General features: G+C 38.1%; 1 protein-coding gene across 1 annotated transcript; it reads right to left on the bottom strand.

Moving 5' to 3' along the window:
- Window positions 1-23676: 23676 nt before the first annotated feature.
- Window positions 23677-46229, bottom strand: LOC142164134 (protein NLP1-like). Its single transcript, XM_075221321.1, has 7 exons — window positions 46167-46229; window positions 45906-46015; window positions 45575-45803; window positions 25859-25944; window positions 25508-25599; window positions 23978-24423; window positions 23677-23751 (listed from the first exon to the last, which is right to left on the bottom strand). The coding sequence occupies exons 1-7, from the start codon at window positions 46227-46229 to the stop codon at window positions 23677-23679; spliced, it is 1101 nt and encodes a 366-aa protein (XP_075077422.1).
- Between the last annotated feature and the right edge of the window lie 25860 nt (window positions 46230-72089).

The following is a 72089-nucleotide window of genomic DNA, read 5'->3' as shown; positions in this document are numbered from 1 at the left end:
GACTTTAAGAATGTAGTACTCACCCCCAAGAGCTGGCCGAAAACTCAACTCTGCATGTGATAGACAAGTAATTCTCAACTACTCCTTTCCCAGTTTTCTACACCTTATCGCTCTTATTTTGAACTTTCTTCATCTTAAAGTAACACAAGAGCCAAACCCAATTTTTTTCAAACTAACAAATAGATAGAACTCTAAGCAAATTTACTAATCAAAAACAATTTATAAGTTAAGACCACATAAACCCCTTGTCAAAACCAACGCCAAATACATGTTATGATACTAAAAAATATAGAGCTCTAAGTAAAGCCACCAATCAAAACAATTCCTAAATCAAGACTAATATATGCAAGTCAATATATAGCAGTATCCAAAGTCTAAAACTTTTTCTGTTTGAGGGACAAACCTTTAATTTCTCGGAAACTTGCTTGATTTTGTCACTCAAGTAATAACTTCCATCACAAATGGAAACAAATTCAAGCACACTTACACAGTTATAACCAAGAGGTTCTAAAATAGGTAAAGCCAAATATCCCCCAATCCCAAAATCTTGAGCAAAATCTCTCAAAGGGTATTCATTTTTGGTGTAAAACTTCACATATGGATGAAATTCAAGAACCCCATTTCTAAAAACTCTGCCAAGAGGACCAATATCAACATTGTACTTGTACTCACAGGTTCGAGTCGTGAAAACAGGCTCTTGCAGAAATACAGGTAAGGCTGCGTATAATAGATACCCTTTACTTGTACTCTTCACAGTGTTTTCTATTCTTAGATCACTAAGACCAAAAGGCTGATCTTTAACAGCAAGAAAACACTTCCCTTGAGTTATTATAGGAGCCCAAAACTGCACTAAAGTTGGAATTGAAATAAAATCTAATAGATGAAGAAAAGATTTGATCTTTTCTTTGAGAAGATCATCAGCTCCATGGCTCCAGAAAATCTTCAAATGGGCAATTGAATCTCTGTCTTTTGAAGAAAGAATCAACCCCTTTTGCACATATTTCAAGAAATAGGACGTGGAAATGTGCTTTGAAGCATCATCTGCTTCAACTGCAGCCATATTTTATCACTGAATTTCTAGCAAATTTTGTAATAGCTATCTCACTGAAGCATCATCAGCTTTTGGTCTCATGTGCTCTCTTAACATCAATTCCAAATTTCTATATGATATTGAATTGATAAATTTTATTGCTATGCTGAAAAAATAATTGTTTCATCAATGTATCATTAGAATTTCACTTGAAATTATTACAAAGGTCAAAATAGGAAGAAGAAGAAGAAGAAAAAAAATACCAAGCAACAGCCATCCAACTTGCAGGAGACAAGTCAATGCTCTTCAGTGACTGAAGTCCTGGATGCTTCTCACTAAATTCATATATCTGAAATATCCAAAACAAAATCAAAAAATATTTCTTTAAAATACAAAATTAAGAATACTAAGTGACTATTAAAAATATATTCTTTTCAAAAATAGTCTCAACTTATCAAAAGGTAGGAATACCTCTGTTCATCAAACTCTGACCTACCATCACACATTCTCATGTTATTTTAAAATTTTCTAACTAATTATTAAAAAACTTAAGTTTACACACCTTTTCCACCAAGGGAATTCTCCAACAGGGAAAGGCAATCTCAGAATGTTGAAAATACATATAGCCAAGGCGATTTTCATTAACATTCATTGAAGGTGCATAACTTCTTTGAATGTTTTGTTGATTGGCTACTACATCTCGGGACGGGACTGATCCCGAAAAAGGATCTCTTGAGCCCTCTACATACTCAAAAGTAGAGTCAGTTGAGTTATTGCTAGAAGTCCTCGAGAGTTTTTCACTACCACTTACTTCACTCACTCACTCCAGCTCAAGATCAAGTCCATCAATAACATGGTCTTCTGATAAGTTTCTATAGAAAATAAAAAAGTACCAGTAAAGACATATCACTATTATATATTGATTCAAGAAAGCTAAAGATTTGACAAGCACAAATATGTCACAAACCAAGCACGTAATGTGCATGGTTGGTAACCATATATCTCGTTTATGGACTACTATCAAAATCTAAATAGTTAAATATAAATAAAATATTAAAAAATAAACGTATCGGCCACAAGAAAGAAAAAAGAATATAGAGAATTAATACATCCATTGCAAAAGAAAATTTATCTCAGTTTTGGTTTGTTATGTTAACCATGATAAAGAGAGCAAAAAAAGCTTATTTTTTTCTTATAGTTTAGTTTCATAACTAAGCAAAATATAATAGATAAACAAACAATTAAAAATAACTTTTTGAGTTGGTTGAGTCAATTTAACCATTTTTTTCACCATCAAACACGTGCGCGCACGAGAGAGAGACGTATCCATTGTGTTCCTTTCAATCCAAACGTCATAAACATCAGCAACAAAACAAGCTTTTAGCAGTATTCCTTGTGTTGTTCTTCGTCTAGCTTCCTTTAGTGTCCATTGCCTTTATCCCTTTCCCAAAGCAGTACATCTCTATTCCACTTTAACTAGCTCAAAATATTCTGCCAGAAGCCTCTTGAGAAAGTGCAGTCAAAGAAAACAAGCGTTGGGAGGTTCCTGGGCAGGTTTTGCATAGTACACATGATGGGGTACATCTCGTTCAAAAACCAAAGTAACGGGCATGTGCTTAAGAAAAATATTTGGCTGGGAATTTCTTTGATTTTGTAGCCAACTTTGTTAAATTATTTTGGTTTGGTAGCCAACTTTGTTGCATTGTCAACATTGAAGAAAATGAAGAAAAAGTGTATGCAAATTGTCAAATATAGTAGGCTTTAGAGAGTGAGGCTTCGGCTATAAAAGAAGAGTTTTGGCTCTCATTTCTACACACCAACAAAGAGAAAAAGAAAGAGTGAAGTTACACACACAAGGTATAAAAAAATAGTCTGTGAGAAAAATAGAGAGTGAGCGATATTGTAGTGAGGTGGAATATCAAAAGAGGGTTATTTTTTTTGAGTGTTGTAGTGGTCTTTGGAGTATTTTACTCGGACCAACAAAGTATAAATTTTCTTGCTATAGTGATATCAATTGCTCGTCCCGGGGCCGTGGTTTTTCCCATATTCAAAAGGGTTTTTCACGTAAAACTTTTGGTGTCGTTGTCACTCTTTTATTCTTGTTAATTACCATATCTCGGTACTATATTATTATTCCGCTTTTATTACTGTGAATATTATTTCTGTAGGGGGTTAATTCCCAACAACCGGTATCAATGTACAGGTTCTGCTCATTCATAGAAGTACTATTCACTGTCGGTAGTACTATATGTCCGGAGTAAAGTACGAGGTAGCAAAATTCAACAGAGAAAATAGTTTCTCAATATGGCAAAGAAGGGTGAGAGGTCTGCTCATTCAACAAGGATTACACAATGTACTTGATGTTGATGCCAAAAAGCCTGATACCATGAAAGCTGAGGATTGGACTGAATTGGATTATAGGGCTGCTAGTGCAATCAGGTTGCACTTATCAGATGATGTGGTCAATAACATCATTAATGAAGACATCGCACGTGGCATTTGGACAAGGTTGGAAAGATATACATGTCCAAAACGCTGACAAATAAATTATACGTGAAGAAGCAGCTATACGCCCTACACATGAGTGAAGGTACAATTTTTTTGTCACGTATTTTTTGTCACATTTAAATGTGTTTAACGGACTAATCACACAGCTCGCCAACCTCGGGGTGAAAATCGAGGAAGAAGATAAAGCCATCTTGCTATTGAACTCGTTGCCATCTTCGTACAATAATTTGGCAACAACAATCCTGCATGGTAAGACTACCATTGAGTTGAAAGATGTCACATCGGCTTTTTTACTCAATGAGAAGATGAGAAAGAAGCCTAAAAATCAAGGACAGACTCTCATCACAGAAGGTAGAGGCAGGATTTATCAAAGGTGTTCGAGAAACTATGGTAGATCTGGAGCTCGTGGGAAGTCTAAGAACCAATCCAAATCAAGAACCAAAAATTGCTACAACTGTGATCAACAAGGTCACTTCAAAAGAGATTGCCCAAATCTAAGGAAAAACAAAGGTGAAACTTGTGGCCAGAAGAATGATGAAAACATAGCCGCCATGGTGCAAAACAATGATAATGTTGTCCTCTTTATAAACGATGAAAAGGAATGCATGCACTTATCAGGTCCAGAGTCGGAATGGGTGGTTGATACAGCTGCATCTTACCATGCCACACCGGTAAAAGATCATTTTTGCAGATATGTAGCAGGTGATTTCTGCACTGTGAGAATGGGTAACACAAGTTACTCAAAGATTGAGAGGATTGGTGACATTTGTATCAAGATAAATGTCGGATGCACATTAGTTCTAAAGGACGTGCGACATGTACTTGATTTGCGGATGAACTTGATCTCGGAAATTGCTTTAGACCGAGATGGATACGAGAGCTATTTTGCAAATCAAAAGTGGAGACTCACCAAGGGATCATTGGTGATTGCAAAGGGAGTTGCTCGTGGCACATTGTACATGACAAATGTAGAAATATGCCAAGGTGAATTGAGCACGGCACAAGATAAGATTTCTGTAGATTTTTGGCACAAAAGAATGAGTCATATGAGCGAGAAGGGATTGCATATTCTTGCCAAGAAATCACTCATCTCTTATGCCAAAAGTACAACGGTAAAACCTTGTGACTACTGTTTATTTAGTAAGCAACATATAGTCTTATTTCAGACATCGTCTGAAAGAAAATTGAATATGCTTGATTTGGTATATTCTGATGTTTGTGGTCCAATGGAAATTAAATCGATGGGTGGTTACAAATACTTTGTTACTTTTATTGATGATGCTTCACGAAAATTATGGGTTTATATTTTGAAAACCAAATATCGGGTGTTTCAAGTTTTTCAGAAGTTTCTTGCTCTGGTGGAAAGGGAGACATGCCAAAAGCTAAAACGTTTTCAAAGTGACAATAAAGGTGAGTACACTTCAAGGGAATTTGAAGAGTATTGTTCAAGTTATGGGATCAGACATAAAAAGACAGTTCCTAGAACCCCACAGCACAATGGTGTAGCCGAGAGGATGAACCGTACCATTGTTGAGAAGGTGAGAAGCATGCTCAGAATGGCTAAACTACCTAAGTAATTCTGGGGTGAAGCAGTTCAGACAGCCTGTTACCTAATCAATAAGATTTCATCAGTTCCATTGGAGTTTGACATCCCAAAGAGAGTTTGGACCAACAAGGAAGTGTCCTACTCACATCTAAAGGTGTTCGGTTGCAGAGCTTTTGCACATGTACCAAAGGAGCAGAGAACAAAGTTGGATGATAAATTTATTCCGTGCATATTCATCATATATGGAGATGAAGAGTTCGGGTACAGATTGTGAGATCCTATAAAGAAGAAGGCCATTAGAAGCAGAGATGTAATCTTCCGAGAAAATGAAATTGGAGTTGTAGATGATCAATCAAAGAAGACAAAGAATGGTATAATCCCTAACCTTGTTACTATTCCTTCTTCTTCTAACTATCTCACAAGTGCAAAAAGTACGACCGACGAGGTTGCCGAGCAGGGGGAGCAACCTGGTGAGGTTATAGAGTAGGGAGAGCAACTTGATGATGATGTCGAGTAAGTGGAGCACCCCACTCAGGAAGAAGAAGAACCTCAACCTCTGAGGATATCTGATAGGCCAAGGGTAGAGTCATGTAGGTACCCTTCCACAGAGTATATCCTCATTAGTGATGAAGGGGAGCCAGAAAGTCTTAAGGAGGTGTTGTCCCATCCAGAAAAGAATCACTAGATGAAAGCCATGCAAAAAGAGATGGAATCTCTACAGAAAAATGGCACGTACAAGCTGGTTGAACCTCCAAAGGGTAAAAGACCACTCAAATGCAAATGGGTCTTTAAACTCAAGAAAGATGGAAATGGCAAGCTGGTCAGATACAAAGTTCGATTGGTGGTAAAAGGCTTCGAGTGGAAGAAAGGTATTGATTTTGACAAAATTTTCTCACCTTTTGTCAAAATGACTTCTATTCGAACAATCTTGAGCTTAGAGCTAGCCTAGATCTTGAAGTGGAGAATTTGGACGTGAAAACTGCATTTCTTCACGGAGATTTGGAAGAGGAAATCTATATGGAGCAGCCAGAAGGATTTGAAGTAGCTGAAAGGAAATACATGGTGTGCAAACTGAATAAGAGACTTTATGGGTTGAAGCAGGCACCAAGGCAGTGGTACAAGAAGTTTGACTCATTCATGAAAAGTCAAACTTAGACAAAGACATATTATGATCCATGTGTATAATTCAAAAGATTTTCTGACAACAACTTTATTATTTTATTGTTGTATGTGGATGGATTGTTAATTGTAGGAAAAGACAAGGGGATGATCGCAAAGTTGAATGGAGATTTGTCCAAGTCATTTGATATGAAGGACTTGGGCCCAGCACAACAAATTCTGGGTATGAAGATAGTTTGAACAAGCAGAAAGTTGTGGTTGTCTTAGGAGAAGTACATTGAACGTGTACTGGAACACTTCAACATGAAGAAAGCAAAGTCAGGCAGCATACCTCTTGCTAGTCATCTAAAGTTGAGCAAGAAGATGTGGCTTACAACAGTGGAGGATAACATGGCTAGAGTTCCTTATTCTTCAGCAGTCAGAAGCTTGATGTATGCAATGGTATGCACCAGACCTGATATTGCTCATGCAGTTGGTGTTGTTAGCAGATTCCTTGAAAATTCTGGAAAGGAACATTGGGAAGCAGTCAAGTTGATACTCAGGTACCTAAGAGGTACTGTAGGAGATTGCTTGTGTTTTGGAGGATCTGATCCAATCTTGAAGAGATACACTGATGTTGATATGGCCGGTGATACTATTAATAGAAAATCCACTACTGGATATCTATTTACTTTTTCAGGGGGAGCTATATTATGGCAGTCTAAATTGCAGAAGTGTGTTGCACTTTCAACAACTGAAGCAGAGTACATTTCCGCTATAGAAGCTGGCAAGGAGATGGTATGGCTTAAGCGATTTCTTCAAGGGCTGGAATTGTACCAAAAGGAGTATGTCATCTATTGTGACAGTCAAAGTGCAATAGACTTGATCAAGAACTACATGTACTATGCAAGAACAAAGCATATAGATATGAGATACCATTAGATTCGTGAGCAGGTGGAGAATGAATCTTTACAGGTCAAAGAGATTCACACGAGTGAAAAACCTGTTGATATGTTGACCAAGGTGGTACCAAGAGACAAGTTCGAGCTATGCAAAGAACTTGTCGGCATGCACTCAAACTAGAAGACAGTGCTACCTCCTCTAGATGAATGAGATTGGAAGGGGAGATTGATGGGGTCCATCTCATTCAAAAGTCAAAGTAATAGGCATGTGCCTAAGGAAAATATTTGGCTGAGAATTTCTTTGGTTTGGTAGCCAACTTTGTTGAATTTCTTTGGTTTGGTAGCCGACTTTGTTTAATTGTCAACATTGAAGAAAAAGAAGGAAAAGTGTGTGCAAATTGTCAAATATAGTAGGCTTTAGAGAGTGAGGCTTCGGCTATAAAAGGAGAACTTCGGCTCTCATTTCTACACACCAACAAAGAGAAAAAGAAAGAGTGAGGTTTCACAATCAAGGTATAAGAAAATAGTCTGTGAGAAAAATATAGAGTGAGAGATATTGTAGTGAGGTGGAAATATCAAAAGAGGGTTATTTCTTTTGAGTGTTGTAGTGGTCTTTGGAGTATTTTACTCGGACCTATAAAGTGTAAAATTCCTTGCTATAGTGATATCAGTTGCTCGTCTCGGGGCCGTGATTTTTTCCTTCTTCAAAAGGGTTTTCCACGTAAAACTCTTTGTGTCGTTGTCACTCTTTTATTCTTGTTCATTACTGTATCTCGGTACTATGTTATTATTCCGCTTTTATTACTGTGAATATTATTTCTGTAGGGGGTTTATTCCCAACAACTAATGTTCCATCCACATTGATACCCCATTTCAGGAGTACATCTTTAGTTCTCAGCTTCCCAAGTAAAGCCAGTTATAGTATAAACATTTGTTAAGGACTTGCAACATTATGGCATATTAGGTTCTTCTATGGGACATTTGCAACTTTACCTCTTAAAGTTTCGGAAAAGGGTTTAAACTAGACCTATTGCTTGTTAAATGGTTTACAAGTACCCTTTGTCCTTCTATCATTCTGGAAAAAAAACATAACATTAATTATTAAATAAAACCCTCACATCTAACGACAAAATTGGTGGACCTTTCATTTAATGACATGGCATTTTTTCCTGGGCCACGTGGCATTGTCAGCCAAAACACAAATATGGGTCTTATTTCTACCCATTTACCTGATCCGACCCTATGGTTTGTTATCCGGGTAAAAGAACTCCCCCCCTCCCCTTCTTATTCTCCCAATCATGAAACGGAAATTAACAACAATGGAAGCTCCTTTCTCACTCTCCTTCTTCATTATTTAGTTCACTTTTCTCATTTCACACTTCACAAATCACCACCCTACAATCACCGTCGTTGTTGCAATCCTTCTTCTCTCTCTTCCCTTCAATCCCTCCCTTTCCTCCAAAATCCCTACTCTCCCCCTCCAGCTCCCTTTACATCACGAGCTTAGATATTGATCTTCAAATTTTCAGTACATAACATCAAAAATATTGTGTCACCGATTTACGATGACGAGTATGTCTTTGCTTCTGGGATTGAAGATTTCTTCAGCGAAAATTTCACCCACCAAAATACAAATCGAAACCCGAATTTCAAGTCGAGTCCTTAGTGTATCCCCAATAATTATTTTTAGATTAAATGCCGCTTGTGTTTTATTGGAGTGATTTGAATGAGTTGAATGAGAATCGGACTAGGTTTGAGAATTACATATAATGAGCTTAGTTTGAAGATTATAAAGGTTAATGATGTGAATGGGAATGAAATTGCGTATCCAGATTTGTATTATAATGAATGGCTTGTGGTTCATGGGTTTTAGAGTGTGATTCCGTTTCCTGATGAGATGATGAAATGGGTGAGAAGTTTAGGAAATTTAGAGAGTAATAATGCAGTGAAATTATATGTTTCTATGGGTTGTTACCCGGGTCAAAAAAGTTATATTAACCTAGCTTATTATTACTTTATGTCATAGGATTGGATCAGGTAAATGGGTAGAAATAAGACCCATGTTTCATTTTTGGTTGACACGTGGCCCGGTAAAAACTTGTCATTAAATGAAAGGCCCACCAGTTATGCCGTTAGACATGGGGATATTTTTGTTAATAAAATTAATATTGTGTGCTTTCTTGGACGGATAGATGGACGGAGGATACTTATAAACAGTAATGACTCGACCAATCATTTTGAGTCTAGCACATCGTTCGGAAGTTTGAGGCCTTGAGTAGCTTCACTTTATGTATTATGACTTGTACGCGAAGTTGGAATTGAATTTCGGGAAGTTCGGAGTTGATTCGGAAGGAAACCTCTCAATTCGGAAGCTTTAAGTTGGAAGAGTTGACCAAAGTTTGACTTTTGAGTAAACGACCTCGGAATCGGGATTTGAAGGTTCCAATAGGTTTGTATAATAATTTTAGACTTAGGCGTTTGTTCAGGTTGATTGTTGGGTGGCCCGAGAGTATTCCTGCGCTTATTGTGGAAAGTTTGCATTTTGAAGATTATTATAAATTCCTAAGTTTGATATGAAGTGGACTTTGGTGTTATTGATGTACATTTAAGATTTCGAGCCTTGGAATAGGTTCGTATCGTGATTTATGACTTGTACGTAAAGTTTGGCTCCATTCTGGAATGTTTAAGTATGATTCATAAGCGTTCGTCAAAGTTTGAATGTTTGAAAGTTGAAAAAAGGATTTTGATCATCGATTCATGATTTTGAGGTTATTCGTGGTGTTTCGAGCCTTTAGATATGTTTGGATAAGGTATTGGGACTAGTTTGTATAATTGGACGGGGTCTCGGGGACCTCCGGTGTGTTTCGGACAAATTCTCTTTTTTTGTCACTGCTGGTTTCTGGTGTGTTTGGTGTGCATCGCGATCGCGGAAGTAAGTATTCGATCGCGAAGGGTTAGCTGGGTTGGTGGAGGTTTTGTTCATCGTGATCGCGTAGAAGGGATCGCGATCGCGGAGCTAGAGCAGGTGATTCTTCGCATTCGCATAGGCTGAGTCGCGAATGCAGTGGGTTGAGGAGGCAGGCCTGTTTGGAAGAGTTGTTCTATGCGACCGCGGAAGGTTTCACGCGATCGCGTAGGAGGAAAGTCGTTGAGGCTAAGTTAAGCCTTCGTGTTTGCATTGTTTGGCCATATTCGCGGTTGGGCAGGCTATGCTTCACGATCGCAAGGAAGATCTTGCGTTCACGTAGAGCAATTTCCTAGGTGAGACTGGTTGGAATCTGCGATCGTGAGGTATTTTCCGCGATCGCGAAGAAGGTCGGGCCCGGGCAATGCTGTTTTAATTCGGGATTTGACTCATTTTTCACTTGGGTGGCTAAATTTGGGGAGCTATTTTGAGGATATTTTATCAAGCAATATAAGGTAGGTGATTCCCAATTGTTGTAAGTTAAATACATGAGTTATATAAGGATTTAAACATGGACAATTGTAGAAATTGTGGAATATTGGAAGAAAATCTAGAATTTGGTATTTTTGAATTTTGACCACGAAATTTGACATGAAATTTGGAATAAAGTATATATTTGAGTTCATGGTGTTATGGGTAGTAATTATCTTCGAACATTTTCGGAATCTAGGCACGTGAGCCCGTGGGTTGACTTTATTGACTTTTCGAGCGGAGTTGAGAATTATTATAAATTGTTAAATTATGAGTATTGGAGTATATTTTTATTGATTGTACTTTATTTGATTAGTTTCGGATTGATGGGCATTGATTTGAGGTGCTAGAGAGGCGTTGGAGCCGGTTATGGAATTTCAGAGCGAGGTAAGTCTCCTATCTAATCTTGTGAGGGAGAATTTACCCTGCATGTGTCATATTTATTATGTGCTAAATGTTGTGGGAGCTACGCATGAATGAGGTGACGAGTGTCCATGCGTATGCTAGAATTCCTGATTATGTCCGGGTAGATTTAAACTCACGCCATGCTTAAATTGTGCTATTTGAGTTATTCTTGCATGTTTAAATGCTTTAATTTACATTTAGCCTGATACTAGACATGCGTAGAGTATCGGACTTGCTATTTTAGATACTTGACGAGCTACTTGATTAGTCGTAGAAATTGTACTTTCCTTACGGGTTTCTCCTGCATTATGCATATTCATCGAAAAGTTTTTTTTGAATTTAATAACTCACACATATATTTGTGAGAGGGGTCAAAGAACCGTAAAAGCTTTATATTCTTATGGGATCGGGTCGCTTGCCTCAGCAGTATCATGTATCACACTCTTATTGGATCGGGTCGTTTGATTCGGCAGGATATTGTAACACACTCTTATGGGATCGGGTCGTTCGCCTCAATAGTATTATGTATTACACTCTTATGGGATCAGGTCATTAGCCTCGGCAATATCATGTATCACACTCTTATGGGATCTGGTCGTTCGACTTGGCAGTATTTGTAACATACTCTTATGGGATCGAGTCGTTCGCCTCGGCAGTATTATGTATCACACTCTTATGGTATAGGGTCGTTCGCCTCGGCAATTTCATGAAATACTCTTATGGGATCGGGTCGCCCGCCTCGGCAGAATCGTTCATAATATTTTACAAGAAGTCAGTGCATCTGTGGGTTTTCCTGACTTGAGATGTGATGATCTATCTGGTCGGGACCATATTATATACTCCATTTGAGGAAGTAATCGATATTTGAGGACTTTATGTGTACTTTTTAGATGCGGATCGTAACATGTCACTATATTTTTTCTGTTTAATTACTATGCTTCATAATTTTCTACTATTTATTGTACTTGATTTATTAGACCACTAGTAAGTGTTGATGTCGACCCCTCGCCACTACTTATCCGGGGTTAGTCTAGATACTTATTGGGTATGCGTTGATTTTCGTACTCATGCTACTCTTCTGCACTTATTGTGCAGGTATATATTTTTTGTGGTCATTTGGTCGCAAAGGCGCAGCTATTACGGGAACTTTACGGTGATTTGCATCCCATGTTACAATCTGCAGCGCACAGAGTGTCATTCATATTCATTTATGTTATTCTATCTATTTTACATTCCAAACATATGTTGTATTGGTATTGTATTTCTTAGTAGTTTCTCATGCACTTGTGACACCGGATTTTGGAATATTCTAATTGATGTTAATGGTTTTGCTCCAATATTGTCACTTTTTATTTTATATCTTACTAGCATTGTATGTATCCATGATTTTAAATGCGCAAATTTCTTTATTTAATAAGAACTTGTGATTTTAAAAGTAATAAAATGAATAATTAATTAGATGATTCACCGTCGGTTTGCCTAACTGTAATGTTGGGCGCCATCACGACCTATAGCGGGAATTGGGTCGTGAAAGCTTGGTATCAGAGCACTAGGTTCATTTAGTTCTCACATGTCATGAGCAAGTCTAGTATAGTCTTGCGGATTGGTACGGAGACATCTGTACTTATCATCGAGAGGCTACATGGTTCGTAGGAGAGCTTCTCTTCCTTGATTCCTCATCGTGCGATTTGACTTTGTCGAAATTTTATGCCTTTGATTCCTCCCTACTCATTCGTACGCGACGTCGGGCATTTGTTATTGGTTGAGCACCGACAAGTTGTGAAGATAGTACAAATGTGGTGCAATATGCTTTTTCCTAAGAATGCGGGGGAGACCAGTATCGTCACCTTGTGGAGGAGTATTCTATCATTTCATCCCAGTGTTGGTGTTGCCTACGGTTGAGATTCGATATCTCTGAATTTGGTGAAATTCTTGTTAATATTGTGGTGTCACCGTCCTTGATTGAACGCATTGAGGATCATAGGCATGTTGGTCTTCATTTGTTTGCCTTTGGGCACGGTGTTGAAAGATGGTACCTAAGAAGAAGTTATCATAGAGGGTTGTGTGTTGCGACTTCAGGATCGAATCGGCATTTCCAGTGTTGATGGTTCGAGGGAGATGATACCTGGGTTGTTTTATGTACCTAGGAAGTTCGAATGTGACGAGAAGGGGCTTGATCGGAATGTAGGAAAATGTGAATATTTGATCATCATTTTGGGGATGTAGTATGGCCTTGAGTTTTACATATTGTTGGAACTTCGGGTACTGTTAATGGATGAAGGGATTCTTACGGCCGGCGGATAAGTGTGGACCCATGAAGATTAATTGTTCCATGATGGATGTAACTGTGGCAATGGCTTTAGAGGAGGTCGATATGAGGTTACACGCGTGGACGATCTCATGTGAGAAGGTTAGGGTTTGCATGACCCCTGATGAAGTTCCTATGAAGAGTTATGTCTTCTATTCAATAGGATGCATGTACTGCAATGTGAGTTTGGATCGCTTGAAGAAGATGGTACGGTTGTTAGGAGGACGAGTGTGCGACGATGGCTAATAATTCGGGATGTGTTATGATTAGTGCAACAAGAACTTATGAGAAACTAGTTTGCTCACAGTAGCCTGATTCTAAATTCTTAAGTTGAGAATACTCGGTCCTTCAGCACTCTTAGGCAAACAGACCTTCTTTCATGCAACTAAGGCCCTTCTTTCACCCGTCCACAAGTAGCTTTTACAAGTTGTTTCAATTAGCTTAATGACCTTTTGAGGGAGTGAGAATAATTATGACCAATATGACTGCGCCCTAAATAGTAAAACTCTAATTAGCTGCAGTCTAATACATATACAATATTTAGTCGTCATCATGAAAGTAGAATAATAGAAGTGAATTCCTTTCTACGATATTTAGGACTTGAATGAGACATTATCAAACGTCCAGCATTTGCTCATGCTTGGTACTAGTAGTTCTTATATTTGAATGTTATATGCGCTTAGACTTTCCTTTTTTCTCTTTTTTTGTCAGGTCCAATATTATTTTAGAAGGTATTGATTTCTATGTAACAGAAGATCCTCTGAATTTATGACTAATCTTACCTTCATTAATTACAATATTACGGACATAGTACATTGGAGTCCTGAAGCACCACCACAAACTATTGCGTGTCTAATACTAGGGCATGCACCTTCTTATTATGTCAACAACTACCTCTGATATTACCTTTAGGGTTTTCGCGAATCTAAGTTGCTTGATAGATTTACGTGAATTAATCACACCTCATATTTTTATGTAAAGTACGTAAGTTTTATTTGCAAAGCATTATTCCAAAAACGCACTTTAAAATGTTCATACCTATCGATTTTAACTAGTTTTACTATGGACAACACATGATGTTCATATAAATCTATTATATGTGCCTCTCCCAATAACTATCCTAACTCTACTATATCTTCTGCTTCGTTTCTTTTGGAACAATCACAAAGACTTTATGAAGTCGGATCGAGCGATTGCTTCAATTTGAATATTTCTTTTAGGGTAAATTATTAGGTTTTGTAAGTACGTTGAGGTGTGCATAATTTTCAAGAGTGGGAGGAAAAATGAATGAGAAGATCGAAAAGTTAAAGAAGAAGGGGCTTTCTGTAAGACATGTGGCGTCAGTTAAGCATTTTATTCGTACATATATAGAATTATATGAGAAATGGATAGAACAACTATGGAAAGCTCCCCTTTAGATTTGATTTTTATGTATGATTCCATTTGTTACCAATTGTGAGTTAGCTTTTGGTAACTTAATACCCTTTAGAAATTTAGAGCTCCTTCTATTCTAAATCGAAGATTGTTCCAATTTTCTACTTAGATAAACAAGCGGAGGGAGAACTAAACATATTTGATTTTATCATTTGAATCTCATGTGCTTAAAAAAGGATCTATATATAAGCTAAATAGATTTTATATCATATTCATCAGAAAGAAAATGAAAGCTATATACAAAAAGGAATTTATGATACCTTTGAATATATAAGGTATGAAAATATATACAAATAAGCAAACAAGAAAACTTGATATCGATCTATTACTATGCCTCAATCTCAAACAAATATTCAGAAGTCTCTTTTAAAAATAAATTAAAGAATTACCCTTGGTAGAAGTTTTGAAGGGACAATGGGTGTTACTGATTAAAGAAAACTCTGGAGATTTGACATCTGATTTGATTTCTTTTTTGACAAGAATTCAAGGGAAGAAGAAAACATTTTGATTGTATTTTGTTTTTCTCACAATCACAAGAACAAAAATTTACTAGTCTTCTCTTTGGTTTTGTCAATTCAAAATCAACCATTGGCAAGTAGTTAGCACTTGTATTTACTTACTAAAAAATTGGTAAACACAAACCAGAAATTAAACGTCGATACACTCTAAAGGAATGAACAAAGGAAATTTGCCAGAAGTAACTAAAAATCTGGAAGAAAAAAAAATGAAGCTAAAGAAGAAGAAGAAGGAGAAAACAACGAGAAAATAAAAAGTATATATGAAAATAAACTACTAGCAAAATATAACGTAAACATTAATTACAACAACAGCAACTCGTGTACTTACAAAATTTTGTTATCATTTGTTAAATGCTAGTCTTAATTAATCACTATTTTAAATGCTACATGTTAATGTATATGGAGTTTTCACTACTTCTTGAGGTATTTTGGATTTTCAAATATAAGAAGAGTGGAAAAGAGTACCTAGTAGAATAATTTCAGTAATGACATATTTGGTAGGTTAGGTTACGAGTGGTTATTTTACTACAGGTTTTTGTATGATTCCTGCTGAAGCATACACTCGAGAGAGGGTGGGTATAGGGCGAAGGATTTCAAGGAGGGACACACATGCACTAAACAAAATTCGAAAGGTGTATAAAACCTATAGTGGATAATATTTTACTTCACGGCGTATATAAGAAAATAATATGAGGCGCCCTTTAGAGGAATTCTTACTTTTTTCCTTTTATGAGCAAATTAAATGTGCAAAATTTTAGACATAGAGCGAATTTTAGCATTAGCCTACTAGGTATAGGCTAATGTAAACCTAGTAGCATTTGCCTCGACTCTATAATTGTATTAAAGAATCATCGGATGTATAAGAATATTTACTACATACTCTAGTATGTTGGTTTGATTATTAATATAACATAAAATTCAAATTCTCAATCCGCCTTTTTAATTAAATATAGAACTAATGAAGAGCAAATGGGCTTTGGCATTGGCTTAATAATTGCTGAATTACATCCAGAGTGAATTCACAAAATCAGACGTACTTATTAATGTTCTTTTACATATTTACTGATAATTATGTGACAAGCCAAAATGAGAAAATGTATGTACAATTCCTTAATTAATTAATCTTTCTTTATGGAACTATTCTATGAAAAGCTCGGTGAAGACGACGAGAGATGACTTCGTATACTATCATAAATTCATTGGAGTATTGAAATTGAAATTATATAAATATGATAAAAATAAAAATAAAAAGATCAGGGTTTATTTTCTAGGTTGAAGTGGATCTTTCATTTTCTCAATTATGACATGCTTGGTTAGGTTTTCATCAAGGTCCGTCGAGACAACTTCCAAATTATTTATTAGTTGATTTAATTCTAGGAACTAATATTGAAAAGTTAAAATATATTAGTTTTGGTAATACTAACAAATGTTTATAATATTTATTTTTATGTGTTATGGTCTAGCTAGCGTTCATTTTCATGGTCCGTGGCTTAACATGGCTTCTTGTTCTTTTTATTTTTCTTCTTATAATTCTTCTTTCATTGATCTTAAATCATTACTTATTCTGGTATTGAAGTTCTTTAAACTATTTGTACTATCCTTACTTAGGTGATAAAAATTAATGTAAAAAGTGAAGCAAGCATTTATGTCACGACCCAATTTCACCTGTTGATCGTGATGGCGCCCAACACTACAGCTAGGCAAGCCAACAAATAAATTAAACATATATAAATTATTTTCAGAATAATTTTTTAAGTAATTTTATTATTTTTCTAGCAATATTAATGAAATTAGAAAAGATGCCGATTAACTTAAATGCAAGAAAATAATACAATTCCAAATTCTACCAATGTGTGTGCCAAGACCTGGGGTCACAAGTGTATAACATCTAGTAGATTATACAAAACCCCAAATATTTTGTGAAATAAAAATAGACAGAATGAAAATACAAGGAGAGGCACTGGTAGCTACAGAACGGCCCATCAAGACAGCTCACCACTACGCCTCTGGATAATGTGGATGTACGATGATAGGTCCTGCACTAGTACCTGCCTAAGATCCTGCACAAAAAGTGCAGCAAGTGTAGCATGAGTACGTAAATAACGCGTACCCAGTAAGTATCAAGCCTAATCTCGAAGTAGTAGAGACGAGATGGCCGACTTTGACACTCACAAAGAGTCAATAATAATAAATAAAATTAAAAATAGCAATATCTAGATCAACATGATTTATAGAATTTACAATGATTTTCTTTAACCAGCAGAAATAATCAAATTCTTTCAAATGCAACAATTCTCAGTATATTAATTAAATTCCTTCAATTCCAATAAATTTTCAATTTATCAATTAGCTTTACAAGCTGCAATAAACTATCAAAGCATCATATAATTATTATTATTAGGCACGATTTCTGCTGAGGTCGTCTGGCCCGATCCAGAGTGTCGTGTATACTGCCGAGAGACGTACGGCGCGATCCATAGATACATATATATATATATATATATATATATATATATATATATATATATATATATATATATATATATATATATATATATATATCAAATAATTTTAATTAAGTAAAGGATACAACTTGCACAAGTAATTCATGCTTTTGAGTTGTAAACTACACGGACTCTCGTCATCTCGTGCGTACGTAACCCCCACAATTAGCAACAATTATTAATTTAATTACCTACTGGGTAATTTCCTCCTCACAAGATTAGACAAGAGACTTACCTCAATTTGCTCCAATTTAATCCATTAGAAGGCCTTTTCCATGATTATCCAACTCTGTCTCGCTCGAATCTAGCCAAAATAATTCGATACAATCACTAAAAATTATAGAAATCAATTCCATAAGAAAATACTACATTTATAAATAAAAATCCGAAATTAACTCAAAATATAGCTCGTGGGGCCCACGTCTCGGAATCCGGCAAAAGATACGAAATATAAACGCCCACTAAACCACGAGTCTACCCATACCAAAATTACTAAATTCTGACAACAATTGGCCCTCAACTAGAGAACGACTGAAAAGAAAAAGTAATTGCAACAAGTAGGAATAATAGCAAGATGAAATAAGATTGAATCCAAGAATGCAGTCAAACTCTAAGTAGTAATAGCTAGGGGTGTTCAAAACCGAACCGAAACTGAAAACCGAACCGCAAAAATGGCTTAATGGCTTATTGGTATCGGGTTAACGGTTTAACGGATGGGGAACTGATTGAATTTTTTTAACAACGGCCTATCGGTTTGGGGACGAATTATTCAATTTTCTTAACGGATAATCCGTTAACCCGTTAAGAATATATATGTAATATGTATATTAAATAAGTAATAAAAATCCCTTTCTTATCGTGGGCCGTGGCATTATATAAGCAAAAGTGTTAAAACTTAAAAGTGTTTGTTTACGGTTGTCCACTTGTCCAGTACCCTTCTTTACCAATACTCTATTAGGCATTCAGATTTGAGACATTAGAAAATAGAAACTCTAACCTCTAAAAGTGTTAATTTCAGTATTACACCCAGCAGCCAAAGCAGCAGACTCACTATCTCCCTCTCGCTAACTCGCCTCTCCCTGTCGTCATAGCCAGAGCCCAGAGCAGCAGATGGTAAGTTTTTTTTCTTGTTAAAATTCCAACTGTTGCCTTCTCTGCCTTGTGCTGTTTTGAGATCGATTTTAACAGTTTTTGTTTAAATATCTGTTAAGGAAATGGTTATTTTCATTCCTTTTCTTTTCTTGTTGTAGTGACTCATAGCATGGCTGAAAATATACAAAGTGATAAGATGATGGGTGAAAGTGGGGCTTCTAATTCAAATGCAATAAGCCAATATGAAATAACGGAGTCAAATATAACCAATAAAGGAAAAAAATGTCTATTGTGTGGGATCATTTTACAGAAATTATTACTTCCGAAGGGAGTACAAAAGCAAAATGTGACTATTGCTTTATTGAGTATTGTTTTAAGACCAAAGACGGTACGTCGACACTTCTTTCTCATATGTTTAAATGTCCTAAACGCCCTACTATTGTTGATAAAAAATAATCAAATTTAGGTTTTCAATCTGTTCTGGGGTGTAGTCAAGGTGACGTAGCTGTTGTTACTTGGAAATTTGATCAAGAATAGTGTAGGAAGGCGTTATGCCGTATGGTAATAGTTGATGAGCTTCCTTTCAGCTTTGTTGAGAAAGAAGGTTTTAGAGACTTTATGAAAGTGGCGCAACCTTATTTTCGGATCCCTTCCCATAGTACTGTAACTAGGGATTGTTTTGATCTTTTTAATGAAGAAAAGCAAAAGTTGAAGAGGTCTTTTATAGAAACGAAACAAAGAGTATGTATTACCACTGATACCTGGACTTCTATACAAAGAATCAATTATATGTGTATCACTGCCCATTGGATTGATAGTGAATGGAATATGCATAAAAGAATAATTATTTTTTATCCTATTGTTAGTCATAAAGGCGAAGATATGGAAAATGGTATTGGTAGGTGCTTACGTGAGTGGGGGATAAATAAGATCTTCACAGTCATAGTTGATAATACAAGCTCCAATGATGTGACAGTAAAAGAATTGTCTAAGCAATTAACAAAAATGGGAACTAATTTGATGAACGGTAATCACCTTCACGTGAGATGTATGGCTCACATCATGAATCTTGTGGTCCAGGATGGTTTAAAAGAATCTTCAGTGTCTATTGAACGTGTTAGGCATGCAGTGAGATATGTTAGGCAGTCTCCTACGAGGTTGAAGAGGTTTCAAGAATATTTTGATGATGAACAACTCAATTGTAAAAACAACTTTGTGCTTGGATGTTCCAACTAGGTGGAATTCCACCTACTTGATGTTGCGTAGGGCTGTTGAATTTAAAAGTGCATTTTCACATTATGCACCTAGTGAAATTGGCCTAAGACATTATCTTGAGCATTCTTATATTGAAGTTGGAATTCCTACAGGTGAACTTTTGAGTAGTGATTGGGAGAATGTAAAAAGAATTACAAAGTTTCTTGAAATCTTCTATCTTCTTACTTTGAAAATATCTGGATCATGTTATTTTACATCGAATATTCATTTTCTCGAAATTTGTGCGGTTGCTGTTTATTTTAAGCAATTGATAGCAAATGAAGATACAGTTTTAAGTGAAATGGCAAAGAAGATGAAGGAAAAGTTTAATAAGTATTGGGGTGATCCAGGAAAAATGATCAAGATAATTTTCATCTAATGTATTTTGGATCCACGTTACAAGCTCGAATCAGTTGGTTATGCACTTTAAAGATGTTTGGTGAAGATCCGGGGGCAACTATACAAGCAGAAGTGAAGAAGTACATGACTTCATTATTTTGTGAGTATGTAAAGTCCAGCTCAAAAGGTGTCGTGCTTGCTTCATCTTCAGATTGTTCTTCATTGGACACTTCTACTTCCGGGCTTTCTGACAGTCAAGTAAGCACCCAAAATACAGGACTTTTGGAATCACTAATGCAAGATATAAAAAAATATAAAAGTAGGAGTGGAGGTATGGATACTAAAACAGAGTTAGATAAATATTTTGGTGAAGAAACTGAGGATGACACTAAAGAATTCGATGTTCTTCTCTGGTGGAAATTGAACTCAGCTAGATTTCATGTTCTTGCGGAGATGGCTCGTGATATATTAGCGGTTCCGGTTTCAAGCGTGGCATCCGAATGTGCGTTTAGTACGGGAGGGCGTCTTCTTGATTCATTTAGGAGTTCATTAACTCCTAAATTGGTGCAAGCTCTAATGTGTCTTCAAGATTGGCTTTGAAATGAAAAATTAAAACAACTTGTTAGTGTTGAGGAAGATATTGATAAAATCGAGCAGCTTGAACAAGGTAATAATATTGTTACTATATTTGTTGTATATAAATGTTGTGGATATGCTTATATTTGTCACACGACTCATTATTTTAATTTTTTTTCTTCAGAATTAACCAGCGATGGAAAAGACCCTTCCGTAATTGACGTGTAGTGTTAATATATCTGGTAAAAATTAGAATTGTAATACAATGTTAATTAATATTTTAATATAATAACAACAAACATGAATTTTTAGATCAACAGTTTATATAATTATACTAATTAGCTCAAATTTTAAGGTGTATCTGCAAACTCGTTGATCTCATTTTGTAAAGTCTTGTGCCCTCAAGCTGTCATATTTCAAGCCTGCTACCATCTGAGTTATATAGTGCTAGGTTGTTGGATGTTAGTAGTTTGTTATTTCTTGAATGCTATTAATAATGCAAATGGTTCTACCATTGCAGAGTGATTCCAAAGACTCTTAGGTTGTTGTTTGAACTTTGAAGCTGCAGAAATTGAAGCACTGTAAGGCGTTAGTTGTTATATTTTGTGGATGTCTCCAATTTTTATAGATTTTATGTCTAAATTTTTATTTTATCTCTAGTTGTATTCTGGACTCATTTTGACAGGTGTAATTGGCTAATTGCCATGTTAGGAAGTGTTAAGTGTTAATAGAATCTTCATTCATCATTATTATAAAACAGTTAAGATTTTAAGTGGTTACTATATATGGATAGTAAATTAGTGATTAATAAGCATGTGTAAATATGTGTATACAATTTTGTACTCTTTGTTATTTCTGTGTATGGATTAATCACGTACTGAAAAATAGTGATTTAAGCATGTGTAAATTAAATATCTTTACAGCATTGCCTTTAGATATTTTTTGTCTAGATCTTTACATATTAAATTAGTATTGATGTGATCTTTATGAAAATGATATGTGCGTCATGTACAATTGCATCCTTGTGCACCGGGCTGTCCTTTATTCTTGGTAGTGTAAGTAATATTCACACTATCGATGTATCTTAACACGTTGTAGTCATAGGCGCAGCCAGAATTTAAAGCTTGTAGAATCGAGGTTCTAATCATTTTAAACTAGTATGTTCTAAATTAATAGTAATTAATACATATTCAATGAATTTTTATGACAAATACAAAATTCGGACCAAAACTACTGGATCGGACCAACCCGTTACTGATAGACTAGCTCGGCCCCTGGTTGTAGTAAGACGTGTTAGTCTTGTTTCATTTTACTAAGTTCACTTATTATGAAAAGTTGGTTCCGAGTAGTTACCTGCATAGGTTTATTCAGATGTTGGTAGATCTTTTTCTTATTCTATTTGTTAGAGGCAGAGCTAACAGAAGCATTTATCAAGCCCGACTTCTTAGGCATGCATCAGTATTTTGCCCGTAACAGTTTAATTTCTGTACACCGATAACAATACTAGGTAATCCAATAAGTGGGGTCTGTAGAGGGTAGTGTGTACGCAGACCTTAATTTTCACATTGTTAGATTATTTAAAAGATAACTACAAGTAACCCTTTTGTATAAAGAGGATATGTAATCGAGAAAATAAAGAAAATTACCTCCAATGATATGTTAAAATACAACAACCCAGTATAATTCCACTAGTGGGGTCTGGGAAGGGTAGTTTGTACGCAGACCTTACCCCTACCCTAAGGGTAGAGAGGCTGTTTCTGATAGACCCCCGACTCCCTCCCTCCAAGAACTCCCCACCTTGCTCTTGGGGTGACTCGAACTCACAACCTCTTGGCACAGGATCGTGCTTGAAAAACCTGGGAAAGGATAAAGGCTGGCCTGCAGTAAGGGGAACTGCAGGCACCGCGCGGGCAATTCGGTGCCGCTGGCGAGCGTAAGAAAATGATCCCGTGACACGTGGTATCAGAGGCGATTAAAGCCATACTATGCCATGACACAATGTCAAGGCAAAAGTTAAGATGGCGAGTGCATTTTGGATGTCATTACAGAGATCATGTCAAAGCAAAGATTGATGTTCATATGCCACCAGAGATCGAGAACCCGATACTGCTGGTCGAAGAAAGTCTAGGGTGCTACTGAATGTGGTGATATGCCGATGAGTCGGATGGTCAAGAGAAGGCCATGTTTGCCAGGTCGAGCAACCATATTGCAAAGAGTGTGAGCCATGGACTATAAACATTCGGCATGATCATAGCGGAGATCTTGCCAAGGATGCATGCGACGCATCAGTTGAGTGTCTTTCCTATGGGATAGACTTGTGAGATGCCTGAGGTCATTGCCAAGGTGAGGAGATGGATTCGAAGGAAATAGCGAAGCTTCAGAATTGGTCGGATTTCCAATTTGGAAGATGTCATCATTCTAGAAGAGGTACGCCAAAAGATCGGGGACCGTTGAGAGTCCAAGTGCGAGGCACAACCGGACTAGGAAGGCATGCTAGCAGGACCAAGAGAGTACCTGTCTATAGGGCGAGTATTGAAGTACTACTGGGAATATTGGGTACTTGATGAGGAAGTGACAGTTGGAAAACAAAAAGCTTTGTTCGGGAATGCGGCGATGCTATGACTTTAAGAATGTAGTACTCACCAAGAGACGTCCCAAGAGCTGGCCGAAAACTCAACTCTGCATGTGATAGACAAGTAATTCTCAGCTACTCCTTTCCCAGTTTTCTACACCTTATCGCTCTTATTTTGAACTTTCTTCATCTTAAAGTAACACAAGAGCCAAACCCAATTTTTTTCAAACTAACAAACAGATAGAACTCTAAGCAAATTTACTAATCAAAAACAATTTATAAGTATAGACCACATAAACCCCTTGTCAAAACCAACGCCAAATACATGTTGTGATACTAAAAAATATAGAGCTCTAAGTAAAGCCACCAATCAAAATAATTCCCAAATCAAGACTAATATATGCAATATATAGCAGTATCCAAAGTCTAAAACTTTTTCTGTTTGAGGGACAAACCTTTAATTTCTCGGAAACTTGCTTGATTTTGTCACTCAAGTAATAACTTCCATCACAAATGGAAACAAATTCAAGCACACTTACACAGTTATAACCAAGAGGTTCTAAAATAGGTAAAGCCAAATATCCCCCAATCCCACAATCTTGAGCAAAATCCCTCAAAGGGTATTCATTTTTGGTGTAAAACTTCACATATGGACAAAATTCAAGAACCCCATTTCTAAAAACTTTGCCAAGAGGACCAATATCAACACTGTACTTGTACTCACGGGTTCGAGCCGTGAAAACAGGCTCTTGCAGAAATACAGGTAAGGATGCGTACAATAGATACCCTTTACTTGTAATCTTCACAGTGTTTTCTATTCTTAGATCACTAATACCAAAAGGCTGATCTTTAAAAGCAAGAAAACACTTCCCTTGAGTTATTATAGGAGCCCAAAACTGCACTAAAGTTGGAATTGAAATAAAATCTAATAGATGAAGAAAAGATTTGATCTTTTCTTTGAGAAGATCATCAGCTCCATGGCTCCAGAAAATCTTCAAATGGGCAATTGAATCTCTGTCTTTTGAAGAAAGAATCAACCCCTTTTTGCACATATTTCAAGAAATAGGACGTGGAAATGTGCTTTGAAGCATCATTAGCTTCAACTGCAGCCATATTTGATCACTGAATTTCTAGCAAATTTTGTAATAGCTATCTCTTTGTTTATATATTAGGTGTATTAGCAGAAGAAGCAAGAAAGTAAAGCTTGAGTGAAGGGGACCAAATAGCTTTTGGTCTCATGTGCTCTCTTAGCCTTCAACAAAAAGGTTCAAGGGTTCTTTCAGTTCATCTTGAGTCAAGATGACTGTTCTCTTTCTTTTTCTTTTTTGGGTTGACAAACTAAACTGTCTGGTTCAGTTTTTCTACTCGATATTTCGTACCTGTTTAGGCTGATTAATCTAGATTTGTACAAAAAAGTCTATTTTGAAGGTAACATAAAATGACTCCAGTTCCAAATCAGTTCCTTCAATATCTTGGTCTCCTCATACAACATATTGATTCAAGTACGGTAAACTAAATATTTGAATCGTATATACTACATATGTTACTAGCCAAGCATGTAAAATCAGGGGCAGATTCGGGATTTCAATGGTATGGGTGCATTGTGGTGAAGAAGTGTATCTAGAATTTAGGGTTTAACAAAGTCTCTTACCATGAACTCACTACACTTTAGAAATTATAGGTTCAAAATTATATTCTTTTAAAATTTTAGTAATTTTCACATATATATTTATACTTCGTTCCGAAATCAAAATCCTTCAGAGTGCGATTGAACTATCAATTTCACTTGTAAAGGTGCACCCAATAATAATTGCATCATAGGAGTCTTTGAGCATGGGTTCACCCATATATATATATATATATATTGATTAAGTACGAGAAACTAGAGATTTGACAAGCACATATATGTCACGAACCAAGCACATAACGTGCCAAGAACCAGATTTTACTTATATTTACGCGAATAGGAAAATTGAAAGACGTACCTTGACATGATGCTGATAATGTATGATAAGTAAGGAAGTGTGTTGATATGTTTTGGATAACTCCCTTCATAGGTACATGGTAGATTGGGTACCTAACAATAAAATTAGAGAGAATTAACTCAAATTCTCTAAATTGAATAAATAGATGAATAATGGAGAGAATTTTTTCCTTAATAATAATTTCTAGAAAACAATTATCATTAACATCAATTCCAAATTTCTATAAGATATTGAATTGATAAATTTTATTGCTATGTGGAAAAAATAAATTTAATTGTTTCATCAATGTATCATTGGAATTTCACTTGAAATTATTACAAAGGTCAAAATAGGAAGAAGAAAAAAAAATACCAAACAACAGCCATCCAACTTGCAGGAGACAAGTCAATGCTCTTCAGTGTCTGAACTCCTGGATGCTTCTCAGTAAATTCATATATCTGAAATATCCAAAAAAAATCAAAAAATATTACTTTAAAATACAAAATTAAGAATACTAAGTGACTATTAAAAATATATTCTTTTCAAAAATAGTCTCAACTTATCAAAAAGAAAGAAAACCTCTTGTTCATCAAACCCTAACTTAACCTCCCACATTCTCATGTTATTTAAAAACTTCTAACTAATTATTAGAAAAATTAAGTGTAGACACCTTCTCCACCAAGGGAATTCTCCAACAGGGAGAGGCAATCTCAGAATGTTGAAAATACATATAGCCAAGGCGATTTTCATTAACATTCATTGAAGGTTCATAACTTCTTTGAATGTTTTGTTGATTGGCTACTACATCTCGGGACGGGACTGATCCCGAAAGAGGATCTCTTGAGCCCTCTACAGGCTCAAAAGTGGAGTCTGTTGAGTTATTGCTGGAAGTCCTCGAGAGTTTTTCACTACCACTTACTTCACTCACTTACGCTAGCTCAAGATCAAGTCTATCAATAATATGGTCTTTTGATAAGTTTATGTAGAAAATGAAAGAGTATCAGTAACGACATATCATTATTATATATTGATTCACGAAACCTAAAGATTTGACAAGCACAAATATGTCACAAATCAAGCACGTAATGTGCACGGTCGGCAACCATATATCTCGTTTATGGACTACTATCAAAATCTAAATAGTTAAATATAAATAAATAAACTTATCGGCCACAAGAAAGAAAAAAGAATGTAGAGAATTAATCCATCCATTGCAAAAGAAAAGTTATCTCAGTTTTGGTTTGTTATGTTAGCCATGATAAAGAGAGAAAAAAAAGGCTTATTTTTTTCTTATAGTTTAGTTTGGTAACTAAGCAAAATATAATAGATAAACAAACAATTAAAAATAATTTTGAGTTGGCTGAGTCGATTTAACCATTTTTTCCACCATCAAACACGTGCGCGCACGAGAGAGACGTATCCATTTGTTTGGGACTTGCAGCTTTATGACGTTTCTATGGACATTAGCAACCTCACCTCTTAAAGTTTCAGAAAAGGGTCTAAACTAGACCTATTATTTGTTAAATGGTTTATAAGTACACTGTGTCTATCTATCATTCCGAAAAAACACACAACACTAATTATTAAATAAAACCCTCACGTCTAACGAGCAAATTGGTGGGCCTTTCATTTAATGATATGGCAATATTTTATTGGGCCACGTGACATTGTCGGCCAAAAAACAAATATGGGTCTTATTTCTACCCATTTACCTGATCCGACCCTATGGTTTGTTATAAAACAACTCCCCCCCTCTTCTTCTCCCAATCTTGAAACGAAAATTAACAACAGCTCCTTCCTCACTCTCGTTCTTCATTATTTAGTTCACTTCTCCCATTTCTTGCTTCACAAACCACCACCCTACAATCACCGTCGTTGTTGCAATCCCTTTTCTCTCTCTTCCCTTCAATCCCTCCCTTTCCTCCAAAATCCCTACTCTCCCCCTCTAGCTCCTTATACTCTCTTCCCTTCAATCCCTCCATTTCCTCCAAAATCCCTACTCTCCCCCTCTAGCTCCCTTTACAGCACGAGCTTAAATAATGATCTTCAAATTTTCAATACATAACATCAAAAATATTGTGTCTCCGATTTACGATGACGAGTATGTCATTGCTTCTTGGATTGAAGATTTCTTCAGCTAAAATTTCACCCACACTTGACGACTCGACTTGTCATCTCGAGAGTTGTAGTCATGTTTTCCCATTTTCTGCTTCTATTGTGTTCTACAACTGTTATATGATTTACCGGGTTGGTTCATTCGGGTCCGGAGTGATGTCGGAGTGAATTGAGACACTTAGTCTTTTAATTGGAAGTTTAAGTTAGAAAAGTCGACCGGATGTTGACATATGTGTAAACGGCCTCGAATTTGAATTTTGATGGTTCTGTTATCCCCGTTAGGTGATTTGGAGGTCCGTAGTAGAATTAGGCTTGAATTGACGAAAGTTAAAATTTTTGGCAAATTTGACCGAGAGTTGAAATTTTGATATCGTGGTCGGATTGGATTTCCGGGAATTGGAGTAGGTTCGTGGTGTCATTTATGACTGCTGTGCAAAATTTGAGGTCAATCAGATGCGGTTTGATAGGTTTCGACGTCGTTTGTGAAATTTGAAAGTTTAGAAGTTCATTAGGCTTGAATTCGGGCGTAATCCGTATTTTTTATGTTGTTTGGGGTGATTTTGGGGATTGACTAAGTTCATATTGGGTTATAAGACTGGTTGGTATGTTTGGTTGAGGTCACGGGGCCTCGAGTGTGTTTCAGATGCTTAACGGGTTGAAATTGGGACTTAGGTAATTGCTGAGTTTTCTGGTGTTCTGGTGTTTTGCACCTGCGGTGGGGAGACCGCAGGTGCGGACCCGCAGAAGTGAAGAGGAGGCCGCAGAGGCGGGCAATGCCAGGAAGGGAAGGGGGCGGAGGTGAGATATAGGATGCTCATCTGCGAACCCGCAGATGAGAGGATGGCCCGCAGATGCAGAAAGGGAAAGTTTGGGCATTTCCCTAGAAGTGGACGAAGGGCCACAGAAACGACTCCGCAAGTGCGAGACCTGGAGCGCAGGTGCGAGCCCATTGTTTTTAGTGGGTTCCGCATTGTGCGGATATTTTTACGCAGGTGCAGAAATAAGGCCGCATATGTGAAAGGCCTGGCAGAACATATAAATACGGGGCTTCGAGATTTTTCACCATTTTCACTATTTTGAATTCGGATTTTGGCTTATAATTTTGTATTTTTCTTGTGAAATTGATTCATTTCGCCTATATCAATTATATCGTACTGCTTGTGGCTAGATTCAAGGCATTTGGAGCCTGATTCGAGGGGCAAAGGCATTTCAGAGTAGGATTTTGTGCGGCTTGAGGTAAGTAACAGTCTTAAATATGGTCCTAAGGGTATGAAACCCCGAATTTTGGTATGATGTGATTATTTTAAAGGTGACGCACATGCTAGGTGACGGGCGTGTGGGCGTACACCGTGGGGGATTGTGACTTGGTCCGTCCCGTTAGACTGTAAAGTCGAATAGCTTATTGTTAATTACATGTTCCCTCTATCTTCTAGAAATTTGACTGCCACTCATGTTAGAAACCATGCTTAAGCCATATGATATCACTGTTGGGACCCGCAGCGGTCGGGTACTTGTTGAATTAGCTGTTATTTATTGTCTTGTACTCAGTCATAGTTTTACTTGCGCGTCATATCTCCGTTTCCTCTTGTTTTCTTGTTGATACTTGTTATCATCTCTTTTGGGCTGATTTGTATGATTTCTGAGAGACCGAGAGGCTAGAGAGGTTAGTGACTGAGATAGGTCCTGAGTGCCGAGTTGTGAGCTATGTGAGGTATATGGATCGGGTTGCACTCCTCAACGAGCCTGAGGGCTGAATGTATATGGATCGGGTTGCACGCCGCAAGGAGCCTTATGGCTACTTATATGATTGGATCGGGTAGCACGCCATAGCGATATAGCGCTTGGGCTAAAGGAGCCCCTCCGGAGTCTGTACACCCCCAGTGAGCGCATGTACCTATTGAGTGTGATTACTAAGGGCTGAGAGCCGAGTGTTTGAGCTACTGAGAGCTTGAGTGATTGTTACCCTATGAGGTTGCATATGTTTCCTTTGTTGTTGCACTAAGCTGAATTATGTCATTGTTCTGAACTTTTGGAAAATATTGTATCTGGTTTATCTGAACTTAGTAAATGTACAACTGACTTAACTTATATTGCCGGAATTGAATCATGTCTACTATCATTGCTGAAATTACTGAAGTGAACGGTAATTGTATGTATAGTTCGTCACTACTTCTCAGTTCCGTATTTATTTTTGTTACTTACTGAGTTGGTTGTACTCACGCTATACCCTGCACTTCATGCGCAGATCCAAATGTATCCGGTCACGGAGGACGTTGATCTCGTGCGCAGTTGAGTATCGGAGATTCACGAGGTAGTTGTCGGCATTCGCAGTCCTTGTCTCTCCTTTCTTATTATCTTTATTTTTTGTATTGGTATTTAGACACATACCCTTGTAGACACTGTTTCTTAGACTAGTTGTTTAGATGCTCATGACTTGGTGACACCCCGATATTTGGGGCTATTTTTTCGCGTTGTATTTTGAGTTTAACTCTTGTTTTTATGAAAACTCTATCATATCAAGCTTTTGGTTTATTTTGTGAAACATTTGAAGAATTTTGAAAAGAATCGGCTTTCCTAGTACCATCTATAGACACCATCACGACAGGTTAGGGTTTTGGGTCGTGACACCATCAAAATACAAATAGAAACCCGAATTTCAAGTCGAGTCCTTAGTGTATCACCAGCAATCATTTTTTAGATTAAATGTCGCTTGTGTTTTACTGGAGTGATTTGAATAAGTTGAATGAGAATCAGACTAAGTTTGAGAATTACGTATAATGAGCTTAGTTTGAAGATTATAAAGGTTAATGATGTGAATGGGATTGAAATTGCGTATCCAGATTTGTATTATAATGAATGGCTTGTGGTTCATGGGTTTCAGAGTGTGATTCCGTTGCTTGATGAGATGATGAAATAGGTGAGAATTTTAGGAAAGTTAGAGAGTAATAATGCAGTGAAATTTGATGTTTCTATGGGTTGTTACCCAAGTCAAAAAAGTTATAATAACCCAACTTATTATTACTCTATGCCATAGGATTGGATCAGGTAAATAGGTACAAATAAGACCCATGTTTTGTTTTTAGCTAACACGTGGCCCAGTAAAAAATTGTCACGTCATTAAATGAAAGTCCCACCAATTATGTTGTTAGACGTGGGGGTATTTTGTTAATAAAATTAATGTTATGTGCATTTCCGGACGGATAGATGGACAGAGGATACTTATAAATAGTAACGACCTGACTAGTCATTTTGAGTCTAGCGTGTCATTCGGCGGTTTAAGGCCTTGAGTAGCTTCACTTTATGTATTATGACTTGTACGCGAAGTTGGAATTGAATTTCGGGATGTTCGGAGTCGATTCATAAGGAAACCTCTCAATTCGGAAGCTTTAAGTTGGAAGAGTTGACCAAGGTTTGACTTTTGAGTAAACGATATCGGAATCGGGATTTGAAGGTTCCAATAGGTACATATAATGATTTTAGAATTGGGCATATGTTTGGATTGATTATCGGGTGGCCCGGGAGCATTCCACCGCTTATTATGGAAAGTTTGCATTTTGAAAGTTATTAGAAATTTCTAAGTTTGATATGAAGTGGGCTTTGGTGTTATTGATATCCGTTTAAGATTATGAGCCTTGGAATAGGTTCGTATAGTAATTTATGACTTGTACGTAAAGTTTGGCTCTATTCCGGAATGTTTAAGTATAATTCGGACGTGTTCGTCAAAGTTTGAATGTTGAAAGTTAAAATAAGGATTTTGATCATCGATTCATGATTTTGAGGTTATTCGTGGCATTTCGAGTCTTTGGATAAGTTTGGATAAGGTATTGGGACTAGTTGGTGTAATTGGACGAGGTCCCATGGGCCTCAGGTGTGTTTTGGAATGGTTTCGGACAAATTCTCATTGTTTTGTCATTACTGGTTTCTGATGTGTTTGGTTTACATCGCGATCGTGGAAGTAATTATGTGATCGCGAAGGGTTAGCTGGGTTGACGGAGGTTTTGTTCATCGCGGTCGCGTAGAAGGGGTCGCGATCGCGGAGCTGGAGCAGGTGGTTCTTCGCGTTCGCGTGGGCTGAGTCGCGAATGCACTGTATTGAGGAGGATGGCATGTTTGGAAGAGTTGTTCTATGCGACCGCAGAAGGACTGCCTCGATCGCTTAGGAGGAAAGTCGTTGAGGCTAAGTTTAGCCTTCTTGTTCGCATTGTTTAGCCGCGTTTGCGGTGGTTTGGGCAGGCTATGCTTCGCGATCGCAAGGAGGATCTCGTGTTAGCGTAGAGAAATGTCCTGGGTGAGGCTGGTTGTCCTTCGTGATCGCGAGGTATTTTACGCGATCACGAAGAAGGTCGAGCCCGAACGGTGCTGTTTTAATTCGGGAGTTGGCTCGTTTTTCTCTCATTTTTCACTTGGGTGTCCAAATTTGGGGAGTTATTTTGAGGAGATTTTTATCAAGCAACACAAGGTAGGTTATTCCCACTTGTTGTAAGTTAAATAAATTAGTTATATAAGGATTTAAACATAAAAATTTGTAGAAAATGTGAGATTTTGGAAGAAACCCTAGAATTTGGTATTTTTGGATTTTCACCACGAAATTTGACATGGAATTTGGAATAAAGTATATATTTGAGTTCGTGGTGTTATGGGTAGTAATTATCTTCGAAATTTTTTGATATCTGGGCACGTGAGCCCGAGGATTGACTTTGTTGACTTTTCGAGCGGAGTTGGCAATTATTATAAATTGTTAAATTATGAGTATTGGAGTATATTTTTATTGGTTGTACTTTGTTTGACTAGTTTCGGATTGATGGGCATCGATTTGAGGTACTAGAGAGGCGTTGGAGCCGGTTATGGAACTTCAAAGCGAGGTAAGTCTCATGTCTAACTTTATGAGGGGGAATTTACCCTGTATGTGTCATATTTATTATGTGCTACATGTTGTGGGAGCTACTCACGAATGAGGTGACGAGTGTCTGTGCGTATGCTAGAATTTCTTATTATGTCCGGGTAGACTTAGACTCACGGCATGCTTAAATTATGCTATTTGAGTTATTCTTGCGTGTTTAAATACTTTTATTTACATTTAGCCTGAGACTAGACATGCGTAGAGTATCGTACTTGCTATGTTAGATACTTGATGAGCTACTTGATTAGCCGTAGAAATTGTACTTTCCTTACGGGTTTCTTCCGCGTTATGCATATTCATCGGAACATTTTTTTTATTTTAACAACTCATACATATATTCGTGAGTAGGATCAAAGACCCGTAAAAACTTTATATTCTTATGGGATCGGGTCGCTCGCCTCGGCAGTATCATGTATCACACTTTTATGGGATCGGGTTGTTCGTCTCGGCAGTATCATGTATCACACTCTTATGGTATCGGGTCGTTCGCCTTGACAGTATCACGTATCACACTCTTATGGGATTGGGTCGTTATACTTGGCAGGATATTATAACATACTCTTATGGGATCGAGTCGTTCGCCTCGGCAGTATTATGTATCACACTCTTTTGGGATCAGGTCATTCGCCTTGGCAATTTCATGAAATACTCTTATGGGATATGGCCGCCCGCCTCGGCAGAATCGTGCATAATATTTTACAAGAAACCTGTATATCCGTGGATTTTCCTGACTTGAGATGTGATGATCTATCTGGTATGGACCATATTATATACTCCATTTGAGGAAGTAATCGATATTTGAGGACTTTGTGTTTACTGTTTAGATGAGGATTGTAACATGTATCTATATTTGTTTTCACTGTTTAATTACCATGCTTCATAATTGTCTACTATTTACTGTACTTGATTTATTAGACTACTAGTAAGTGTCGATGTCGACCCCTCGCCACTACTTATCCGGGTTTAGTCTAGATACTCATTGGGTACACGTTGATTTTCGTACTCATGCTACACTTCTGCACTTATTATGCAGGTATATATTCTTGGTGGTCATTTGGTCGCAAATGCACAGTTATTACGAGGACTTTACGGTGAGATGCATCCCATGTTACTATCTGCAGCACACAGAGTCGTGTTCATATTTATTTATGTTATCCTACCTATTTTACATTCTAGACAGATGTTGTATTGGTATTGTATTTCTTAGCAGTTTTTCATGCACTTGTGATACCAGATTTTGGAATATTCTAATTGATGTTAATGGTTTTGCTCCAATATTGTCACTTTTTATTTTATATCTTACTAGCATTGTATGTATCCATGATTTTAAATGCGCAAATTTATTTATTTAATAAAAACTTGTGATTTTAAAAGTAATAAAATAAATAATTAATTAGATGGTTCACCGTCAGCTTGCCTAACTAAAACGTTGGGCGCCATCACGACCTATAACGGAAATTGGGTCGTGACAGCTTGGTACCAGAGCACTAGGTTCACTTAGGTCTCACATGTAATGAGCAAGTCTAGTAGAGTCTTGCGGATTGGTACGTAGACATCTGTACTTATCTTCGAGAGGCTACATGGGTGGTAGGAGAGCTTCCCTTCCTTGATTCCTCATCGTACGATTTGATTTCGTGGAAGCTTATGCCTTCGATTCCTTCCTACTTATTCGTACGCGACGTCAGACATTTGTTATCGGTTGAGCACCGACAAGTTATGAAGATAGTATAGATGTGGTGCAGTATACTTTTCCCTGCGAATGCGAGGGGGACTAGTATCATCATCTTGTAGAGGAGTGTTCTGTTATTTCTGCCTAGTGTTGGTGTTGCCTACGGTTGAGGTTCGATATCTCCGAATTTGGTGAATTTTTTGTTAATATTGTGGTGTCACCGTCCTTGATTGAACGCATTGAGGCTCATCAGCATGTTGATCTTCATTTGTTTTCCTCTAGGCATGGTGTTGAGAGATGGTACCTAAGAAGAAGTTATCAGAGATGGTTATGTGTTGCGATTTCAGGATCAAATCTGCGTTTCCGGTGTTGATGGTTCGAGGGAGATGATCCCTGAGCTATTTTCTGTACCTAGGAAGTTCGAATATGAAGAGAAGGGGCTTGATCGGAATGTAGGAAAATGTGAATATTTGATCATCATTTTGCGGATGTAGTATGGCCCTGAGTTTTAAACATATTGTTGGAACTTCGGGTAATGTTAATGGATGAAGGGATTCTTACGGCCGGCGGATGAGTGTGAACCCATGAAGATTAATTGATTTCATGATGGATGTAACTATGGCAATGGCTTTAGAGGTCGATATAAGGTTACACAGGTGGGCTATCTCATGTGAGAAGGTTAGGGGTTGCATAACTCCTGATGAAGTTTCTATAAAGAGTTCTGCCTTCTATCCAATAGGATGCATGTACTGCAATGTGAGCTTGGATCGATTGAAGAAGATGGTACGGCTATTAGGAGGTCGAGTTTGCGACTATGGCTGATAATTCGGGATATGTTATGATTAATGCAACAAGAACTTATGAGAAAGTAGTTTGCTCACAGTAGCCCGATTCCATATTCTTTAGTTGAGAATACTCAATCCTCCAGCACTCTTAAGCAAACAGACCTTATTTCATGCAACTAAGGCCCTTTTAGATATAGTAGCCTCACCCGTCCACAAGTATATGCGCTTAGACTTTCCTTTTTTTCTCTATTTTTGTGAGGTCCAATATTATTTTAGAAGGTATTGATTTCTGTGTAACAGAAGATCCTCCGAATTTTTGACCAATCTTACCTTCATTAATTACAATATTACGGACATAGTGCATTGGAGTCGTGAAGCACCACCACAAACTATTGCGTGTCTAGTATTAGGGCATACACCTTCTTATTATGTCAACATCCACCTCTGATATTACCTTTAGGGTTTTCGCGAATAAAAATTGTTTGATAGATTTACGTGAATTAATTGTACCTTCATACTTTTATGTAAAGTACGTAAAGTTTTATTTGCAAAGCATTATTCTTAAAATGCACTTAAAATGTTCATACCTATCGGTTTTAACAACTAGTTTTACTATGGATAACACATGATGTTCATATAAATCTATTATATGTGCCTCTCCATTTAACATTAGGTGGACCTCATCCAATAACTATCCTAACTCTATTATATCTTCTGCTTCGTTTCTTTTGGAACAATCACAAAGACTTTATGAAGTCGGATCAAGTGAATGCTTCACTTTAAATATTTCTTTTAGGGTAAATTATTAGGTTTTGTAAGTACGTTGAGGTGTGCATAATTTTCAAGAGTGGGAGGAAAAATGATTGAGAAGATCGAAAATTTAAAAAAGAGGGGGATTTCTATAAGACACGTGTCGGTTAAGCATTTTATTCGTACATATATAGAATTATAGGAGTAATGGATAGAACAACTATGGAAAGCTCCCCTTTAGATTTGATTTTTATGTATGATTCCATTTGTTACCAATTGTGAGTTAGCTTTTGGTAACTTAATACCCTTTAGAAATTTAGAGCTCCTTCTATTCTAAACTAATCATGACTCTTATGTCCTTTTTGTTCTCAAAAATCAAATGACATTAATCTAAGATGTACAAGGTTTGGGGTTGTCCACTAATTAGTTTTCTCCTGTCCGTGGACTCTTCTCTACAAACTCATAATCACTCCACTTTTTATAAGCTTTTCTTCCAATGCAGCCACGAGTAGTACTCTTTCATCCTTTGGTTACTTCTCTTTCTTTTAGAAAAAATCTTAAAATATGATAGTGTATACGGTCAAAATAGATTTCGGCCTCCGTACGTTTGATCGAGTTCGAATGGTAAGCGATCGAAGTGAAAGCTCGAGACGAGTTCCGAGGATAGTACAAATAATCCTCGAGCTCCAAGACCGATCGAGAAATCGGCTCGGTATCATTATCAAGCCCATGACCAAATCGAACCGCAAGGCAACGTGAAGGTTGTCGGAGATGCACAGACCGATTGACACTCACCCCGAATGCCGAACTCGAACTCAAGGCCGAGGGCTCGACCCAATACCGAGCTCGAGCCAGTATCGAGCTCGCAGACAGGAGTCGTTGCAACCACACTAGGGGGAGAATCTTGGCAGGAATCGAGGAAGAGATAATTCATCATGGGTTTTCCACTATATATTTTTTATTATAAATAAAGTAAGATCTCTCTACTATAAATGGGGGGAATCCTTGTAAGCACAAGGAAGGTTCACACATTGTAAGAAAAGACTACTTCTATTTATTGAAGAATAAATCTCTTGAGCTTGTTTTAACTCAGCATACTCACTCTTCTTGTTCAATAATTTATATTCCGTTTCTATAGCCAAGAATCTAAACATTTCCACTTCTATGTACGATTTATGTCAAGCTATATCACATATCCTTAGAACTACTTATAAATTCAACTATATCCGATTTTTCGGGTAAACAGATAGAGTGAATTCAAGATTCATGGGTGAAGGATAATTGCATGGTGGTAAAGTGAAAATAAAAATTAAAACTTGTGTTTATTATCACACGAGCTTTGGATCAATGTCTTGGATAAAGAGTATGATCATGAGATCTGATAAGAGAACTTAATTAAAGAGAAAATAAAAAATAGGAATTCAATAGAAATAAGTGTAGATCGATATTCGATTAGGAGATGGTGTGAAATAAAATAGTGAAAAGGGAAAAAGAAAATATTGTTGTGTAGAAGAAAAGAAGAAAAGGGAAGCAAGTGCCCTAATATGGGGGAGAGGAAGGGTATGTACATGCAAAGAGTAAGTTTGTTCATTACGCGAGTTCAAAATAAGTTTAACCCCAATAAATGACGAGAATATTCTAAAACTCGTGTGATACTTAAAGGATTAATGTAATACCGCCAAAAAATATTATGATCATAATACCGATAAAAAAATATTATGATAAATTATCAATGAAGTACGATAATTAATGAAAATAGTAAAGAGAATCAAAGTATAATACCTAAGTGTTGTTGGAGATTTGATGGTGTAGATTTGGATGGCTGATAAGTAAGGAGCATAATATTGCACAACATTCTCATTATTTTTTAGAGCAATAGGAGCACCAATACCATATGAACTCCATTCTTCATAACAATCCCACAAGTCTCCAAGTGTGAAATATTCAGATTTTTCCTTGGCAATTGGATCATTCATGTAATTCTACAACATTATAAAAAGAAATCAAACTAATTAATAAGAGATAAATGGTAAAAAGAAAAAACAAAAAGAAAAAAGAGAGAAGGAAAATAAGGAAAAATGACGAGTGATAAAAGAATCTCTATATATTCAAAATTTTAGAAAAATATCTAGTGCATAGGAAATAAATTTTGAAACCATAAAGCAAATTTTAGAAAATAAAATGATTACTTTAGATGCATTCTATAAATGTTATTCATAAAATTGATTATTTTTCCTCAAGAACACCTGACTAAAAAGGAACAAAAATAAACTCTAGTTTGCCATTAAAATAGAAGATTGTTCCAATTTTCTACTTAGATAAACAAGCGGAGGGAGAACTAAACATATTTGATTTTATCATTTGAATCTCATGTGCTTAAAAAAGGATCTATATATAAGCTAAATAGATTTTATATCATATTCATCAGAAAGAAAATGAAAGCTATATACAAAAAGGAATTTATGATACCTTTGAATATATAAGGTATGAAAATATATACAAATAAGCAAACAAGAAAACTTGATATCGATCTATTACTATACCTCAATCTCAAACAAATATTCAGAAGTCTCTTTTAAAAATAAATTAAAGAATTACCCTTGGGAGAAGTTTTGAAGGGACAACGAGTGTTACTGATTGAAGAAAACTCTGGAGATTTGACATCTGATTTGATTTCTTTTTTGACAAGAATTCAAGGGAAGAAGAAAACATTTTGATTGTATTTTGTTTTTCTCACAATCACAAGAACAAAAATTTACTAGTCTTCTCTTTGGTTTTGTCAATTCAAAATCAACCATTGGCAAGTAGTTAGCACTTGTATTTACTTACTAAAAAATTGGTTTTGAAGATTCACATAATCTGAAGTAGATTTAATTGTAGAGATAGTCAAAAAGTGTCATCGTAAAATTTGTTTTATATTATGACAAAATTGTAAACACAAACCAGAAATTAAACGTCGATACACTCTAAAGGAATGAACAAAGGAAATTTGCCAGAAGTAACTAAAAATCTGGAAGAAAAAAAAATGAAGCTAAAGAAGAAGAAGAAGGAGAAAACAACGAGAAAATAAAAAGTATATATGAAAATAAACTACTAGCAAAATATAACGTAAACATTAATTACAACAACAGCAACTCGTGTACTTACAAAATTTTGTTATCATTTGTTAAATGCTAGTCTTAATTAATCACTATTTTAAATGCTACATGTTAATGTATATGGAGTTTTCACTACTTCTTGAGGTATTTTGGATTTTCAAATATAAGAAGAGTGGAAAAGAGTACCTAGTAGAATAATTTCAGTAATGACATATTTTGTAGGTTAGGTTACGAGCGGTTATTTTACTACAGGTTTTTGTATGATTCCTGCTGAAGCATACACTCGAGAGAGGGTGGGTATAGGGCGAAGGATTTCAAGGAGGGACACACATGCACTAAACAAAATTCGAAAGGTGTATAAAACCTATAGTGGATAATATTTTACTTCACGGCGTATATAAGAAAATAATATGAGGCGCCCTTTAGAGGAATTCTTACTTTTTTCCTTTTATGAGCAAATTAAATGTGCAAAATTTTAGACATAGAGCGAATTTTAGCATTAGCCTACTAGGTATAGGCTAATGTAAACCTAGTAGCATTTGCCTCGACTCTATAATTGTATTAAAGAATCATCGGATGTATAAGAATATTTAGTACATACTCTAGTATGTTGGTTTGATTATTAATATAACATAAAATTCAAATTCTCAATCCGCCTTTTTAATTAAATATAGAACTACTGAAGAGCAAATGGGCTTTGGCATTGGCTTAATAATTGCTGAATTACATCCAGAGTGAATTCACAAAATCAGACGTACTTATTAATGTTCTTTTACATATTTACTGATAATTATGTGACAAGCCAAAATGAGAAAATGTATGTACAATTCCTTAATTAATTAATCTTTCTTTATGGAACTATTCTATGAAAAGCTCGGTGAAGACGACGAGAGATGACTTCGTATACTATCATAAATTCATTGGAGTATTGAAATTGAAATTATATAAATATGATAAAAATAAAAATAAAAAGATCAGGGTTTATTTTCTAGGTTGAAGTGGATCTTTCATTTTCTCAATTATGACATGCTTGGTTAGGTTTTCATCAAGGTCCGTCGAGACAACTTCCAAATTATTTATTAGTTGATTTAATTCTAGGAACTAATATTGAAAAGTTAAAATATATTAGTTTTGGTAATACTAACAAATGTTTATAATATTTATTTTTATGTGTTATGGTCTAGCTAGCGTTCATTTTCATGGTCCGTGGCTTAACATGGCTTCTTGTTCTTTTTATTTTTCTTCTTATAATTCTTCTTTCATTGATCTTAAATCATTACTATGAATTTTAAAGTAATTTATTCTGGTATTGAAGTTCTTTAAACTATTTGTACTATCCTTACTTAGGTGATAAAAATTAATGTAAAAAGTGAAGCAAGCATATATGTCACGACCCAATTTCACCTGTAGATCGTGATGGCGCCCAACACTACAGCTAGGCAAGCCAACAAATAAATTAAACATATATCAATTATTTTCAGAATAATTTTTTAAGTAATTTTATTATTTTTCTAGCAATATTAAAGAAATTAGAAAAGATGCCGATTAACTTAAATCCAAAAAAATAATACAATTCCAAATTCTACCAATGTGTGTGCCAAGACCTGGGGTCACAAGTGTATGAGCATCTAGTAGATTATACAAAATCCCAAATATTGTTTGAAATAAAAATAGACAGAATGCAAATACAAGGAGAGGCACTGGTAGCTACAGAACGGCCCATCAAGACAGCTCACAACTACGCCTCTGGATAACGTGGATGTACGATGATAGGTCCTCCACTAGTACCTGCCTCAGATCCTGCACAAAAAAGTGCAGCAAGTGTAGCATGAGTACGTAAACAACGTATACCCAGTAAGTATCAAGCCTAATCTCGAAGTGGTAGAGACGAGATGGCCGACTTTGACACTCACTAAGAGTCAATAATAATAAATAAAATTAAAAATAGCAATATCTAGATCAACATGATTTATAGAATTTACAATGATTTTCTTTAACCAGCAGAAATAATCAAATTCTTTCAAATGCAACAATTCTCAGTATATTAATTAAATTCCTTCAATTCCAATAAATTTTCAATTTATCAATTAGCTTTACAAGCTGCAATAAACTATCAAAGTATCATATAATTATTATTATTAGGCATGATTTCTGCTGAGGTCGTACGGCCCGATCCAGAGTGTCGTGTACACTGCCGAGAGACGTACGGCGCGATCCATAGATACATCTATCCTGCTGAGGCGTTCAGCCCGCTCCACAAGAAAGGAGGACATTTTTCTTATGTACCTCCGGAAGGAGAGTATATTTATTATAAGATAAATACGGGAGGATGAACAATTTCTTTTAACAATTAATTAATTTAAACAGAAAATTAAGCATATGAGATTTTCATCTTTTAATATTTTTATCTAAGAATTAACAATATATATATATATATATATATATATATATATATATATATATATATATATATATATATATATATATATATATATATATATCAAATAATTTTAATTAAGTAAAGGATACAACTTGCACAAGTAATTCATGCTTTTGAGTTGTAAACTATACGGACTCTCGTCATCTCGTGCGTACGTAGTCCCCACAATTAGCAACAATTATTAATTTAATTACCTACTGGGTAATTTTCTCCTCACAAGATTAGACAAGAGACTTACCTCAATTTGCTCCAATTTAATCAACTAGAAGGCCTTTTTCATGATTATCCAACTCTGTCTCGCTCGAATCTAGCCAAAATAATTCGATACAATCACTAAAAATTATAGGAATCAATTCCATAAGAAAATACAATATTTTTCAATAAAAATCCGAAATTAACTCAAAATATAGCTCGTGGGGCCCACGTCTCGGAATCCGGCACAAGACACGAAATATGAACGCCCACTAAACCACGAGTCTACCCATACCAAAATTACTAAATTCTGACAACAATTGGCCCTCAACTAGAGAACGACTGAAAAGAAAAAGTAATTGCAACAAGTAGGAATAATAGCAAGATGAAATAAGATTGAATCCAAGAATGCAGTCAAACTCTAAGTAATAAAAATCCCTCTCTTATCGTGGGCCGTGGCATTATACAAGCAAAAGTGTTAAAACTTAAAAGTATTTCTTTACAGTTGTCCACTTGTCCAGTACCCTTCTTTACCAATACTCTATTAGGCATTCAGATTTGAGACATTAGAAAATAGAAACCCTAACGTCTAAAAGTGTTAATTTCAGTATTACACCCAGCAGCCAGAGCAGCAGACTCACTATCTCCCTCTCCCTCTCACCAACTTGCCAACCCACCAACTCGTCATCTCGCCTCTCCCTGTCGTCATAGCCAGAGCCCAGAGCAGCAGATGGTAAGTTTCTTTTCTTGTTGAAATTTCAAGTTGCCTTCTCTGCCTTGTGCTGTTTTGAGATAGATTTTAACAGTTTTTGTTTAAATATCTGTTAAGGAAATTATTATTTTCATTCCTTTTCTTTTCTTGTTGTAGTGACTCATAGCATGGCTGAAAATATACAAAGTGATAAGATGATAGGTGAAAGTGGGGCTTCTAATTCAAATGCAATAAGCCAATATGAAACAACGGAGTTAAATATAACCAAAAAAGGAAAAAAATGTCTATTGTGTGGGATCATTTTACAGAAATTATTACTTCCGAAGGGAGTACAAAAGCAAAATGTGACTATTGCTTTATTGAGTATTATTTTAAGACCAAAGACGATACGTCGACACTTCTTTCTCATATGTTTAAATGTCCTAAACGCCCTGCTATTGTTGATAAAAAACAATCAAATTTAGGTTTTCAATCTGTTCCGGGGGATAGTCAAGGTGATGTAGCTGTTGTTACTTGAAAATTTAATCAAGAAGAGTGTAGGAAGGCATTATGTCGTATGGTAATAGTTGATGAGCTTCCTTTCAGCTTTGTTGAGAAAGAAGGTTTTAGAGACTTTATGAAAGTGGCGCAACCTTATTTTCGGATCCCTTCCCGTAGTACTGTACCTAGGAATTGTTTTTGATCTTTTTAATGAAGAAAGCAAAAGTTGAAGAGGTCTTTTATAGAAACGAAACAAAGAGTATGTATTACCACTGATACTTGGACTTCTATACAAAGAATCAATTATATGTGTATCACTGCCCATTGGATTGATAGTGAATGGAATATGCATAAAAGAATAATTAATTTTTGTCCTATTGTTAGTCATAAAGGCGAAGATATGGAAAATGGTATTGGTAGGTGCTTACGTGAGTGGGGGATAAATAAGATCTTCACTGTCACAGTTGATAATGCAAGCTCCAATTATGTGACAGAAAAAGAATTGTCTAAGCAATTAACAAAAATGGGAACTAATTTGATGAACGGTAATCACCTTCATGTGAGATGTATGGCTCACATCATGAATCTTATGGTCCAGGATGGTTTAAAAGAATCTTCAGTGTCTATTGAATGTGTTAGGCATGTAGTGAGATATGTTAGGCAGTCTCCTACGTGGTTGAAGAGGTTTCAAGAATGTTTTGATGATGAACAACTCAATTGTAAAAAAACTTTGTGATTGGATGTTCCAACTAGGTGGAATTCCACCTACTTGATGTTGCGTAGGGCTGTTGAATTTGAAAGTGCATTTTCACATTATGCATCTAGTAAAATTGGCTTAAGACATTATCTTGAGCATTCTTATATTGAAGTTGGAATTCCTACATGTGAACTTTTGAGTAGTGATTGGGAGAATGTAAAAAGAATTACAAAGTTTCTTGAAATCTTCTATCTTCTTACTTTGAAAATATCTGGATCACGTTATGTTACATCGAATATTCATTTTCTTAACACGTTGTAGTCATAGGCGTAGCCAGAATTTAAAGCTTGTAGAATCGAGGTTATAATCATTTTAAACTAGTATGTTCTAAATTAAGTAATTAATACATATTCAATGAATTTTTATGACAAATACAAAATTCGGACCAAAACTACTGGATCGGACCAACCCGTTACTGATAGACTAGCTCGGCCCCTGGTTGTAGTAAGACGTGTTATTCGTCTTGTTTCATTTTACTAAGTTCACTTATTATGAAAAGTTGGTTCCGAGTAGTTACCTGCATAGGTTTATTCAGATGTTGGTAGATCTTTTTCTTATTCTATTTGTTAGAGGCAGAGCTAACAGAAGCATTTATCTAGCCCGACTTCTTAGGCATGCATCAGTATTTTGCCCGTAACAGTTTAATTTCTGTACACCGATAACAATACTAGGTAACCAATAAGTGTGGTCTGTAGAGGGTAGTGTGTGTGCAGACCTTAATTTTTACATTGTTAGATTATTTAAAAGATAACTACAAGTAACCCTTTTGTATAAAGAGGATATGTAATCGAGAAAATAAAGAAAATTACCTCCAATGATATGTTAAAATACAACAACCCAGTATAATTTCACTAGTGGGGTCTGGGAAGGGTAGTTTGTACGCAGACCTTACACCTACCCTATGGGTAGAGAGGCTGTTTCCGATAGACCCTCGACTCCCTCCCTCCAAGAACTCCCCACCTTGCTCTTGGGGTGACTCGAACTCACAACCTCTTGGCACATGATCGTGCTTGGAAAACCTGGGAAAGGATAAAGGCTGGCCTGTAGCAAAGGGAACTGCAGGCGCCGCGCGGGCAATTCGGTGCCGCTGGCGAGCGTAAGAAAATGAGCCTGTAACACATGGTATCAGAGCCGATTAAGGCCATACTATGCCATGACACAATGTCAAGGCAAAAGTTAAGATGGCGAGTGCATTTTGGATGTCATTACAGAGATCATGTCAAAGCAGAGATTGATGTTTATATGCCACCAGAGATCGAGAACCCGATACTGCTGGTCGAAGAAAGTCTAGGGTGCTACTGAATGTGGTGATATGCCGATGAGTCGGATGGTCAAGAGAAGGCCATGTTTGCCAGGTCGAGCAACCATATTGCAAAGAGTGTGAGCCATGGACTATAAACATTCGGCATGATCATAGCGGAGATCTTGCCAAGGATGCGTGCGACGCATCAGTTGAGTGTCTTTCCTATGGGATAGACTTGTGAGATGCCTGAGGTCATTGCCAAGGTGAGGAGATGGATTCGAAGGAAATAGCGAAGCTTTAGAATTGGGCGGATTTCCAAGTTGGAAGATGTCATCATTCTAGAAGAGGTACGCCGAAAGATCGGGGACCGTTGAGAGTCCAAGTGCGAGGCACAATCGGACCGGGAAGGCATGCTAGCAGGACCAAGAGAGTACATGTCTATAGGGCGAGTATTGAAGTAATACCGGAAACATTGGGTACTTGATGAGGAAGTGACAGTTGGAAAACAAAGAGCTTTGATCGGGAATGCGGCGATGCTATGACTTTAAGAATGTAGTACTCACCAAGAGACATCCCAAGAGCTGGCCGAAAACTCAACTCTGCATGTGATAGACAAGTAATTCTCAGCTACTCCTTTCCCAGTTTTCTACACCTTATCGCTCTTATTTTGAACTTTCTTCATCTTAAAGTAACAAAAGAGCCAAACCCAATTTTTTTCAAACTAACAAACAGATAGAACTCTAAGCAAATTTCCTAATCAATAACAATTTATAAGTTAAGACCACATAAACCCCTTGTCAAAACCAACGCCAAATACATGTTATGATACTAAAAAATATAGAGCTCTAAGTAAATCCACCAATCAAACAATTCGTAACTCAAGACTAATATATGCAAGTCAATAGCAGTATCCAAAGTCTAAAACATTTTCTGTTTGAGGGACAAACCTTTAATTTCTCGGAAACTTGCTTGATTTTGTCACTCAAGTAATAACTTCCATCACAAATGGAAACAAATTCAAGCACACTTACACAGTTATAACCAAGAGGTTCTAAAATAGGTAAAGCCAAATATCCCCCAATCCCACAATCTTGAGCAAAATCCCTCAAAGGGTATTCATTTTTGGTGTAAAACTTCACATATGGACGAAATTCAAGAACCCCATTTCTAGAAACTCTGCCAAGAGGACCAATATCAACATTGTGCTTGTACTCACGGGTTCGAGCCGTGAAAATAGGCTCTTGCAGAAATACAGGTAAGGTTGCGTACAATAGATACCCTTTACTTGTACTCTTCACAGTGTTTTCTATTCTTAGACCACTAAGACCAAAAGGCTGATCTTTAACAGCAAGAAAACACTTCCCTTGAGTTATTATAGGAGCCCAAAACTGCACTAAAGTTGGAATTGAAATAAAATCTAATAGATGAAGAAAAGATTTGATCTTTTCTTTGAGAAGATCATCAGCTCCATGGCTCCAGAAAATCTTCAAATGGGCAATTGAATCTGTCTTTTGAAGAAAGAATCAACCCCTTTTGCACATATTTCAAGAAATAGGACGTGGAAATGTGCTTTGAAGCATCATCAGCGTCAACTGTAGCCATATTGTTGGGATTTTAAGCTTGTGTAGCTTAAAGAGGGTGAATGAGAAATAGAGGAAAAATGAAATATTTGAGTTTCCCTTGGGAAAGAGACATTGTCTCATATCGAAGGAAGAAAAGGCTTTTGATGGGTATATATATAATTGCTCTTCGTCTAGCTCTTAAAGAGTAAAGAAAAAGGCAAGCCTCGTGCCGTCGTCGTCGTCGCTCGCTCGGCTCGGCTTTGGCTTCGGCTTCGGCTTCGGCCCGGTTCGGTCAGGCCCGTTTTCTTTCCCGGATTATTTTAAATACATTTTTTTCGCAATATTTCAAACACCCCTTTTTCCAACAGCTATGGCTGTTTCTGAAAGGTTGCAAACCTTTTCAGAAACAATGCCAGCAACTCTATAAATAGAGTTTGAATCCCAGAATCTTTTCTTACGAAATTTTCTGTTCTTCTTCTTCTTCTGCACAATATTTTTCAGTGTGTTTTACGACCATTGAGTGGTTCGCAGTTCATCAGAGTTTTTGGTACCAATACACTGGTGAGTTAAATCGTTCTATCCTGGGAGGATATATTCCAGCACCTCGGGTACTTGAGGGGAATAATTTTCTTAAGGACACACTGTGTATTCAGTGGGCTCCATTTATTCTTATACTATTTTTTCCAGAATTTATTTCGTTAAACAAGTATTACTAACTTTTTGGTTTGTTTTTCCAGAAAGTTTAATTATTTATTACAGCAATACAGAATTATAACATTCTTAAGGAAATTATTTTATTATATTCTGTATTTTGTTTGTGAAGATTAAAACCTATGTGGTTTTCTACTCCTTCTGAATTTTACTATTCTGATTTGAAGATATAAAAACTTTATCAGAGTATTGAAATTCATAAAACGATTTGAAGAACATAAAAACTTCATCGTTTTTCTGTGGAACAGTATATAAAAACTTCGATTTTATTTATTGTACATACTGTTTTTGTTAATAACAGTATTGTTTACTGTTCTGATTTTGCCATTAATTGAACTCTTCTGTTGTTTACAGTGAGAAATGGCAATTGACAACGAAAATTCTTCTGCGACTATTGCGGCAACGACGATAGCCTCGTCAAGCCGGACTGCTGTTCCACCGGCAGAGAAACCAGGAAAATTTTCCGGAGCCAACTTCAAAGGATGGCAGCAAAGGGCATTCTTCTGGCTTACCACACTTGGTATGCAGAAATTCACTAGTGAAGAACCTCCAGTGCCTGCTGCGGACATGCCGAATAACGAGAAATTCATGATTGTTGAGGCGTGGAAGCAGGCAGATTTTCTTTGCAAAGGCTATTTCTTAAGCGCTTTAGAGGATGACTTGTACAATGTGTACAGTGCGATGAATATTTCGAAAGAATTATGGGACGCATTTGAGAAGAAGTACAAGACTGAAGATGCATGCTTGAAAAAGTTCGTGGTTACCAAATTTCTAGACTATAAAATGATAGACAGTAAAACTGTTGGAACCCAAGTTCAGGAGCGTCAACTTATATTTCATGACCTTATTGCTGAAGGTATGGTCATGAATGAAGCATTTCAAGTGGCTGCAATAATTGAAAAATTGCATCCTTCATGGAGAGATTTCAAGAACTATCTTAAGCACAAGCGCAAAGAAATGAAGTTGGAAGATCTTGTGATTCGTCTCAAGATTGAGGAAGCCAACAAAACAGTCAAGAAGAAGTCTCGTGGAAATTCAACGATCATGGGAGCTAATATCGTTGAGGAGACTGCTCCAAAAGGTAAGAAGAGAAAGAGGTCTTCTAGACAGACTAAGGAGCAGAACAAAAAGAAATTCAAGGGCAGCTGCTACATTTGTGGAAAAACCGGTCACAAAGCCCCTGATTGTCGTCTCTCGAACAGTAAAGCATGTCGGTTTTTGGTTCATAAATCCGATAATCCCGAAATTCACGTTAATACGGTAATGGAATCAGATAATGCTGAATTCTTTGAAAGTATCTATCCGTATAAAACTGAATGTGAGTCATTAAGTGAAAGACCTAAACGACCTCGGGAAGAACCAAATGAAAATACTCCAAGTATAGAAGATCCAAGGCGTAGCAAACGTCAAAGAACATCTACTTCCTTTGGACCAGATTTTGTGACATTCTTGCTTGAAAATGAGCCTCAAACCTTTCAAGCAGTTATGTCATCTTCTGATTCAGCGTTTTGGAAAGAGGCAGTCAATAGTGAGATTCAATCAATTTTGGATAACCATACATAGGAATTGGTAGATCTTCCTCCGGGAAATAAGCCTTTAGGTTCGAAATGGATCTTTAAACGGAAAGTGAAAGCTGATGGCACTATTGACAAATATAAGGCAAGACTTGTTGTCAAAGGTTATAGACAAAAGGAAGGCCTTGATTACTTTGACACTTACTCGCCAGTAACGAGGATAACATCTATTAGGGTGTTAGTGGCACTAGCGGCCGTGTATGGTCTTGAAATCCATCAAATGGATGTTAAAACAGCTTTCTTAAATGGAGAATTAAAGGAAGAGATTTACATGGAACAACCTGAGGGTTTTGTGGTAACTGTTAAAGAAAAGAAAGTGTGCAAACTTGTTAAGTCGCTTTATGGACTTAAACAAGCACCCAAACAATGGCATGCCAAATTTGACCAAACAATGTTGGCAGGTGGGTTTAAAATCAACGAGTGCGATAAATGTGTTTACATTAAAAATACTCCAGGTCATGAAGTCATTGTTTGTTTATATGTTGATGACATGTTGATAATGAGCAAAAACATGGCAGATATAAATGCTACTAAGCGCATGTTGGCTAGCAAATTCGATATGAAAGACTTAGGAGTTGCTGATGTGATCTTAGGAATCAGAATTCACAAGACTCCACAAGGTCTAGCATTATCACAGTCTCACTACATTTAAAAGGTACTTGACAAGTTCAAGTATTTGGATTTCAAAATTGCCAAGACTCCAATTGACGTGAGTTATGCACTTCAAAAGAATGAAGGTGAAAGTGACTCACAACAGGATTATGTAAGAGTATTGGGAAGTTTGATGTATATCATGAATTGTAAATGACCAGATATAGCATGTGCTATTAGTAAACTAAGTCGGTTTACAAGTAATCCCAATCACATACATTGGATGGCAATGAAACGAGTTTTGGGGTATCTCAAACATACCCAAAATTACGCTTTGCATTATAACAAATATCCCTCCGTGATCGAGGGATATAGTGATGCAAATTGGATCACTGGATCATCTGAAGTTAAATTCACGAGTGGATATGTTTTCACAATTGGGGGTGGAGCAGTGTCTTGGAAATCATCCAAACAAACGTGCATCGCCCGTTCTACAATGGAAACTGAATTCATAGCTTTATATAAGGCCGGTGAAGAAACTGAATGGCTCTGGAATTTCTTGGAAGATATTCCATTTTGGCCCAAACCTTTGGCACCTATTTTTATACATTGTGATAGTCAAGCGGCAGTAGGCAGGGCAGGGAGCATTATGTATAACGAAAAATCTCGTCATATATGACGGAGACACAATACCGTTAGACAACTACTCTCTAGTGGTGTTATCACAATTGACTACAAAACGTCAAGAGATAGCGTGTCGGATCCACTTACAAAAGGCCTATCTAGAGAGGCAGTTGAAAGATCATCAAAGGGAATAGGGTTAACGTCTATGACAAGTCATCATGACGGTAACTCTATCTAGCAGACTGGAGATCCCACGAGCTAGGTTCAAAGAGATCAAACAAAGTTATGAATGACGGTTCAACATTGTCAAATAACTCAACCCATTCTCGTGATGAAGACAATGTTCAGAAATCGAGGTAAAGCATTAAGGCTTTTTGATGAGTCAACAAAGCTTAAAGGTTTTTTAATGATTTGCTAAGTCTGGCAGGATATGACCAGATAGTGTGTCTATAGGATTACACGTTTAGAAATCACCTATGTGAGTGTGAAATGTAAGTCGCTTCAAGGGGAATGAAAGTAAAGGCCCATTCTCTAAGCACTCATGAAACCAGGTGGTGTTCATGGCTGAAACGAACACAACCGTGAGAATCATAGATGGTTAAGGATTGATTGTGTGACTTATGTTGTCTAGGTATACAACAAAGCTCGACGGTTCAAAGATATCAAATCTACCGATTGACCGAGTATATCCGATATAAGTTCACTACGAAAAGTTCAAAGGGAAACCTACTTATCCAGATGCAATTAATTCTTGCATGTAAAACACACACGCGTCCGTGCACTCCTTTATTTTATAGCCATTCCCCATTTATGTGGGGGATTGTTGGGATTTTAAGCTTGCGTAGCTTAAAGAGGGTGAATGAGAAATGGAGGGAAAATGAAATATTTGAGTTTCCCTTGGGAAAGGGACATTGTCCCATATCGGAGGAAGAAAAGGCTTTTGATGGGTATATATATAATTGCTCTTCTTCTAGCTCTTAAAGAGTTAAGAAAAAGGCAAGCCTCGCACCGTCGTCGTCGTCGCTCGCTTGGCTCGGCTTCGGCTTCGGATTTGGATTCGGATTTGGTCAAGGATCGATTGATTGATTAATCTTTTTGGACAAAATTTCTTTCAATTATTTAATTAATTAATTAAATAATTAACGAAAAATTCAATCCAGAATAACCCATGACCCGCGACCCGGTTCGGTCAGGCCCATTTTCTTTCCCGGATTATTTTAAATACATTTTTTCCCGCAATATTTCAAACACCCCTTTTTCCAACAGCCATGGCTGTTTCTGAAAGGTTGCAAACCTTTTCAGAAACAATGCCAGCAACTCTATAAATAGAGTTTGAATCCCAGAATTTTTTCTTACGAAATTTTCTGAGCTTCTTCTTCTTCTTCTTCTTCTGCACAATATTTTCCAGTGTGTTTTACGACCATTGAGTGGTTCGCAGTTCATTAGAATTTTTGGTACCAATACACTGGTGAGTTAAATCGTTCTATCCTGGAAGGATATATTCCAGCACCTCGGGTACTTGAGGGGAATAATTTCCTTAAGGACACACTGTGTATTCAGTGGGCTCGATTTATTCCTATACTGTTTTTTCCAGAATTTATTTTGTTAAACAAGTATTACTAACTTTCTAGTTTGTTTTTCCAGAAAGTTTAATTGTTTATTACAGCAATACAGAATTATAACATTCTTAAGGAAATTATTTTATTATATTCTGTATTTTGTTTGTGGAGATTAAAACCTGTGTGGTTTTCTACTCCTTCTGAATTTTACTATTCTGATTTGAAGATATAAAAACTTCATCAGAGTATTGAAATTCGTAAAACGATTTGAAGAACATAAAAACTTCATCGTTTTTTTGTGAAACAGTATATAAAAACTTCGGTTTTATTTATTATACATACTATTTTTGTTAATAACAGTATTGTTTACTGTTCTGATTTTGCCATTAATTGAACTCTTCTGTTGTTTACAGTGAGAAATGGCAATTGACAACGGAAATTCTTCTGCGACTATTGCGGCAACGACGATAGCCTCGTCAAGACGGACTGCTGTTCCACCGGTAGAGAAATCGGGGAAATTTTCCGGAGCTAACTTCAAAGGATGACAGCAAGGGGTATTCTTCTGGCTTACCACACTTGGTATGCAGAAATTCACTAGTGAAGAACCTCCAGTGCCTGCTGCGGACATGCCGGACAACGAGAAATTCATGATTGTTGAGGCGTGGAAGCAGGCAGATTTTCTTTGCAAAGGCTATATCTTAAGCGCTTTAGAGGATGACTTGTACAATGTGTACAGTGCGATGAATACTTCGAAAGAATTATGGGACGCACTTGAGAAGAAGTACAAGACTGAAGATGTATGCTTGAAGAAGTTCGTGGTTGCCAAATTTCTAGACAGTAAAACTGTTGGAACCCAAGTTTAGGAGCCTCAACTTATTTTTCATGACCTTATTGCTGAAGGTATGGTCGTGAATGAAGCATTTCAAGTGGCAACAATGATTGAAAAATTTCCTCCTTCGTGGAGAGATTTCAAGAACTATCTTAAGCACAAGCGCAAAGAAATGAAGTTGGAAGATCTTGTGATTCGTCTCAAGATTGAGGAAGATAACAAAATAGCCGAGAAGAAGTCTCGTGGAAATTCAACGATCATGGGAGCTAATATCGTTGAGGAGACTGTTCCAAAAAGTAAGAAGAGAAAGAGGTCTTCTGGACAGACTAAGGAGCAGAACAAAAAGAAATTCAAGGGCAGCTGCTACAATTGTGGGAAAACCGGTAACAAAGCCCCTGATTCTCGTCTCCCGAAAAAGTATAAGAAGAAGGGACAGTCCAACATTGTGGAGAAGAATTATGACGTTGATGATCTGTGTGCAATACTTTTGGAATGCAACCTAGTTGGAAATCCGAACGAGTGGTGGATTGACTCTGGATCCACTCGACATGTTTGTGTTGTAAAGGAAGCATTTGCGACTTACTCTACTACTGGTCCCGAAGAAGAGCTTTCCATGGGAAATACTGCAACAGCCAAGATTGAAGGTTATGGGAAAATATTCCTGAAGATGACTTCCGGCAAGGTGTTAACGCTCAACAACGTTCTTCATGTTCCTACTATTAGGAAGAATTTAGTTTCTACTTCTTTGCTTGTTAAGAACGGATTCAAATGTGTATTTGTTTCTGATAAAGTTGTTGTAAGCAAGAATGAAATGTATGTTGGAAAGGGCTACCTCACAGAGGGCCTCTTCAAACTAAATGTAATGGTTGTTGACAGTATGAATAAAATTTCAGCTTCTTCTTATTTATTGGAGTCAAATGATTTATGGCATATTCGTTTAGGACATGTCAATTACAAAACCTTGCGGAAGTTAATTAATTTAGAAGTGTTGCCTAAATTCGAGTGTAATAAATCAAAATGTCAAATATGTGTTTAGTCTAAGTTTGTAAAACATCCTTATAAGTCTATTGAAAGGAATTCAAATCCTTTAGACTTAATTCATACTGACATTTGTGATATGAAGTCGACACCATCTCGAGGTGGGAAAAAGTATTTTATTACTTTTATTGACGACTGCACTCGATATTGTTATGTTTATTTGCTTAATAGTAAGGATGAAGCAATTGAAGCATTTAAGCAATACAAGAATGAAGTGGAGAATCAATTGAATAAAAAGATCAAAATGATTAGAAGTGATAGGGGTGGAGAATATGAATTTCCATTTGCAGAAATATGTTCGGAATATGGAATTATCCATCAAACTACTGCACCTTACTGTAACGACCCGACCTGTCATTTCGAGAGTTATAACCCTATTTTCCCCATTCCTACTTCTTTTTGTGTTATTCAGCTATATTATGTTATATCGGGTTAGTTGGTTCGAGTCCGGAAGGAACTCGGGGTGAAATGAGACACTTAGTCTCATAATTGAAATTTTTAAGTTAGAAAAGTGGACCGGATCTGGACCTATATGTAAACGACCTCGGATTTGAATTTTGATAATTTCAATAGCTCCGTATGGTGATTTTTGGCTTAGGAGAGTGTCCGAAATATTATTTGGGAGTTCGTAGAGGAATTAGACTTGAAATGCCGAAAGTTTTATTTTTGAGAAGTTTGACCGGGGGTTGACTTTTTGATATCGAGGTCGGAATCTAATTCTAAAAATTGGAATACCTCTGTTATGTCATTTAGGACTTGTGTGCAAAATTGAGGTCAATCAGACGTGATTTGATAGGTTCCAGAGTTGTTTGTAGAAATTAGAAATTTCAAAGTTCATTAGGCTTGAATTGGGGTGTAATTCATGGTTTTAGCATTGTTTGAGGTGATTTTAGGATTCGACTAAATTCGTATGATGTTTTAGGACTTGTTGGTATATTTGGTTGAGGTCCCGAGGGCCTCGGGTGAGTTTCGGATGGTTAACGGATCAAAAATTGAACTAGAACAACTACTGCAATTTCCTTCTGTTGGAAATTGCTTCTGCCCAGAAATCGAGCCCAGATCGAGCTTAGGATTGATGGCCACGATCGAAGCCCAAATCGAGCTCAAGGTCGAGGGCATGATCGAGCCCAGGGTCGAGGGTCACGATCGAAGGCATGATCGATCCCAGGGTCGAGGGTCACGATCGAAGGCATGATCGAGCCCAGGGTCGAGGGTCACGATCGAAGGCATGATCGAGCCCAGGGTCGAGGGTCACGATCGAAGGCATGATCGAGCCCAGGGTCGAGGACCTCGACCGAAGGCAGAGATCGAGGCAAAACCGAGGATGTCTGGGCAGAATTATAAAAACAGGGACTTCGTCCCATTTGCCATTTTTGACAAATTGGAACTTGGGGAGAGGCGATTTTTGATATATTTTCAAGGAAAACTTGAGGTAAGTCCCTTGTAATCATTTCTACTCCATAATAGTGAATTATCATCGAGTAATCCGACTAGATTTCATGATTTTGAAGTGTAAATCAGAGATTGAAACTTAGAAATTTGGAAATTAGATTTGTATATTTGAGGGTCAAGTTGAGGTCGAATTTTGGTAAAATTGGTATGGGTAGACTCGTGGTTGAATGGGCTTTTGGATTTTGTAACTTTTGTCGGGTTCCGAGACGTGGGCCCCACATGCGATTTTTGAGCCAATTTCGGGTTTTGGTCTAAATTTGAAGCTTTTCTTGTGGAATTCATTCCATTAGCGTATATTGATGGTATTATACTGATTGTGAATAGATTTGGAGCATTTGGAGGCCGAGTCCAGAGGCAAGAGCATTGCAGGGTAGAGATTTGACCGATTTGAGGTAAGTAACGATTATAAATCTAGTCATGAGGGTATGAAACCCCGGATTTTGTATCATTCTACTATTTTTAGTGACGCACATGCTAGGTGACGGGCGTGTGGGGGTTGCACTGTTGGGGATTTGTGACTTGGTCCGCCCCGTAGCAGCTGTAAAGTTGCATACTTTGTTGAAACCATTGATACTTGTATGATTTAGAAAGATTTTATGTAAATTGGGCTGAATGCCATGTTTGGGCCTTGCGCCAATGCTGTTTGGACCCTTAGGGGATGTTTCTTACCATCCTCTCATTATTTTCGATTGAAAATCTATACTCAGTCATGGTTACACTTGTTTACCGCATAACTCAGTTTTATGACTCTATTTTGATGCATATAAATATTTTGGACCGAATGCCCTATTTTACTGAAATGCCCGAGTGGCTTGATTTGTGAGGATGAGTGTAGATCGGGGCTGCCCGCCTGCAGCATACTTATGACTGAGTGAGGCCGAGGGACTGATTTGTGAGGATGAGTGTGGATCGGGGTTGCCCGCCTGCAGCATACTTTATTATTATTGCACGTGAGTTGTCCGTGCAGATTATAGTGCTTTGGCTGAAAGAGCCCCTCTGGAGTCTGTACACACCCCCAGTGAACGCTGGTACCTACTGAGTGCGAGTGTCCAGTACCGAGTGCCGAGTGCTGAGTGACTGGGAGGCAAGAATGATTGTGAGGTATGCCCGAGTGGCACGAGTGACTGTGAGGTTTGCCCGAGGGGCTGTTTATGATTTCATCATTTTGCTCACCTTTGCATTGAGCCTTTGTTTGAAAAACTGTTGGAAAAAATATCTTTAAATGATTTTTACTGGAATTGGGTTTAAACGAGATATTTGATTCAAATCCTGATTTTTAAAAGCATGTGGTATTTTACTGAGATTTCCTGATATGAACGTTATATGCTTTACTTCTCGTCACTACTGCTCAGTCTTTATTTGTTGTTGTTACTTACTGAGTTGGCGTACTCACGTTACTACCTGCACCTTGTGTGCAGATCCAGGTGTGGCTGGCCATGGTAGCGATTATTGAGTGTTCTGGTTGCAGATTTTCTTGGAGATAGCAAGGTAGCTGTTTGGCAATCGCAGCCCCTGCTCTTCTCCCTCTTATCTTCCTCTAGTAGTATTTAGCTATTTTCCAGGCTAAGTTAGCCTTGATATTGTTAGACAGATTATAGTAGATGCTCATGACTAGTGACACCCCGATGTCGTGCTTTTCTTTTCCGCACTTCTATTTTTCTTTGATTTGATTTCTTTAAATGGAGGTTTTATGTTAAATAACCTTGAAATTTTCTTTTAAATGAAAATATCATTTTGTTTTGGAAATGAGTCGGCTTGCCTAGTTCCACGATAGGCGCCATCACGACAGGGGTTAGTTTTGGGTCATGACAGATTAGTATCAGAGCCTAGGTTACATAGGTCTCACGAGTCATGAGCGGGTTTAGTAGAGTCTTGCAGATCGGTATAGAGACGTCTGTACTTATCTTCAGGAGGCTGCAGAACCTTTAAGAAACTCCATATTCTTGAATTCTTGTCGTGCGAATCTGTTGATTCTAGTAACTAAACATCTGTTGTTTCATTCTCTCACAGATGGTGAGGACTCGTGCTACCGGTCAGGAGGGCCAGCTACCAGTACCACCAGCCAGGGCCGCGAGAGGCCGAGGCCGCGGTAGAAGCCGTGGTAGGGTCAGAGGTGCAGCCCGTACAGCAGTTGGGGCAGTACCTACAGATCCACCGGTTGTCCCAGATCAGGACCAAGTTCCAGTTGGTGATGCACCAGCTCAGGCACCACATGTGCCTATTGTGATTCTAGGCCTTCAGGAGGCCTTAGCTCAGATTCTGACAGCGTGTACTGACCTTGCTCAGGCGGTCTCTATTTTGACGGCCGCAACCACTTCTCAGGCCAGGGGAGGCACTCAGACTCCCATCGCTCGCACACCCGAGCAGGTTATTCAGGGACTCCAGACAGCAGAGGCACCACCAGCCCATCCGGTTGCTGTTGCTCAGGATTATGTGTTTCCTGCTAAGCCTGAGGATGATCAGCGTAGGTTGGAGAGGTTTGGGAGACTTCAGCCACCACCTTTGAGTGGCACAGAGAGAGAGGACACTCAGGACTTTTTGGACAGGTGTCAGAGGATACTCCGTACTGCTGGTATTTTGGAGACTTGTGGGGTCTCGTTCACTACCTTTCAGTTTTCTGGGGCTGCACTCAGATGGTGGGAGACTTACGAGAGGCGTAGGCCTGTTGGCGCAACACCCCTTACTTGGCAGCAGTTCTCCGTGGTCTTTTTGGAGAAGTTCGTGCCTCGATCCCGCAGAGAGGAGCTGCGTAGACAGTTTGAGCGGCTACGCCAAGGTGATATGTCTGTGACGCAGTATGAGATGCAGTTCCTTGAGTTGGCCCGTCATGCTATCTGGTTGGTTCCCACAGACAGAGAGAGGATCATGAGGTTTATTGATGGCCTCACTTATCAGCTACAATTGCTAATGACCAGGGAGCGAGTTTCGGGTGCTACCTTTAATGAGGTTGTCGACATTGCTCGGCAGATTGAGATGGTTCGCGGTCAGGAGAGGGTTGAGCGGGAGGCCAAGAGGCCTCGTGGTCAGGGTGGATTCAGCGGTGCTCCTTTTGGGGGTCAATTCCAGCACGGTAGAGGTCATCATTTCAGACAGGCTCAGTCAGCTCAGCCATTTCATCGGGGTGCATCATTTGGCCATGGTTCTCACAGTTCTCATCAGGTCCACTCATCACTTAGTGCCCTTCCAGTTCAGAGTTCGTCCCGTGCTCCACCTGTTCAGGGCTCTTCCATGCCAGGTTCTTCTACCAATCATCCCGGTGCTAGGGGTTCCCTTCAGTTTTCGCCGCTATCACCAGGGAGTTATTTTGAGTGTGGGGAGCTTGGGCATATGTAGAGGTAGTGTCCTCGTCGTCATGGAAGTCTATCTCAGCAGAGGAGTCAGCCTCTGACTACAACACCAGTTACCTTACCACCCTCCCAGTCAGCTCGAGGTGGAGGTCAGTCAGCTAGGGGTCGCCCTAGAGGGGGAGGCAGATCAGGGGGTGGCTAGGCCCATTTTTATGCCCTCCTTGCCAGACCAAATGCTATTGCTTCAGATGCTGTGATTACAGGTATTGTCTCAGTCTGTCACAGAGATGTCTCAGTATTTTTTGACCCCGGTTCCACGTATTCATATGTTTCCTCGTATTTTGCCCATTTTCTGGATATGCCCCGTGAGTCTCTAGTTTCTTCTGTTCATGTATCTACTCCTGTAGGCGATACTATTATTGTGGACTGCGTATATCGGTCATGTGTGGTGACTATTGGGGGTCTGGAGACCCAAGTGGACCTTTTGCTATTCAGTATGGTCGACTTTGACGTGATATTGGGTATGGATTGGTTATCTCCATATCATACTGTTCTAGATTGTCACGCTAAGACGGTGACGTTGATTATGCTGGGAATTCCGAGGGTTGAGAGGTGCGGTTCTGTAGATTATGTATCAAGTAGGGTGATTTCATAATTGAAGGCTCAACACATGGTTGAGAAGGGTTGCCTATCTTATTTGGCTTTTGTGAGGAATGTTAGTGCAGAGACTCATGTCATTGATTCTGTTTTGGTGGTACGTGATTTTCCGGATGTGTTTCCTGCAGACCTGTCGGGCATGCCGCCTGACAGGGATATTGACTTTGGTATTGACTTGATGCCGGTCACTCAGCCCATTTCTATTTCACCATATCATATGGCACCGGCAGAGTTGAAAGAATTGAAAGAACATCTTCAGGAACTCCTGGATAAGGGGTTTATTCGGCCTAGTGTGTCACCTTGGGGTGCACCGGTTCTATTTGTGAAAAAGAAGGATGGTTCCATGAGAATGTGTATTGATTACAGGCAGTTGAACAAGGTCACAATCAAGAACAAGTATCCTTTGTCTCGTATTGATGATTTATTCGACCAGCTTCAGGGAGCGAGGGTATTCTCCAAGATTGATTTGAGGTCCGGTTATCACCAGCTGAAGATTCGGGATTCAGATATTCTCAAGATAGCTTTTAGAACCCGATATGGCCATTATGTCTCACCAGTGATGTCTTTTGGGCTGACCAATGCCCCAGCAGCGTTCATGCATCTGATGAACAGTGTATTCCAGCCCTATTTGGACTCATTCATCGTTGTATTCATTGACGACATCCTGGTGTACTCTCGTAGCCAGGAAGAGCACTCTCAGCATTTGAGGGCTGTATTGCAGAGATTGAAGGAGGAGAAACTTTATGCAAAGTTCTCTAAATGTGAGTTTTGGCTCAGTTCAGTAGCATTCTTGGGGTAGGTGGTGTCCAGTGAGGGTATTCAGGTGGATCCGAAGAAGATAGAGGCGGTGCAGAGTTGGCCCAGACCGTCCTCAGCCACGGAGATTAGGAGCTTTCTTGGTTTGGCGGGTTACTACCGTCACTTTGTGGAGGGATTTTCATCCATTGCATCGCCCTTGACCAAATTGACCCAAAAGGGTGCTCCATTCAGGTGGTTGAATGAATGTGAGGAGAGCTTTCAGAAGCTCAAAACTGCTTTGACCATAGCTCCAGTGTTAGTTTTGCCATCAGCTTCAGGTTCTTACACCGTGTATTGTGATGCCTCAAGGATAGGCATTGGTTGTGTTTTGATGCAGGAGGGTAGGGTGATTGCCTATGCCTCGCGCCAGTTGAAGACCTATGAGAAGAACTATCCTATCCATGATCTTGAGTTAGCAGCCATTGTTCACACCTTGAAGATTTGGCATCATTATTTGTATGGGGTTCATTGTGAGATCTATACTGATCACCGGAGTCTGCAGTATCTATTAAAGCAGAAGGATCTTAATTTGCGTCATCGGAGATGGTTGGAGCTTCTTAAGGACTATGATATCACTATCTTGTACCATCCGGGGAAGGCCAATGTGGTGACCGATGCTTTGAGTCGCCGGGCAGAGAGTTTGGGGAGTTTAGTCTATCTTCCAGCAGCAGAGAGACCTTTGGTATTAGATGTTCAGACCTTGGCAGGCCAGCTTGTCAGATTGGATATTTCAGAGCCTAGTCGGGTATTGGCTTGTGTGGTCTCCAGGTCTTCTCTTTATGACTGTATCAGGGAGCGTCAGTATGATGACCCTCACTTGCTCGTTCTTCAGGACAAGGTTTGGAGAGGTGATGCTAGGGATGTGACTATTGATGATGATGGGGTGCTGAGAATGCAGGTCCGGATATGTGTGCCTAATGTAGATGGTCTTCGAGAGCTGATTCTTGAAGCGGCCCACAGCTCGCGGTATTCCATCCATCCGGGTGCCGCAAAGATGTACCAGGATTTGAGGCAGCACTATTGGTGGAGGTGGATGAAGAAGGATATAGTTGGGTTTGTGGCTCGGTGCCTAAACTGTCAGCAGGTTAAGTATGAGCGTCAGAGGCCGGGTGGCTTGCTTCAGAGGTTAGAGATCCCAGAGTGGAAGTGTGAGCGGATCACTATGTACTTTGTAGTTGGGCTCCCACGGACTTCGAGGAAGTTCAACGCTATTTGGGTTATTGTGGATCGGCTGACCAAGTCCGCGCACTTCATTCCAATTGGTACTTCTTACTCTTTAGAGCGGTTGGCTAAAATTTACATCCGAGAGATCGTTCGCCTGCATGGTGTCCCAGTTTCTATCATTTCAGATAGAGGTACTCAGTTCACATCGCGGTTTTGGAGGGCCGTGCAGCGAGAGTTGGGTACTCAGGTTGAGTTAAGCACAGCTTTTCACCCTCAGACGGACGGGCAGTCCGAGCGCACTATTCAGATATTGGAGGACATGTTGCGTGCTTGTGTCATTGATTTTGGGGGTTCATGGGACCAGTTTCTGCCACTCGCGGAGTTTGCATATAACAACAGTTATCAGTCGAGCATTCAGATGGCTCCGTACGAGGCTTTGTATGGGAGGAGGTGTAGATCTCCGGTTGGATGGTTTGAGCCGGGTGAGGCTAGGCTCCTAGGTACAGACTTGGTCCAGGACGCATTAGATAAGGTGAAATTGATTCAGGAGCGGCTTCGCACGGCGCAGTCTAGGCAGAAGAGCTACGCAGATAGGAAGGTCCGTGATGTGTCTTTTATGGTTGGGGAGAAGGTTTTGCTAAAGGTATTACCCATGAAGGGTGTTATGAGGTTTGGGAAAAGGGGCAAGTTGAGCCCCCAGTTCATTGGGCCTTTTGAGGTGCTTCAGAGGATAGGAGAGGTGGCTTATAAGCTTGCCTTGCCACCCAGCTTTTCGAGTATGCATCCAGTGTTTCATGTTTCCATGCTCCGGAAGTATATTGGAGATCCGTCCCACATTTTGGATTTCAGCACGGTTCAGTTAGAGGGTGATATGACTTATGATGTGGAGCCGGTGGCTATTTTGGATCGGCAGCTTCGAAGGTTGAGGTCAAAGGATATAGCTTCAGTGAAGGTGCAATGGAGAGGCCAGCCTGTGGAGGAGGCCACTTGGGAGACCGAGCGGGAGATGCGGAGCAGATATCCACGCCTATTCGAGACTCCAAGTATGTTACTAGAACCGTTCGAGGACGAACGGATGTTTAAGAGGGGGAGGATGTAACGACCCGACCGGTCGTTTCGAGAGTTATAACCTTGTTTTCCCCATTCCTACTTCTTTTTGTGTTATTCAGCTATATTATTTTATATCGGGTTAGTTGGTTCGAGTCCGGAAGGAACTCGGGGTGAAATGAGACACTTAGTCTCATAATTGAAAATTTTAAGTTAGAAAAGTGGACCGGATATGGACCTATATGCAAACGACCTCGGATTTGAATTTAGATAATTCCAATAGCTCCGTATGGTGATTTTGGGCTTAGGAGCATGTCCGGAATATTATTTGGGAGTCCGTAGAGGAATTAGGCTTGAAATGCCGAAGGTTTTATTTTTGAGAAGTTTGACCGGGGGGCTAACTTTTTGATATCAGGGTCGGAATCTGATTCTAAAAATTTGAATACCTCTGTTATGTCATTTAGGACTTGTGTGCAAAATTTGAGGTCAATCGGACGTGATTTGATAGCTTCCGGAGTTGTTTGTAGAAATTAGAAATTTCAAAGTTCATTAGGCTTGAATTGGGGTGTAATTCATGGTTTTAGCATTGTTTGAGGTGATTTGAGGATTCGACTAAGTTCGTATGATGTTTTAGGACTTGTTGGTATATTTGGTTGAGGTCCCAAGGGCCTCGGGTGAGTTTCGGATGGTTAACGGATCAAAAATTGAACTAGAACAATTGCTGCAATTTCCTTCTGTTGGAAATTGCTTCTGCCCAGAAATCGAGCCCAGATCGAGCTCAGGATCGATGGCCACGATCGAAGCCCAGATCGAGCTCAAGGTCGAGGGCATGATCGAGCCCAGGGTCGAGGGTCACAATCGAAGGCATGATTGAGCCCAGGGTCGAGGGTCACGATCGAAGGCATGATCGAGCCCAGGGTCGAGGGTCACGATCGAAGGCATGATCGAGCCCAGGGTCGAGGGTCACGATCGAAGGCATGATCGAGCCCAGGGTCGAGGGTCACGATCGAAGGCATGATCGAGCCCAGGGTCGAGGACCTCGACCGAAGGCAGAGATCGAGGCAAAACCGAGGATGTCTGGGCAGAATTATAAAAACAGGGACTTCGTCCCATTTGCCATTTTTGACAAATTGGAACTTGGGGAGAGGCGATTTTTGATATATTTTCAAGGAAAACTTGAGGTAAGTCCCTTGTAATCATTTCTACTCCATAATAGTGAATTATCATCGAGTAATCCGACTAGATTTCATGATTTTGAGGTGTAAATCAGAGATTGAAACTTAGAAATTTGGAAATTAGATTTGTATATTTGAGGGTCGAGTTGAGGTCGGATTTTGGTAAAATTGGTATGGGTAGACTCATGGTTGAATGGGCTTTCGGATTTTGTAACTTTTGTCGGGTTCCGAGACGTGGGCCACATAGGCAATTTTTGAGCCAATTTCGGGTTTTGGTCTAAATTTGAAGCTTTTCTTGTGGAATTCATTCCATTAGCATATATTGATGGTATTATACTGATTGTGAATAGATTTGGAGCATTTGGAGGCCGAGTCCATAGGCAAGAGCATTGCAGGGTAGAGATTTGACCGGTTTGAGGTAAGTAACGATTGTAAATCTAGTCATGAGAGTATGAAACCCTGGATTTTGTATCATTCTACTATTTTTAGTGACGCACATGCTAGGTGACGGGCGTGTGGGGATTGCACTGTTGGGGATTTGTGACTTGGTCCGCCCCGTAGCAACTGTAAAGTTGCATACTTTGTTGAAACCATTGATACTTGTATGATTTAGAAAGATTTTATGTAAATTGGGATGAATGCCATGTTTGGGCCTTGCGCCAATGCTGTTTGGACCCTTAGGGGCTGTTTCTTACCATCCTCTCATTATTTTCGATTGAAAATCTATACTCAGTCATGGTTATACTTGTTTACCGCATAACTCAGTTTTATGACTCTATTTTTATGCATATAAATGTTTTGGGGCGAATGCCCTGTTTTACTGAAATGCCCGAGTGGCTTGATTTGTGAGGATGATTGTGGATCGGGGCTGCCCGCCTGCATCATACTTATGACTGAGTGAGGCCGAGGGCTTGATTTGTGAGGATGAGTGTGGATCGGGGCTGCCCGCTTACAGCATACTTTATTATTATCGCACGTGAGTTGTCCGTGCAGATTATAGCGCTTGGGCTGAAGGAGCCCCTCCGGAGTCTGTACATACCCCCAGTGAGCGCAGGTACCTACTGAGTGCGAGTGCCGAGTGCCGAGTGCTGAGTGACTGGGAGGCAAGAGTGATTGTGAGGTATGCCCGAGTGGCACGAGTGACTGTGAGGTTTTCCCGAGGGGCTGTTTATGATTTCATCATTTTGCTCACCTTTGCATTGAGCCTTTGTTTGAAAAACTGTTGGAAAAAATGTCTTTTAATGATTTTTTACTGGAACTGGGTTTAAAAGAGATGTTTGATTCAAATCCTGATTTTTAAAAGCATGTGGTATTTTACTGAGATTTCCTGATATGAACGTTATATGCTTTACTTCTCGTCACTAATGCTCAGTCTTTATTTGTTGTTGTTACTTACTGAGTTGGCGTACTCACGTTACTCCCTGCACCTTGTGTGCAGATCCAGGTGTGGCTGGACACGGTAGCGGTTATTGAGTGTTCTGGTTGCAGATTTTCTTGGAGATAGCAAGGTAGCTGTTTGGCGATCGCAGCCCCTGCTCTTCTCCCTCTTATCTTCCTCTAGTAGTATTTATCTATTTTTCAGGCTGAGTTAGCCTTGATATTATTAGACAGATTATAGTAGATGCTCATGACTAGTGACACCCCGATGTCGGGCTTTTCTTTTCCGCACTTCTGTTTTTCTTTGATTTGAACTCTTTAAATGGAGGTTTTATGTTAAATAACCTTGAAATTTTCTTTGAAATGAAAATATCATTTTATTTTGGAAATGAGTCGGCTTGCCTAGTTTCACGATAGGCGCCATCACGACAGGGGTTAGTTTTGGGTCGTGACACTTACACACCTCAATCCAATGGAATTGCGGAAAGAAAAAATCGGACATTAAAGGAAATGATGAATTCTTTATTAATAAGTTCCGTATTACCGCAGAGTTTGTGGGGCGAAGCTATCCTTACAGCTAACCGAATTCTCAACAGAGTACCCCACAGCAAAATACAATCTATTCCATATGAAAAATGGAAAGGAAGAAAACCCAACTTGAAATATTTCAAAGTGTGGGGGTGTCTAGCGAAGGTACAAGTTCCTTTTACCTAAAAGGGTTAAAATCGGACCAAAAACTGTTGATTGCGTTTTCATTAGATATGCTACAAACAGTAAAGCATGTCGGTTTTTGGTTCATAAATCCGACAATCCCGAAATTCACGTTAATACGGTAATGGAATCAGATAATGCTGAATTCTTTGAAAGCATCTATCCGTATAAAACTGAATATGAGTCATTAAGTGAAAGACCTAAACGACCTCGGGAAGAACCAAAGGAAAATACTCCAAGTATAGAAGATCCAAGGCGTAGCAAACGTCAAAGAACATCTACTTCCTTTGGACCAGATTTTGTGACATTCTTGCTTGAAAATGAGCCTCAAACTTTTAAAGCAGCTATGTCATCTTCTGATTCAGCGTTTTGGAAAGAGGCAGTCAATAGTGAGATTCAATCAATTTTGGATAACCATACATGGGAATTGGAAGATCTTCCTCCGGGAAATAAGCCTTTAGGTTCGAAATGGATCTTTAAACGAAAAGTGAAAGCTGATGGCACTATTGACAAATATAAGACAAGACTTGTTGTCAAAGGTTATAGACAAAAGGAAGGCCTTGATTACTTTGACACTTACTCGCCAGTAACGAGGATAACATCTATTAGGATGTTAGTGGCACTAGCGGCCGTGTATGGTCTTGAAATCCATCAAGTGGATGTTAAAACAGCTTTCTTAAATGGAGAATTAGAGGAAGAGATTTACATGGAACAACCTGAGGGTTTTGTGGTAACTGTTAAAGAAAAGAAAGTGTGCAAACTTGTTAAGTCGCTTTATGGACTTAAACAAGCACCCAAACAATGGCATGCCAAATTTGACCAAACAATGTTGGCAAGTGGGTTTAAAATCAACGAGTGCGACAAATGTGTTTACATTAAAAACACTCCAGGTCATGAAGTCATTGTTTGTTTATATGTTGATGACATGTTGATAATGAGCAAAAACATGGCAGATATAAATGCTACTAAGCGCATGTTGGCTAGCGAATTCGATATGAAAGACTTAGGAGTTGCTGATGTGATCTTAGGAATCAGAATTCACAAGACTCCACAAGGTCTAGCATTATCACAGTCTCACTACATTGAAAAGGTACTTGACAAGTTCAAGTATTTGGATTTCAAAATTGCCAAGACTCCAATTGACGTGAGTTATGCACTTCAAAAGAATGAAGGTGAAAGTGACTCACAACTGGATTATGCAAGAGTATTGGGAAGTTTGATGTATATCATGAATTGTACACGACCAGATATAGCATGTGCTATTAGTAAACTGAGTCGGTTTACAAGTAATCCCAATCACATACATTGGATGGCAATGAAACGAGTTTTGGGGTATCTCAAACATACCCAAAATTACGCTTTGCATTATAACAAATATCCCTCTGTGATCGAGGGATATAGTGATGCAAATTGGATCACTGGATCATCTGAAGTTAAATCCACGAGTGGATATATTTTCACAATTGGGGGTGGAGCAGTGTCTTGGAAATCATCCAAACAAACGTGCATCGCCCGTTCTATAATGGAATCTGAATTCATAGCTTTAGATAAGGCCGGTGAAGAAGCTGAATGGCTCCGAAATTTCTTGGAAGATATTACATTTTGGCCCAAACCTTTGGCACCTATTTGTATACATTGTGATAGTCAAGCGGCAATAGGCAGGGCAGGGAGCGTTATGTATAATGGAAAATCTCGTCATATACGACGGAGACACAATACCGTTAGACAACTACTCTCTAGTGGTGTTATCACAATTGACTACAAAAATTCAAGAGATAGCGTGTCAGATCCACTTTCAAAAGGCCTATCTAGAGAGGTAGTTGAAAGATCATCAAAGGGAATGGGGTTAAGGTCTAGGACAAGTCATCATGACGGTAAATCTACCCAGCAGACTGGAGATCCCACGAGCTAGGTTCAAAGAGATCAAACAAAGTTATGAATGACGGTTCAACATTGTCAAATAACTCAACCCATTCTCGTGATGAAGACAATGTTAAGAAATCGAGGTAAAGCATTAAGGCGTTTTGATGAGTCAACAAAGCTTAAAGGTATTTTAATGATTTGCTAAGTCTGGCAGGATATGACCAGATAGTGTGTCTATAGGATTACACGTTTAGAAATCACCTATGTGAGTGTGAAGTGTAAGCCGCTTCAAGGGGAATGAAAGTAAAGGCCCATTCTCTAAGCACTCATGAAACCAGGCGGTGTTCATGGCTGAAACGAACACAACCGTGAGAACCATAGATGGTTAAGGATTGATTGTGTGACTTATGTTGTCTAGGTATACAACAAAGCTCGACGGTTCAAAGATATCAAATCTACCGATTGACCGAGTATATCCGATATAAGTTCACTACGGAAAGTTCAAAGGGAAACCTACTTATCCAGATGCAATTAATTCTTGCATGTAAAACACACACGCGTCCGTGCACTCCTTTATTTTATAGCCATTCCCCATTTATGTGGGGGATTGTTGGGATTTTAAGCTTGCGTAGCTTAAAGAGGGTGAATGAAAAATGGAGGGAAAATGAAATATTTGAGTTTCCCTTGGGAAAGGGACATTGTCCCATATCGGAGGAAGAAAAGAAATTTGATGGGTATATATATAATTGCTCTTCTTCTAGCTCTTAAAGAGTTAAGAAAAAGGCAAGCCTCACGCTGTAGTCATCGTCGCTTGCTCGGCTCGGTTTCGGCTTCGGCTTCGGATTTGGATTCGGATTCGGATTTGGTCAAAGATCGATTGATTGATTAATCTTTTTGGACAAAATTCCTTCAATTATTTAATTAATTAATTAATTAATTAATGAAAAATTCAATCTGGAATAACCCATGACCCGCGACCCGGTTCGGTCAGGCCCGTTTTCTTTCCCGGATTATTTTAAATACATTTTTTCTCGCAATATTTTAAACACCTCTTTTTCCAACAGCCATGGCTGTTTCTGAAAGGTTGCAAACCTTTTCAGAAACAATGCCAGCAACTCTATAAATAGAGTTTGAATCCCAGAATCTTTCCTTACGAAAATTTCTGAGCTTCTTCTTCTTCTTCTGCACAATATTTTCCAGTGTGTTTTATGACCATTGAGTGGTTCGCAGTTCATCAGAGTTTTTTGTACCAATACACTGGTGAGTTAAATCATTCTATCCTGGGAGGATATATTCCAGCACCTCGGATACTTGAGGGGAATAATTTTTTTAAGGACACACTGTGTATTCAGTGGGCTCGATTTATTCCTATACTGTTTTTTCCAGAATTTATTTTGTTAAACAAGTATTACTAACTTTCATGTTTGTTTTTCTAGAAAGTTTAATTGTTTATTACAGCAATACAGAATTATAACATTCTTAAGGAAATTATTTTATTATATTCTGTATTTTATTTGTGGAGATTAAAACCTGTGTGGTTTTCTACTCCTTCTGAATTTTACTATTCTGATTTGAAGATATAAAAACTTCATCAGAGTATTGAAATTCGTAAAACGATTTGAAGAACATAAAAACTTCATCATTTTTCTGTGAAACAGTATATAAAAACTTCGGTTTTATTTATAATACATATTGTTTTTTGTTAATAACAGTATTGTTTACTGTTCTGATTTTGCCATTAATTGAACTCTTCTGTTGTTTACAGTGAGAAATGGCAATTGATAACGGAAATTTTTCTGCGACTATTGCGGCAACGATGATAGCCTCGTCAAGCCGGACTGCTGTTTCACCGGCAGAGAAATCGGGGAAATTTTTCGGAGCCAACTTCAAAGGATGGCAGCAAAGGGTGTTCTTCTGGCTTACCACACTTGGTATGCAGAAATTCACTAGTGAAGAACCTCCAGTGCCTGCTGCGGACATGCCGGACAATGAGAAATTCATGATTGTTGAGGCGTGGAAGCAGGCAGATTTTCTTTGCAAAGGCTATATCTTAAGCGCTTTAGAGGATGACTTGTACAATGTGTACAGTGCGATGAATACTTCGAAAGAATTATGGGACGCACTTGAGAAGAAGTACAAGACTGAAGATGCATGCTTGAAGAAGTTCGTGGTTGCCAAATTTCTAGGCTATGAAATGATAGACAGTAAAACTATTGGAACCCAAGTTTAGGAGCTTCAACTTATTTTTCATGACCTTATTGCTGAAGGTATGGTCGTGAATGAAGCATTTCAAGTGGCTGCAATGATTGAAAAATTGCCTCCTTCGTGGAGAGATTTCAAGAACTATCTTAAGCACAAGCGCAAAGAAATGAAGTTGGAAGATTTTGTGATTCGTCTCAAGATTGAGGAAGATAACAAAACAGCCGAGAAGAAATCTCGTGGAAATTCAACGATCATGGGAGCTAATATCGTTGATGAGACTGCTCCAAAAAGTAAGAAGAGAAAGAGGTCTTCTGGACAGACTAAGTAGCAGAACAAAAAGAAATTCAAGGGCATCTGCTACAATTGTGGAAATACCGGTCACAAAGCTCCTGATTGTCGTCTCCCGAAAAAGTATAAGAAGAAGGGACAGGCCAACATAGTGGAGAAGAATGATGACATTGATGATCTGTGTGCAATGCTTTCGGAATGCAACCTAGTTGGAAATCCGAAGGAGTGGTGGATTGACTCTGGAGCCACTCGACATGTTTGTGCTGTCAAGGAAGCATTTGCGACTTACTCTACTGCTGGTCCCGAAGAAGAGCTTTCCATGGGAAATACTGCAACAGCCAAGATTGAAGGTTATGGGAAGATATTCCTGAAGATGACTTCCGGCAAGGTGTTAACGCTCAACAACGTTCTTCATGTTCCTACTATTAGGAAGAATTTAGTTTCTACTTCTTTGCTTGTTAAGAATGGATTCAAATGTGTATTTGTTTCTGATAAAGTTGTTGTAAGCAAGAATGAAATGTATGTTGGAAAGGGCTACCTCACAAAGGGCCTCTTCAAACTAAATATAATGGTTATTGACAGTATGAATAAAATTGCAGCTTCTTATTTATTGGAGTCAAATGATTTATGGTATATTCGTTTAGGACATGTCAATTACAAAACCTTGCAGAAGTTAATTAATTTAGAAGTGTTGCCTAAATTCGAGTGTAATAAATCAAAATATCAAATATGTGTTGAGTCTAAGTTTGTAAAACATCCTTATAAGTCCATTGAAAGGAATTCAAATCCTTTAGACTTAATTCATACTGACATTTGTGATATGAAGTCGACACCATCTCGAGGTGGGAAAAAGTATTTTATTACTTTTATTGATGACTGCACTCGATATTGCTATGTTTATTTGCTTAATAGTAAGGATGAAGCAATTGAAGCATTTAAGCAATACAAGAATGAAGTGGAGAATCAATTGAATAAAAAGATCAAAATAATTAGAAGTGATAGGGGTGGAGAATATGAATTTCTATTTGCAGAAATATGTTCGGAATATGGAATTATCCATCAAACTACTGCACCTTACACACCTCAATCCAATGGAATTGCGGAAAGGAAAAATCGGACATTAAAGGAAATGATGAATTCTTTATTAATAAGTTCAGGATTACCGCAGAGTTTGTGGGGTGAAGCTATCCTTACAGCTAACCGAATACTCAACAGAGTACCCCACAGCAAAACGCAATCTATTCCATATAAAAAATGGAAAGGAAGAAAATCCAACTTGAAATATTTCAAAGTGTGGGAGTGTCTAGCGAAGGTAAATGTTCCTTTACCTAAAAGGGTTAAAATCAGACCAAAAACTGTTGATTGCGTTTTCATTGGATATGCTACAAACAGTAAAGCATGTCGGTTTTTGGTTCATAAATCCGATAATCCCGAAATTCACGTTAATACGGTAATGGAATCAGATAATACTGAATTCTTTGAAAGTATCTATCCGTATAAAACTGAATGTGAGTCGTTAAGTGAAAGACCTAAACAACCTCGGGAAGAACCAAAGGAAAATACTCCAAGTATAGAAGATCCAAGACGTAGCAAACGTCAAATAACATCTACTTCCTTTGGACCAGATTTTTTGACATTCTTGCTTGAAAATGAGCCTCAAACTTTTAAAGCAGTTATGTCATCTTCTGATTCAGCATTTTGGAAAGAGGCAGTCAATAGTGAGATTCAATCAATTTTGGATAACCATACATGGGAATTGGTAGATCTTCCTCTGGGAAATAAGCCTTTAGGTTCGAAATGGATCTTTAAACGGAAAGTGAAAGCTGATGGCACTATTGACAAATATAAGGCAAGACTTGTTGTCAAAGGTTATAGACAAAAGGAAGGCATTGATTACTTTGACACTTACTCGCCAGTAACGAGGATAACATCTATTAGGGTGTTAGTAGCACTAGCGGCCGTGTATGGTCTTGAAATCCATCAAATGGATGTTAAAATAGCTTTCTTAAATGGAGAATTAGAGGAAGAGATTTACATGGAACAATCTGAGGGTTTTGTGGTAACTGTTAAAGAAACGAAAGTGTGCAAACTTGTTAAGTCGCTTTATGGACTTAAACAAGCACCCAAATAATGGCATGCCAAATTTGACCAAACAATATTGGCAAGTGGGCTTAAAATCAACCAGTGCGACAAATGTGTTTACATTAAAAACACTCCAGGTCATGAAGTCATTGTTTGTTTATATGTTGATGACATGTTGATAATGAGTAAAAACATGGCAGATATAAATGCTACTAAGCGCATGTTGGCTTGCAAATTCGATATGAAAGACTTAGGAGTTGCTGATGTGATCTTAGGAATCAGAATTCACAAGACTCCACAAGGTCTAGCATTATCACAGTCTCACTACATTGAAAAGGTACTTGACAACTTCAAGTATTTGAATTTCAAAATTGCCAAGACTCCTATTGACGTGAGTTACGTACTTCAAAATAATGAAGGTGAAAGTGACTCACAACTGGATTATGTAAGAGTATTGGGAAGTTTGATGTATATCATGAATTGTACACGACCAGATATAGCATGTGCTATTAGTAAACTGAGTCGGTTTACAAGTAATCCCAATCACATACATTGGATGGCAATGAAACTAGTTTTGGTGTATCTCAAACATACCCAAAATTATGCTTTGCATTTTAACAAATATCCCTCCGTGATCGAGGGATATAGTGATGCAAATTGGATCACTGGATCATCTGAAGTTAAATCCACGAGTGGATATATTTTCACAATTGGGGGTGGAGCAGTGTCTTGGAAATCATCCAAACAAACATGCATCGCTCGTTCTACAATGGAATCTGAATTCATAGCTTTAGATAAGGCCGGTGAAGAAGCTGAATGGCTCCGGAATTTCTTAGAAGATATTCCATTTTGGCCCAAATCTTTGGCACCT

This window comes from Nicotiana tabacum, chromosome 9, assembly GCF_000715075.1.
Source record: "Nicotiana tabacum cultivar K326 chromosome 9, ASM71507v2, whole genome shotgun sequence".
Lineage (NCBI taxonomy): Eukaryota > Viridiplantae > Streptophyta > Magnoliopsida > Solanales > Solanaceae > Nicotiana > Nicotiana tabacum.
Note: the sequence above shows the minus strand (reverse complement) of the source record. Positions and strands in the feature narration are given on the sequence as shown.

Excerpts from the sequence above, each read along its gene's own strand:
- LOC142164134 (XM_075221321.1), bottom strand. The coding sequence starts at position 46,229 with ATGGCTACAGTTGACGCTGATGATGCTTCAAAGCACATTTCCACGTCC. Across the intron at positions 46,016-46,166 it reads CGTCCTATTTCTTGAAATAT|TTTTGGGCTCCTATAATAAC; the intron begins GTGCAAAAGGGG and ends ACTTTAGTGCAG. Across the intron at positions 45,804-45,905 it reads GTGAAGAGTACAAGTAAAGG|AGTTTCTAGAAATGGGGTTC; the intron begins GTATCTATTGTA and ends TCCTCTTGGCAG.